Source organism: Natrix helvetica (genome assembly GCF_964273705.1).
Source record: "Natrix helvetica genome assembly, chromosome: 2".
Taxonomy (NCBI): Eukaryota; Metazoa; Chordata; class Lepidosauria; order Squamata; family Natricidae; genus Natrix; species Natrix helvetica.
Genome location: NC_138552.1, coordinates 123,172,908 through 123,234,500, shown reverse-complemented (window position 1 = coordinate 123,234,500; position 61,593 = coordinate 123,172,908). Strand labels below are relative to the sequence as shown.

Here is a 61,593-nt window from a genome sequence, read left to right as displayed (position 1 = left end):
CACCAACGCCAGCAGATTTGGATGTCTTAGAGCAGAGGCTGTTTGAGAAAGAGACAGAAGAACAAAGAAAGCAGACGCAAAAAGAGAAGGAGGCTCAGGGTGCTGTAGGTGGATCACGAGTGGACCCCTCTGGATTTCTTTTAAGTTCTTTCTTGGAGGAGGAACCGTCCAAGACCCTCATTGAAATGCCATTACTTAAGCCAGTGGAACAACGTGTTACTAGATCTACGACTAGACAAATGCTAGAATCTCACAAGCAGGGGAAGCCCCAAGTACAATGCGCCAAGAAGGAAGGTAAGAAGCAAATTGGAGCCATGGGAGTAGGAGCAGGGCCGAAGATTAGTCTTGTGGAGAGAGATCTTCAGCAAATGCTCTCAACACTTCAGATCAGACCAAAAGATGTTTAAATTATTATTTTGGAATGTGAATGGATTGAATTCTCCACAAAAAAGGAAAAAATATTTTATTATTTGAAGCAATTTAATAATGATGTTGTTTGCCTTCAAGAGACTCATATCAGGCTGCAAGACCAGAAGTATTTAGTGAACTCAAAATTGGGAACATCTTATGCTGCCTCTAATTTGGTAAAGAAAAATGGAGTGGTGATATGTATAAATAAAAGATTTTCAACTAAAGTTATAGAGGCGGATGACAATGGTAGATATATAGCAGCTGAACTTGATACAGACTTTGGTCCTATTTTGGTGGTTGGAATATACGCACCTAATCAACAACAAGAAAGCTTTTATAAGATGCTTCATTTAAAAATTCTAGATTGGAATTTTAAGAGTATTTTAATTAAGGGAGATTGGAATGGAGTGATTTCTCCAAGGATAGATAAGAGAACAATGTCTAAACTCACTACTAAATTACCAAAGGTTTTTTTTGACTTACAAGACGACTTGAAACTAAAAGATGTTTGGAGGATACAACATCCAAATGAGATGGACTTTTCTTTCTACTCAGATAGACATAAATCCTTTTCAAGGATTGACTTTTTCTTGCTAACACCGGATTTACTTCCTAAAGCTAAGAAAACCAAGATACTCTCTAGGACACTAACTGACCATAGCCCGGTGTGGTTAGAAATTGAGTTAGGGAAGAGGCCAAGAAGGTCTTGGAGAGTAAATGAAAATTTATTTAGATATGAAAAAAATGTTGATGAACTTAAAAAACACATGAAGGAATTTTTTAGTTTTAACATGAATAAGGGCACTCCCATTGAAACAGTTTGGGATGCAAGTAAAGCTTACATGCGCGGGGTCCTGATACATATGAATTCTAAACATAAACAAAACAGACAGAAAAGGAGAATGGAACTGGAAGATGAAATTAAAAATAAGGAACAGTTACTTACAGCTACCCCAAAAGATGAGGCACTTCAGATGGCGATAAAGCTGTTGAAAGATCAATTCCAAATGCTTATAGCAGAACAAACAGCAACCAACTCACAATTTGCTAAACATAATACCTTTGCTAATGCTAACAAACCTGGTAGGTGGTTGGCTTATACCTTGAGAAAGAACACGAATGACAGAATTATTGATAGAATCGAGTATGGAGGGAAAACGGTATACCAACAAGACTTGATTAAAAAATCATTTGTGGACTATTATGCTAAGTTATATGTACAGGACAATATACAGAACAAGTTAGTAGATGATTTTTTGGAAGGAAAAAGGGTTACTAAAATACCTGTGCTTCAAAAGGCAAATTTGGAACATCTGATAACTGCTGATGAGATTATTTTAGCTATAAACCAACTTAAATTAGCTAAGGCTCCAGGGACTGATGGTTTGACTGCAATGTACTACAAAACTTTACAATTGGAAATGATTGAATATCTCACACAACTATTTTGTAATATACAGCAAGGAGGTAAAATACCCTCCTCATGGAAAGCGGCTTTTATATCATTGATACCCAAAGACAAAGATGGCCCTAAGAAACCAGAGGACTACAGACCGATATCTCTTCTGAATACAGATTATAAAATATTTGCTAAAGTACTAGCCAACAGATTGATGCCGGTTATCCAAGAGGTTATTCATCATGATCAAGCAGGATTTATTGAAGGCAGACACATGAAGGAGAATGTAAGGCAACTTATAGATTTAATTGACTATCTTGATAAGAATAAGCAGATCTCTGCAGTGCTGGTTTTCTTGGATGCAGAGAAGGCCTTTGATCGAGTGAATTGGAATTTTCTAATCAAGACTTTGGAAAAGATGGATATGGGACCACGATTTCGGCAGGCGATTGGAGCAATTTATCAGCAACAAAATGCACAACTTATTATTAATGGAAATTTGTCAACAACTTTCGAGATACAAAAAGGCACAAGACAAGGTTGCCCATTATCACCATTGTTATTTATTTTAACTTTGGAAGTCTTGTTGAATACAATTCGGGATTCAAAATCCTTAGATGGCATAGCTATCAGGCAAAAGGAATACAGAACCAGAGCATTTGCCGATGATCTGGTTGTTACCCTTTCACATCCTTTGAACTCAATAATCCAGATGAAAAATATCATAGCAGAATTTGGCATGGTGTCCGGGTTTAGACTAAATCAAAACAAAACGAAAATGATGGTTAAAAACATGACAGAGATTCAAAGAAAGAAACTTGTAAGCTTGGCAGGTTTCGAAATAGTCTCCAAGGTCAAATATTTAAGAATACAAATCGCAGAATCAAATACAAAACTTTTCCTAAATAATTATGAAGTGTTGTGGCAAAAGATACAGAAAGATCTTCAAGTGTGGAAAAAGTTACAACTATCCTTGCTTGGAAGGATTTCAGCAATTAAAATGAACATTCTACCTAGATTCATCTTTTTTATTTCAGATGATTCCGGTGCTTAAATCAGATAAAATCTTGTTAGGATGGCAAGCAACATTAAATAAATTTGTTTGGAAGGAGAAAAAAACGAGAGTAAAGATGAAGATCATGCAAGATACTCGTGAAAGAGATGGCCTTAGACTCCCAAACCTTCGATTGTATTATGAAGCTGCGGTATTGACGCATGTAGCAGATTGGTTTGGGAAAACAAAAACGGAACTGTTGAATATAGAAGGTCATGACCTTGTTCTGGGATGGCATGCATATCTTTTTTATGAAGATAGGGTGGATAAAGTGTTTAACAATCATGTTCTCCGAAGTGCCTTGATGAGAATATGGAAGAAGCACCGGCCTAATTGGGATTATAAAATACCGCTTTGGTTGGATCTTGCAGACACCATGTGGATTACGAATACTAAGTCACTCGGGGGGTGTTTATATAAAGACGTGCTTATTGCTGATGGGGACGAATGGCAGTTGAAAACTTTGGAACAACTGTTGGAAGAAGGAATTACTTTAAATTGGTTACATTATATACAGTTACAGAAGAGATGGAAAGAAGATTGCAGGGTCAGTTTTATGGATAAAGAAGTGGAACTGATCAAGCAGATAAAAGAGACTGGCCCAAAACAGGTTAAAAAAATATATAATGTACTGTTAGAAAGAGACTCAGAAAGTGAATTGGTTAAGGATTGTATGATTAAATGGGCTCAGAATTTTGAAGAAGCGGTTATGTTGGACACGTGGGAGAAAATATGGGTTCAGAATGTTAAATTTACAGTCACAGAATTTAAGGGAGAACTTTTATAAAATGTTTTACAGATGGTATTTAGATCCTAAAAAATTATCATGCATGTACCCAAATGTTCAACCAAAATGTTGGAGATGCGGGTGCCTAGATGCTACCTTTTTTCATGTATGGTGGACTTGCAATAAGGTTAAAGCCTTTTGGATAAAAATATGGTGGGTTATGCAAAATGTATTTAAGAAAAGAATACAATTTACTCCGCAAATGTTTTTATTGGGTATAACTAAGGACTTTACCAAAGGGGAAACAAAACTGGTTTTGTATATGGTTACAGCAGCTAGGTTGTTGATTGCACAACATTGGAAAAAAGATTTTTTACCGACAATTGATCAATGGATTCAGAAAAGTGGCGGGGGTTGCCGAAATGGCAAAAATTTCAGCTTTTTTAAAAGGTCAGAAGCAGGAGAATTATACACAGGAATGGGCAAAATGGATTGATTACATACAGAATAAATATCACGCTAGGAAGTACTATGTAGCCTTTAGGTAAGAATGTTTAGATTGACAGATGATCAGAGTAAATAATATGTGGGATGCTTGGAATTGTTAGAGTGGTGTATAGCGGAAGTCAGGGAGGTGGGTTTGATTGGGAGGTGGGGGAGGGTTAGGGTATATGCATAATAAATTTAGAAGATGGGATTAATGAGATATTGTTACCTTAAGAGAAGCCTATATTATGATTTATATACGTTTAATTTAGATGATGGGGTTATTGGGTTATTGTTACTTTAAGAGAAACTTATACTATGATTGTTGGGGGGGTGAGGTGGTACAATATTTGAATGAGAAATTTACTTTAAGATGGGGGGAGGGGAGAGGGTACAGTATTTGTATGTGATTTACATTATATGGCGGGGGGGTAAAAAGGGGGGAAATCTGTTTGTATAAAACTTTTTCAATAATAATAAAAAAGATTTGATAGCCCATGATCATCATTCCCATCTTTATAACTGCTCCTTCCTTATGCAGACAACGTGTACTTGAGCTCAGGGTACGATTTCATTTAAACGCCTGCCTGACAGTAAGAACTGCTTTTAAAGTCCCCAACTAGTTACGGAGGATAAACAGAAACATTATCACATAGCAAACACCTAGTATTTATTAATAAATTAGTACACCAGAAGGCAATGGTCTTCCCCCCCCCCACCCCAAAAAATGCTCTCCTTCCAATCACCTCTCATCACCTTGCAATATGTCTCCTTAAATAAGCATGATTGTAGATGATTTATTCCTGGAGCACAATAGATGCAAATATATCAGAGGCAGGATTTTTCACAATGCAGCATTTTTAATAAAAAGTGAAGTGGGGATGGGGAAGGATTTCAAAGACTAAATGAAGGCTTTGAAATATACTTATTGGCCACATCTGTATAAAAACCCACAAAAGGACAATTTTGAAGCACATATCAATAAATCTTATAGAATGAGAAATGTGGCACCACCAGGGTTCTCCTTTTTACTTTCCAGAGTCCAGCTCTAGGTGCTACTCCCGAGTGATCAAGCCTGCTGAGATCCTACAGGGGCAAGGCAACATCTTTCCCTTAAGTCAAGCGAATAGAATTACATTCAGCTGCAGGCCAAGGTCTCATTGTCTGGAAGGCTGAAGAAGTTACGGTTGAAATGTTTCAGCATTCTAGTTCCAGAGAAGCACAAGTCACTTATCGTTTATCTGTTTGTCCACATGAAAACCATACAATAAATAGCTGTGCTAGTAAAATATCAGTGAATGTGCATCATTCAGCAGTAGATTTTCTTAAAGTCATCTTGAGGAAAAGCAGATCTAGCTAACCATGAAAAGAGCAGAGAAGAAGAATTCAAAGTATTTGTAGTGAGAGGGCAAGAAAAATCAAAATGGAATTAAAGAAAAATCCAAAAGGCTCCTGAAAAGTTAAAAGGATTAAAATGCAGGTCCGAATCAATAAGTAAATTATGAATGTATTAATCCATAGTTTTTAAGTGGCTACAATTACAGCTTTGAATGAAAAATTAAAATGTTGTAATAGAAGAGGGGAAAACAACATCTTTTAATTCAAACCAAAGATGAGAGCAAACTACTCTCAGAAGACAAAAGGAAAAAGAAAAGAAAAAAGAAAACTTAAGAGGAAAATACTGGCCACGACTTCTACAAAATATCCTGCCCATGTCTTATCTTTAACATGTGCCAAGCGCATACAAGCAGCAGCCACTGTGTAGGTGCAAAGGGCCTCTGGTGGCCCACGTCTAAAGCAGATCAGGCAGGTGGCTATAAACTGAATCCAGTAGAGTCTGGCTCGCTTCCTGGCTTTTGACACCGGCAATTTCAAAAAGCCTATCCAGCTTGTCCTCTGCCTGTGGAATCTCCTCAATAGCATGTAGTTCTTCCGGGTTTAGAAGGTGAAGCATGTCGTCAAAGATGGGCTGCAGGTCACAAGGGTCCAGGCGCACCTGGCGCAGCACCGTGTCTTTCTTTTCTAACAAAAGAGAAGATAAATCGGCTGTTAATCACAGACTTGCAAGGAGTGAATTGCCCCAGGCTGTGTTACCATTCACTAGGCCTGGCAGTCTCTTCAGTGCTGCTTTCTCGCTCAGACGCTGAATTCAGACTGGCCTGTTTCCATAGTCCCAGCCACAGTTTAAGACCATCAACGGGGGACTTTGGGGGCAGGTCCTGCCACAAAAACATCAATAATTAACACTAGTTGCTCCAAGGCAGGATCTGCATTATGGAACAAGCTGCCACCAGAGTTAAACAACACACCCCACCCACCCACTTTCTTCAGCATAAAATCTTTATCTGTGTCTTTTATAGCATTTTATATATTTATTTTGATTGCTTTTAGTAGAATTATTATCTTTGTGACATTTTTGTAAGCTGCCCAGAATCAGAGGGAGAGTGGATCAATGGCTCTCAATTCATCCTGAGACTACCATCTCATAAGCTCCTGTGCGCCCCAGCTGTCTAACAGAAGAAAGCCTAAATATGCAGTAATGAGAGAATCTGGGTCACTGAAGTCTCCTTTCCTCTATATTCAAAAGCTGGGTGTTTTTTTTACTCTGCTATTTTACTTTTGTCATAGAATAAACTGCAGTTTACTCTTTTACTGCTTGGTCTATGTTGCCCAGAGACAAAGTAGTAATACTCTACACCATTGTGATCCAAGCACAATATGACTTGATCCTCAAACTTACACAGCAGGTAAATGTTGATTATGTTCACACAGTGCATGTATGGTTGCCAAATCAGCAGTAACAACCCCCCATTTCTCCTTCTAGTATAGTTTTAAGCCAGAAAGAACCAGTTGTACTATAATAGATGAGTTGGGCTCAGAAGTCTCAACTGATACAACTGATTTTCTTAAATGACCTAAGTGTGATCAGTATCACTCAAAAATAAGAGCACAATGGCTGCGTTAGTGCATGCAGGCATTCCTTGTGGAATAACCACTCATCCAGAACCATTCAAAATTACAATGGCACTGTTTTATTTATGACTGGTCCTTGAAGGTGCAGCCCTCATAGTGTCCCCCCAGTTGGATGATCACAATTTGAACACTAAGCAACCAGCTTGCAGTTACAACAGTTGCAGCGTCCCACAGTTATGTGATCACTACTGGTCATCTTTGTGATCTTCACTACTGATGTCTGACAAGCAAAATCAATGGGTGAGCCAGTAGGATATTACAAAAGGCAATGATATGACCATGGGAGATGCTGTAGTCACATGGGATTTGGCTAATGACAGCAACTGGGACAGTTGCAATTGTCTGTCAAGTTATGCAACTATGTCTCTTAGTGATGGAGTTTCTGGCCCCAATTACCATTGTTAAGTGAGAACCATCTATAATACTAAACCAAGTTTTTAAATAAGGGATTGTTGAAGAAGTCATGGAACTACAGAACAACAGAGTTGGAAGGGATCTTGGAGGTCTTCTAATCCAACTCCCTGCCCAAGCAGGAGACCCTATACCATTTCAGACAAACGGCTGTTCAATCTCTTCTTTAAAACCTCCAGTGATGGAGCACCCATACCTTCTGAAGCCAAGCCATTCCACTAAGTGTTATGTCAAGAAATTTCTTCTTAATTCTAGGTTGATTCTCTCCTTGATTAGTTTCCATCCATTACTTATAATCCTGCCTTTAGGTAATTTGGAGAATAGGTTGACCCTGTCTTCTTTGTGACAGACCCTTAGATATTGGAAGATAGCTATCATTTTACCCCTAGACCTTCTTTTCAGTAGACTAGACATATCTAAGTTCTGTAACTGTTCTTCATATGTTTTAGCCCCCAGTCCCCTTTGTTGTTCTTTTCTACACCCTTTCTGGAGTCTCCACATCTTTTTATATTGTGACAAAATATACAAACTCTATTTGTGTTAATGATACTAAGCAGACTTGGGCATCATATGGTATTAAGCCAAAATCAATTTCTAAATATTTGGCCATATGTGGAGTCTTAAGTTTTTGAAATATGTTTGCAGGACAAACCTGAAGTCTGCATTCTAAATATTTCCCATCTGATTCTGAATGAAATTAAACAATGGCCCTGTGAACAACTGAGGTCTTCAGTACCTTTGGTAATAAAAGAGCCTGTTCGGCTAAGAGCAGAAGAACCACTAGAGGTGGAATCGCAGCGAAGAAGAGGTTCGGACTCATCCACAAAGAAGCACTTGTTCTTTTCCAAGGGAGATGGTTCCACAGGGATTATGGTTGCCTCTGGCTTTGGATTTGGGCTGGGAGTTGGGCTGAGTGGTCCAGAATTTACCGGAAGAATCAACTTGTCAGCTTCAAGCTGCAACAGGAAGACATAACATGAAAAAAAAATTACATACTAGTGTTCTGAGACAAGTTGGGCAATCCACTTCCATTAGGATATAAAGGTCCCTTCAGAAAGGTATGAAGATGACAACAGGATGGTTTTGCCAGGCCAAAATCTTTTCACTATTCCAACAGACAGGTCTAAAAACAGTAAAGCTGAATGGTTTGAAATTATGAAATTAAAATTATGGACAGACAAAAAGAAGTACTGCTCCATAGATCATGCTATAAAAAAAATGAAATTCATTCCTTAAAATGTAGTGATAGACCCTGCCTGGAAAACCTTGAAGGGAGAGTAAATAAATTCATAGTTAGATAAGGAAAGACAGTGTGATGTAGTAGTTAAGTTGTTGGACTGTAGAGACCTGATTTAAGTCTCCCTGTAGCTATGGAAATCCCCTGGGTGATTCTGACCAGTCATTTTTAACCCAACCCATTTCAAATGGAAAGTAAACTATCATGACCTCTAGTAAAGAGGAGGAATATAACTTTAACAAATAAACAAGGCTGGTAGCTATGGTATCTAGTACTAGAGACAATAGGCCTCTTTTTGCCAATTGCTGAAAAACTAAAGAAGTTACTGCTCTCATACCCAATTTATGGGATCACAGTAGCAAGTAGGTTGCCACAAATGAAGCAGAATGCCTTTGTCTGGACAAATAAGAGACCTTTGATCTGGACCAATAAAACTTGTCTTATGTTCTTATTTAGACTTTGACAAAGTTGCTCCTAAGATTTTATCGACTGACTTGATTTTGTGAGTACAGGCAAGACTACAATATACACAGTTAAATTTCACAAAAGTCTTTACATAATCATTATTTTACTATTTACAAAATAGGTGAAAATACTTATTCTGAATTCCTGCTTACTACATTCTATACTTCCTCAAATATGTACAGTTAGACAACTGATTGAATTCCTGCACTAAATCTGCTGGAGAGAGAAGACAGCCCAATGGCATCTCTCTGCAGCACCAGGTTCTGCCTTGCGTCTAGATCTCTATCTGTCTGGTGGAAGACGCTGCTTTGCCTCCAGGCAGCTGTTTTGCCAATGCTCCCAAAAGGTCAGCGAGGGGCAACCTAAGCATGCTTTTGGCCCAAGTCCATATATGGGTCACAACAACTTCCCGTTTATTATCACCATCTTCTCTTTTCTAAATTGCTTTATTTTATTTGAAAGAGAAGAAACGTAACACAACTGAAGTCTGAAAAATGCCATGTCTGATCAAAATTAAAAACAGCCTCAGATTGCTCCCTATTTTGAGGCCCTGGGAGTCCTTCCCAGACACAATGGCAAAAGCCAGGTTGAGGGAAAACCGAAAAAATGGTTATGTCAGCTCATATACCACACAACAAGCGAGACTGTTCTCTTAAGAACAGTTTTATTTTTTTAAAAAAAATATTTTTGTACAAATTAAATGTCCCCCCTTTCTTTTAAGTAGTTCATAAACAGGGAGTAGACAGAAATGGATTGTACTAATTAATTCCAGTCCACCAATATCTTTACACAAAATTCTGTTGAGCAAATAGCTAAACAAGCCATTGCATGTTACAATGCTAAGTATCCTGAAACACTTAGTTGCTGCAGAAGGAAGGCCCTCCTGCTCTCTGAAATGGGCTTTTCATCAATTGAGGATGGTGAAATCATGAATATGCACATGCACACAAAGAGAAAAAGTGTAAGATACTTTCTAAGGAGAGGAGATGGAACAGGCCTGCCATCAGATTGCTCCAGGAGCTGATGGTACTATTCTACACAGAAATTATTGATTATCTTTTATTTGTTTTCTATAATTGTCTGGTTTGATACAGCAACCAAGCACGACAGGTACAGGTTTCAGTGAATAGTTAGGACTGCAGAAAATACTGTCTGCCCCACTGAAACATATCATTTTTCCGTTTCCAAATTTGAAAGTGAGAAGTGGGGAATCTACAAGTCCTAAAAGTATCTGAAAAGAATACTTTTTCTGTTTTGTTTTTTAAACATTTGAAGCCATCTCATGAATAAGAGGAATAATAATAAAAGGACAATGGAATTCTAGTACATCACTGAAAGAGCTCTCTGAAAAAGCAGTCTCTGGCATTCACAAATCCACTCTCAAACAAATGTTTAATGTAATTGTTCACCAGAGTTTTGAAAGAAATATTATCTACCAAAGAATGCCATGTTTTATATACGTAGAGGGTGAAGACAGGGGTAATGAGGAACAAAATAGGAGCTGTGAATGATTTGCCATTCCTGGAGCTTCAAAGTTTGCTTAGATCCAACAATCTCGTTGGAATCTTCTGTTCCTATCGGCCAAATTGCTCAGTGCTATTACATCAACAATCATTCTGTGACTGTCAAGAGTAGGATGCTGATTCACTCTGTGCCTTGTTTTCAGCAGGAGGAGGGGAAAGCAAGAGAGGCAAGGGTTCAGGAAAGCAAGGGGAAACACGCACACACAGCTTTCATCCCTCTAATTCAATTCACAATTTGCACAAAGCAGCATTCATATAAGAATGTCTGAAAACTCAGATGAACTCAAGAGAAGAACATGCATCTCCCACATGCAAAAAGAGGAAAGCAAGAACTGATTTATTACACAATAACTGTTTGAACTGGGATGTTTGATAACCACATGATGTCCTTTTGCGGGTGGACTCTTGTGCACCTTTTGTTCTTGTATAAGACAATAGTAGCTTGGTTTACAAATACAATAAAATGTGGCAAGGGAATGAACTTTAGACTGAAAGGATTGGTCTTGTTTAAAACTCTACCTATCTGCAAATGACCACAATGAGTGGTCTGGGCCAAAGGGATTTATTCTGTTTTCTTTACCTTTTGAGCAGTTCTTCATAATTGATGCATATCTACTACTCTGCCTTTCTACCATTCATTCTGGCGACAATGACACAGTGTTAAACAGCCTCTTCCACTAGTCATGGCAGGGGAAATCTTGCTAAGGGAAGGACCCTCCCTTGTTTTGCTAGTATATCAATGTTATTTTTGGAGAGTTCTATCCTCATTGTAATTTTCCTGTGAGTATCATTTTTTTCAAGAACAGACCTAGCTAGATCTAGCCTTCTCTCAACCCTATTTTACAGAGCGATCTATGTGTAAACAGATACTCAGAGGGTCTTTGGGGAAAGATATTTAAATATTAGGTAGTACTAAATAGGGAGCAACTTTTCCCCAGGAATGTTCCATATGCATATTTAGGTTCTCTTGTCACGTACAGTAGGCGTTCCCCATATCTATGGTCACTCTTTTTCTTCCTAGGATGAGACTGTTTCTGAACCACCTCAGATGAAAATGAATGCAACAAAAAGCATTGGAAGTACATAATACTCTATCCATCTTCAAGGAGAAACTTATTTGCAGGCTCTAGAGTTCTCCAGCTTTATTATTATTATTAATTTGCAATATGAGACTTGGTCTAGACTCTAGAGCAGGAGTGTCAAAGTCAAGGCCCAGGGACCCGATCTGGCCCATGGTGCAGTTAGATCTGGCCCATGGGGCCGCCCTGGAAAAAGCGAACGACCAGCCTGTAAAGCCCCTGCCAGCAAAAATGAACCCCAGTTCTTGCTGCTTTTCATCGTGTTTGCCAAAATTTAGGAAGGGCTACATGCAACCCAGTACTCTCTTCAATATCTTCATGACTTAGATAAGGGGAGAGAATCATCAAATTTGCAGCCAACACCTAGAAGACAAGCTCAGGATCCAAAAAGATCTTGATAGATTTGAACAATGGGCCCTATCCAACAACATGAAATTTAATGTGGAGAAAAGCAAGGTTTTACACCTAGGCAGGAAAACAAAGGTACAAGTACAGGTTAGGCGAAACCTGGCTCAAAAACAGTAACTGTGAGAGGGACCTTGGAATCCTAGTGGACAATCACTTAAATATGAGTCAGCAATGTGGAGCCACTGCCAAAAACAGAGGCATAGAATCAAAATCACAGAAGTATCAGTACCACTTTATAAAGCCTTCGTAAGGCCACACCTGGAATACTGCATCCAGTTTTGGTCACCACATTACAAAAAAGACTTTGAAATTTTGGAAAAAGTGCAAAGAACAGCAACTAACATGATTAAAGACCTGGAGACTAAAACGTATGAAGAACTATTGCAGGAATTGGGTTTGGCTAATCCAGAGAAAAGAAGGACTGGGGGGGGGGGACATGATACCAGTATTCCATTATTTGAGAGGCTGCCACAAAGAGGAGGGGGCAATTTATTTTCCAAAGCATCAGAGGTCAGGACAAGAAACAATGGATGGAAACTATTCAAGGAGAGAAGTAACCTGGAATTAAAGAGAAACTTCCTAACAGGGAGGACAATTAACCAGTAAAACAGCTTTCCTTCAGCTATTCAAAAGTGGGTGCTTCATCATTGTGGTTTTTTAAGAAGAGACTGGATAGTCACTTGTCTGAAATGGTATAGGATCTTCTGCTTGAGCAGGGGGCTGGACTAGAAGACCTGCAAGGTCCCTTTCACCTCTATTCTGATTCTGGTTTTTCTCTTGATCAATACAATATTCTCAGCTGCGACATTCCTGACAAGTGAAGGCAAAAAAGACATTTAAGCTCAGAATCATCTGTGATCTTTTGTGTACCATAGACTTGCAAAAAAAAAATCCCTCATCCATCACATGACAAAACAAATCAAAATTCTAAACCTAAACTGGAAATGCAGAGATAAATTCAAAAGCAATAAATGTTTCATTATCAGCAACAATTTCATTGATAAAGAAAAACAATTCCTGCTAGCTTAAACAGGCTGGGTTGCATCTTTTTTTAAAAAAAGAAAAAGAAAAAGAAAAACTGTTTGATTAGAAAGGCAGGCCCTTTTTTCCCTGGGCAGAGAAACAGAGCTGCAGCAATTCTAAAGTATCAAAATCTTCTTCCACTCAAAAAACAACAAACATTCTGTACAGGAAGACTGAAGATGAGTATCAGATGAAGGCGGAGATTGAGGCAGGACAAAGAGTTTGGGTAGGAGGAAGCTTGATGAGGTCATGGGAGGCCAGAAGAGGAAGGGCAGGGACAGAAGGGATAACAGATAGTATTACTCCCATTAGTACTAATAAAACCTTTCCATGAACCCACACAAACTACCTCATCTAACTGTTGCTTCTAGACAGTAATTTATGCTAAATCATTGCCAGCTCTTTATAAAAAGACACTTTCCCAGGACCCATAGATGCACACTGGTAGTTCTTCCCTTGAAACAACCATTAAAAAATACCTAATTCTAAATACCAGAGCTAATGTACAGCTGCCTCCAATAAAACACAAAAAGTTGCAATGGAAGACAACCAAGTTATCATGCATGCGTTTGATGTGGTTATCTTTACATTATCTTCAACAGGAAGCAAAGGTTCCCAAAGTATCATTATCAAGAATGAAATTATGATCTTGCAATTTAAATATTTCTCTATAAGATAACTACTGTTTCCCTAAAATACTAATGTAGCAGTAGGCAACTTAGCAACTGCTAGCTGATTTAGATTATAACTTCAAAAGCCCTCAATGTCCACCCTACTGGTTACTCTGAAAGTTGATTAAATAATGTAGGAGAAATAATACCAAATACAATATTTCAAAGGTACATTAAACTACTAAGGCCAGTAACAAGTATTCCAGTTCTTCCATCAAATGTCATCATCACTAATTTATAACTCAACTCAAAGCAGTATGTGTACAATAAGAACTAGTTCTAACTTAATCATTTAGCCAATTTAAAGAGATTAAGTTTGGAATGTGCATAATTCAAAGTTAACATATATACAGTACTCACCAGAAGAAAAAAATAAAGTTAATAGTGATGGCTTGGGAAACTGAAATATTGCAATGAATACAATGTTCTCAAAAACACTACTATTTGATGGCACCTGTGGGATGCACATCAAGAGGGGCGAATGACAAAAGTAGTGTCATATTAAGGCAATATAAGCATTGGCAATTTTATGTATGTGCTGTGACATTATATGCACATACAAAAGGGGTGGATCTTGCACTGTGATGCAATTGGATCCTGCCCACACCTCTACCTTTCATGATACTCCAACATGAAATCTTATTTTGGTGCCTGAGTGGCAGGGGTGGGTTTCTGCTGGTTCTAATATCTTCGGTAGAAGAGGTTCCAGAAATCTATTGAACTGGTTAGAAGAGGTTCGTCACAGAGTGCCCGCCCCGCCCCCTCGCTCACTTCCCCTGCCCATTCTGTCACTGCTCGCGGGCGGTAGCTTGTGCGGTACGGCCGGCCTCCTAGGACCTCCCCGAACTTGCCTAGGAGGCGTGGCCGCCAGCAAAGCACCGGGCATTCCAGGGTGTCCCTCCCCACTGGTTCTCGCCTCCCTTCCCCCCAAAGTTTACCAATGTGTGGTTTTCCTCCCATCCCTTGTGCCCAGCTCCCAAGGAGGAGAAGAGCCTTTGGAGAGTGAAGAGGAAGAGGAGGGGGGAGGAGACACGCCAGCAGAGGCAGGAAGGTTCTCAGGAGCGCTGAGTACCTTCCTGCCTCAACTGGACTTCGCACTCTTCTCCGCGCACTCCTTGTAACTGCAATAGACGTCCAGAAGCAGCTTTGGGGGCTAATGGGGCTTGGGTTTCCAGCCTGACAGCCCCTGCCGCTTCTGGACATCTATTGCAGTCACAAGGAGCCGAGGATAGCACGGAGAAGAGTGCAAAGGTTTTGGCGCTCCATCTATTTATGGGGATCGGATCTATTTATGGGGGCCCCTGGCCCCCTCCCTCCAGGGGGTTAAAGCACCTGAAAGGGACAGGCAGGCTGCCACAGCTCCACTGAGAAGACATTTCTGAGAAGAGAAACTTCTCCGGTCCGGCAGCACCCAAGCTAGTGGAGTGCCTGCAACCGCCCACCCGTCGCCAGGGAGACAACCAGTGCAGGTGATCCGCATGGTTGCTCTGATCGCACAGGCCCTCCACCTGCTCAGGTGCAGCCGGACCGGAGAAGTTTCTCTTCTCAGAAATGTCTTCTCAGTGAAGCTGTGGCAGCCTGCCTGTCCCTTTCAGGCGCTTCGATCCCCAGGAGGGAGGGGGCCAGGGGGAGCATAAAGGGAGCCACAGCTCCTCTGTGAATGGAGGGAGAGGAAAAAAGTTGGGATTCTCCCAACTGGAGCCTTTAAATGGCAGAGAGAAGCCGAATTCCCCCCACTCCCATTCACAGAGGAGTTGCTGCTCCCCTTATGTGGATGTAATGTGATATTTTGCAAGGACTGGGCAATCTCTCATGCAGTCTCTGAACAAGAAAAATGTATTTGCATGTTAATGGGGGAAACAGGTGGGATAATTATAATCTTAAACTATTTTTGGCTTACTATACAGATAATTTAGTGCAAAGCTGTGCACAACAGTATTAGATTTCTGTGGTTTTATCTTCCTTGGTTGGTTTTGGGGAGAGCTATGGAAAGCTAAAACAAATGCTGTGTAATAAGGAAGCATGAAACATTCCTTTTGATTCATTGGAGAATTAAAATCAAACATTATTTCAAAGGAAAGAAGTTTCATACCATGCAACTTTAATCAAAACTATTTCACATGCCCTTAAATCTTGGGGGGGGGGGGAGAGAGAATAGTGAACATCTAGGAAGTAGGGTAGTAGCGGCAAATATCTTAGAATAATATTGTGACGCAACTATTATAAATTGTTCAGCAATAATTTAACTAAAAGTCCAATATTTTTTTCTTTAGATTTTCCCATTTGGCTTGAGTTTTTCAGTACTCCAACATACTATTCTTTTTTATTGGGAATATATTTATTGGGTTTCAGTCTCCCATCAGTTAAGAAGATCTGCAAAGCAGGTGGTTGTGTGTGTGTGTGTGTGTGTGCTTGGAGGGGGGTTGTTTCTGTTGTGTAGGATTGGAATATAACTTATTAGCCCTGGATTTTGAGGGTGGAGGGAAGTTGCAGAAGCTGAAATGCGGTTGGGACAGACTGGGGTGTCCTATGTTTTCTCTCTTTTACATTTTCAGAGATTATATACAGTATAAAGAGTTAACAGTTGCACCGATTATATTTTATGTTTGTGTACACAAAACAAAGAATAGATAGTTCAGCACATGACTGTCAAGCCACTCCCACTCAGTCACATGGCTGGCAAGCCACTCACCCAGTCACATGACTGCAAAGCCACTCCCACTCAGTCATATGGCCGGCAAGGCACTCCCACCCGGTCACATGGCCAGCAAGTCACTCTCACCCAGTCACATGGCTGGCAAGCCACTCCCACCCAGTCACATGGCCAGAAAGCTACTCCCACAAAGCAGGCCACACCTACAGAAGAGGTTCTAAAAAAATTTGAAACACACCACTGCTCAGTGGTTATATTTTCCCCCCAGACATTCTGTACAGGACATGGAACCTAAATATCTGCTCCTGAATGGAGGAGAAGGGAGACAGACAGAAGACACAGACCAACTATGTAGATGGTTAAAGCCTATCCAGTATCCCAAATTGAAATTACAGTAACAGTTTACTGTATCTGAATCTTCAAAATGTGTATCATGAAAGTGATAACAGGAAATTTAAGCAGACGGGAAGATACTTTTATGTGCTAAAAAGCTGGTATCAAGTTTATCTCTGAAACCATTATGCCTCAGTTCCAATGGGAGAATGTTACTACACTCTTTTTATTTCATTTCATTTCATGCTAAATTATGGATTTGATACCCTGTTTCCCTGAAAATAAGACATCCCTGGATAATAAGCCCAATCGGGCTTTTGAGCGCAAGCGCTAAAATAAGCCCTCCCCAAAAATATTGCAACACAGCAGCTGCCATGAGGTGACCAGGCTCGCCTCTTCCTGCACCTCAAAAATAATAAAACCTCCCTAAAAATAAGGCCAAGTGCTTATTTCGGGGGGTCAAAAGAAAATAAGACCCTGCCTTATTTTCAGGGAAATATGGTAGGTCTTTGTCTGGTCTGCAAGGGGTTTTCTTATGCTTCTGATTTATCATGGGGAACAGGCTGCTTACCTGTCAACATATAGGGGGGAGAAGATTTTGAACAGATTTTGATTTTGAACAGATTTACAGTTCTCCATGATGTCTGAATTGTGACTTATTAAAAAACAAGAATATCAAAGTATGATTTACTCCATTTTTAAAATGAATAGTTGAACAAATGGCAGTTTTTTGTTTACAGATAACTATGTCAGTCCAATGGAGATGCAATGGATCTCACTGCATGCTGAAAGCAGGAGGTTAGCCATGCAGCATAATACTTGCTGCTTGAAAGCAAAAAAAACAGGGCTTGCTAATATTTATGTCTGCACGGTGGAACACAGTAGGTAGCAAAATATATTAATACTAGGATTGTGCAGAAAAATGGATTCAGCAGGAAAATGTGATATTCAACCCATTCCCTCAGGTTTTAAATAAAAAATATAGCTTACCTATTTTGCATGTAAAAGGTCACAGATGTGGGGCCTTAACAGTTTTCTCTATTACTTCATTTTGTACTAAGAATAAAGATGATCTTAATTAAATCTCAAACAGATCTTTCTCAGGCTTGCTTCCTGAATGATGCAGTTCACATGGCTTTCCCTCCCTATCCTTTCCCCAAAAGGTGAGAAAGTGCCTGGCCTCTAGGAGCCAGGCTAGCAGTTATAAAGCGATTAATTACATGGTATAGGATATATTGGAGAGAAGGGCAGAAAGGTCTAAAGGGAGTATGCCCCCCCACTCCCTCCCCCCGAAGAATGGCAGATTCACGGATCTGACACCTAGTTTGCAACTTTCTAATGTCCAGGATGTAAAACCACCTTTCTTCTCTAAAAGCCTGACACAAGTATTATCCCTTACTTTAAAAAATCAATTAATTCAGAATCAAAATTTTACTTTAATTCCAAATTTCATTTAATTAATTACTAATCACATTAACATCTATGCAAAACCTGATAACTTGAACATTGGGCGCTATTTAACAAAATGATATTCAATGGTAAAATAAGTAAGATTCTACATTTAGGCAAGAAAAGCCAAATGCACAGGCATAGTATAGGTGGTACCTGGCTCAATAGTAGTAACTGTGAGAGGGATCTTGGAGTCCTAGTGGACAATCACTTAAATATGAGCCAGCAGTAGCTGCAACTGCCAAAAATGTCAACACACTTCAAGGCTGCATCAACAAAGGAAATAGAATCAAGATCACGTTAAATGTCAATACCACTCTATAATGCCTTAGTAAGGCCACACTCAGAACACTGCACCCAGTTTTTGTCACCACGATGTAAAAATTATGCTGAGACTCTAGAAAGAGTGCAGAGGAGGATAAAACATAAAGAACAGTTGCTAGGATTGGCTATGTCTAATTAATGAAAAGAAAAACTGGTGGTGATAGGGACATGATAGCAGTGTTCCAATATCTCAGGGGTTGCCACAAAGAAAAGGGAGTCAAGCTATTCTCCAAAGCACCTGAAGACAGGACAAGAAGCAATGGATGGAAACTAATCAAGGAGAGAAGCAAACCGTAACTAAGAAGAAATTTCCTGACAGTTAAAGCAATTAACTAGTGGTACAACTTGCCTCCAGAAGTTGTTAATGCTCCTACACTGGAAGTTTTTAAGAAGAGGTTGGACAGCCATTTGTCTGAAATGGTATAGGATTTCTTGCCTCAGCATGATCTTTGACTAGAAGACCTCCAAGGTTCCTTCCAACTATTATTCTATTAATCCTAACACGTTCAAGTCCAAACCACTCTGAGGGTTGTTTTTGAAAGAACAATGAAAAAGGGAATGGACTTAATGGCATGATCTTCAAGTATCTAATGACACCTAAAATCTGAAGAATATAAAGAGAGTTTCCTAACATTAAAATATCTCCATTATGGATAAAAATAAGACTAGTCTTTATATTTACAATAAACAGGATGAGAATCACAAATATAGTCTAAAATTTTGTCTTCTGAAACATGTTTTTTGAACATATTTTCCCAAAAAGAGGATTCTATGAAATTACCTCTAATAACTATGAAATATATTTTGGCACAGTGAGCAATAGTAGCAGAGGAAAATGAGGTTAAGAACTGTGAGCTAAGAGGAAGACAAACAGCGGGATCTAGTAGCCCTGAGACAGAAAGAAAGCAATGAAGATTTCCACAAGCTCTGAACAAGACCCCTTTCTGTATAACAGAATGTACATAGTCATAACTTTATGGAGACTGATACTCTGAAGTCCTCATAAAAGCTACCTCTTGTGGCAGAGTATTTTTTTTAAAATAAAATGAGCAGTTTGACATACTTTTGAAATTCCTATTCTGCCACTTCTAGTAATTCCAGAAGAACAGGGAATTGCTATAACTCCTTTGACTATGAAATAATACAGAAAAAATAGTAAATCTGGGGAATCCTAAAGTCAATGATACGGATTTTGCAGTAAATATTGCAGTTTCTTTGATTAAAAGGAATCTGATCTAGTATGTTTTATTCAGATTTAAGAAAAAAAATTGGATATTCTGAAATAATTCAGTTGAATAATAAAGCTCTGATTACTGTCAAGAATAAACACATTTCATCGAACATTTTTAACTGAAATTATCATGGGGACCCTCTCAGCATCTCCTTAAGACAAAAGTGTCTTTTTCTAGAATTCTGCAGCTATCTTCCAGAGCTGCACAGTAATTTCCAAGACATGATTGATTTTAAGGATTGCTAACATGAATTCTGAAATACCCATTTCCATTCAAATCTGATGTACTATAAACTCAAACTATTTTTAAAATAAATATAATGTAACTCAGTAGCATACATGTATTTTTTAATCTTGCAGTTAATTTTTTTAGTGGAAAAAAGTCAACTGAAACTCTTAACCAAGGAAGCAATATTCATTTAGAATTTCATTAATCAAGTTTAAGCAAGGAAAAATGGAGGAAACATTCAATTTTCCTTTATTAATGAAATCAATAAGACCGGATCTTTATGAATTGTCTGAAGTTCTTTCATTCTGAACTGTACAACTAATAGATCTTTTACCAGATACAGTAAAAGCCATCTGCTCTGTTTGTCATGTTTTGGATTACACCCTTTTCTTTCTCATCCTCGCTTACAAATATATTTTGGGGAAAGTAGTACTGGATTTAAATGGCTTATAGCTTTTTCTTATCCATAATAAGATTTAAAAAAATTAACAACTGCTATCTGCTCACTTACACTTCAACTACTGTCAATGATGCAACACTCATAATAAAGTTTTTTAGAAGACTAATTATTGCAGTAGGGGTACATTTGAAGCTCTGTGGGCTTCCTCCCACAGAGAATGCTATTAAATCAACATCAGACAGCTCAGTATTATTTCCTGGGGAGGAACAGCCCAAGCTGTGTTCGATAAGGGAGGAAGGAATAGGAGCATCGATTAACATGCCTGATGTAAAAACAACGAAGCTAATTACAGGTGGGAGGCGGGTGGATGGGCCTATGACACACGCAGTGGCCAAATTGATTAACATTGTATAAAGGCAGGTATCTCTTTAATGGCTTTTACACTCTGATGTTAGCAGTGGCTAAGCTTAATGAGCAATATATTTTAAAGTTTCAGAGATCACAATGTCTGTTTCTTTTATAACTACACCTGGAACGCAGATTGTTAGGACAATTCTATCTATCTATGTGTGTGTGTTGTATTTATGCTGATAAATAAATAAAGGGAGACTAGTATAGATCTATTTCAAGCTATTTAGCTCTCATCAGCTAGCCATACCCTTACTGGAATTTGAAAGGGGGAGTAGTGAGCTCCCTCCAATATTTGGGCATACCAGGGGGTTGTAACACACATACATACATACATACATACATACATACATACATACATACATACATATATACATATATGCTGTGATCATAAAGGGTTTTAAGAACTTCAAAAGACACAGCTGTGGATCACACCTTATACTTGTTTTCAAAAAGCATTTGCATGATGAGGACTATATGCAATGCATGTCACTTATCCTTGAGAAATATTGGTAAAGAAATATTTGCAATAAATTCTGAACATCTTTACTTAGACAATGAGTAGATGGAGCAGGATCCAACCCAGGGTGACTTTTCATTTGGAACTAGAAGACAATGAAATTATGGAACAGAACTGTCTGTATTCTACCAAAATTATTATGATAGGGAAAAAAGAGGTTGGTAAGACTTTAAAGACAGTTTACAGTACTGTAGAGATTAGTGGCCTAATTCCTCTATTTTCTAGCTTAATACCCAATTAGCTTTGCTGGAAAGGGGCAAGTGTAGTTCTGTAAAAACTGTACAATTTTCTAACCAATAAATGAAAACAACTCTCAAAATAAGGGTAGTTTAAAGGGCCCATCCAATCCTTTAGTACTTATGACATGATGAAATTATGCTATGCCATAAAATAATTTATATTTCCTTTGGCTTCTTACACTATTCAGTTAAGCAAGAAGTATGTTGTCCAAACTTCTTTCTACACAATAGAAAGTATGTTACACAGTATTCCAGAATGTTGTGATAGAATATGAACAAAAACTGGAATTAAGAGCATAATCCAACCAAAACTGACTATATTTAGTACTCATTTCTTTTCAGGAAATTTAAATGGGGAGATTTAATGACATCACTGCACTGAGAGCAATAGGCATGTATTTCAAATATATTCATGAACAAATATTAGCTAATATAACTAGGATTGCTGGAAGAATTCATTAAGAATTCATTTTCAGGATAAGGCACCATATCGTACGAACAGCTCCAATGAAGTGCATAATACAGAGCAGACTCACAGATAAATGTTTTGATTCACTATGGTTACACCTCAAGACCCAGCTGCAGCTTCAGCAAATCCTGATCATAATACTTGTGAGTCACTTCCTTTTTTATTATCCCACAGTTGTTTAACCTAGCAAAGAGGCTATGTAGGCATCAGAAGACTATGGGGAACCATTGTTCTATTGTGAAACACTGAAATGCCTGCTATTTAAGTGCTAAGCATAACCAAAAACAAACACTATTATCTGAGGGATACAAATCAGGCAAAGCTGGTGCCCTGACAAACACTTGAGAATGATCATTGTTATCATCTGACCTATCAATTTTTATCACAGACCTCAAATCAACTGCAAAGGAGATTAAGGGAGATTAAGCTATAAAATACTTCTTTTCATGTACAAGAAATGTTATTTCATTTTACCATTCAGACAAAAATTGCATTTGTCAGAATTTTGTCAGCCTTTTTTTGCACATATTATTGGAAGAATTATTACTGGATAACAACGCATCATATATGAGACTCCTATATTTTAGTCTTTGACTTTAATAAACTTGTTCTTCTTTGCAAAAAAAAAATCAGTAGATTCCAGTCATATCAAAGGTTGCTCCCAATTTCCATGAATCAATCAATCTTTAGATTGTTCTTATTACTTCCAAATTTTCCATTGACATTTTTGTCTTTTATTTTAACAACCTATAGATAGGAATCCTTGACAAGTAGTTTGGGTTGGGGAGGTGTATACTATATGCTGCTTATTCACTCCCACCTCAATCTAATGGCAATATAAGAATTGCTAGAACTTCTGTTATCTTCAAGATTAACCAAATCAAGATTAATCAAAAACTGCTGGACTATTATTGAACAAATATTCCTCAGGGGGACAAGTTTAAAACATGATTTCATTCTTCCTGGATAGACAGGGGAGTAGAATTTCTAAGCAATGCAGTAGAGAAAGCTTGCTCATTAAATTTTTAAATGTCTCTTTTTTAAAGGAACAATATTGTTTTCAGACCAATTAGTGCCTATTACATAATTATATGGATATCATTAAGATTACATTTGATTTATGTGGATCTTTAATGGGCTTCTGGGTGAGTCCATTTCCACATTTTGGTCTGAAAATAAACTATGAGATTACAAAATTATCTCAATTAAGAACTGCTTTTCTGAAAGTTTCTTTGTCAGATCTTGGCTCTTCATAAATTTGAGCAAAATATGAGATAATTTTTTGCAACCATGGTGACATTCAAGTGCTCTTCTAGTTCTGGTGTTTGACAGCTGCAGGGGTGGTGGCAGAGATATACTATTGAACTGTAGTAATTCAACAGGAAGTGGTACAGTAGAACACAAGCCATAATTGACTCAACCATGATTTCAACAGTGATTTGTGTTTTGATTAATATTTCCTATCAATAAAGTTCTATTTTTAAGCCAAGAAATTGTGCTGAATCTATCATCTTGAATTTCTCTTTTTTATTTCTGCTATTTTATTTGTTTCTGCTCTGAGCATTTTTTTAAAAAATTCAACTGAAAGGACATATTGCTGAGTATTTAAATCAAACAAAACCAAAAACGTATTATGATAATCATAGATAACAGCACTGAATGTAGAATATTGAATGTTTCCATTAACATGAATAAATATTCAGTATAAGATTGCATGATTCCCTATTAGTTTGCAGAATTTGGATATCAATATTATGATCAAAAGGAGATGTTTTTCTACACATTGGGCTCAAAAATGGCCAGTTCCTTTTTCTCACAGGTTTTAACATGAATAAATAGCCCAACAACACATGATGGGTTTAATGAAATATTTTTTCAGGACCTCATGGCCTATCTGTATTTCAGTGCCAAATAGTGAACTATCCATCTTTTCAGCTTTTAAGAATGTGATTAATGTGCCTCATTTTGGACCGTTGCATTGGCTGAGCATTCTGATAACATTTTTGGCACTGTAACTGTTACTTTCATTCGTTGTATACAAAGGTTTGTGCTTTCACCAAAATTGTTGTTCATTTTACAATTTTAGTATTTAGTATTTGAAGTATTTGTAAACTGTCCTGATTAAGAGTGTTTATTTTAGAGATGAAAGTAAATTGTTTTCATCTTGGATATCTTATTTCTTGCCAAGAAGGGAATAACTTTCTGTAACTCTGCAAGATATCAGACAGCCACATGCTTTCTTCATTATTGCCTTTGTGCAGCATGAGTTTTCAGAAGCTCAGTAACATCGAAACCAGTCACTTATACATGCTGACTATACAGCTACTGAAAGCAAAATATGAGAGTTCAGTGATGAAAAGCAGCTGGCTTTCAGCTGCTAAGGACTCAGGCAATGACTCTCATAATCCATTGCTACTGTAAAAAAGCTTAAAGCTCATTCGTTTTTAAACACTATCAAACTATGAGAATTGAAATGTTAGCATGATTCTCCAGCAACCCAGGGGTGTTTTGCTGGGGTATTCTCACCAATATGAACCCATTAGTGCAAAGTGGGATAGATTCCTATCAAAACATCACATCCATAGTCACTATTATTTCTTTATGGAGGAAAATAAGTGATCCCTCTATATTATCACTAGAAACGTTAATTTTGTATCTCTGTCATATCTTGCATTCTCCTTTCACTTGAATTCTGCAATGAATTACATACATTTACCCACTCTTATTTTGCAAAAAAAAATTTCCTGCTTTTGCTCGTTACAAAGGTTTTTCCATGGGAGGTTGAGCATTTGTCTTATTTTAGTCCTCTGACTTCTGCAAAGTTCACATTGCTGGTATACTGATAGTACATCATTTATGGTAAGTAAAACAATTAGGAATTTGCAACGTTTTGGTAATGAAATGGGAGACTCTTAATGCACAAGTTGTGATTATAAGCTGTTACATTCTGGAGAGCGCCAATGTCTACATGGGTATATAATATGATACAATCATTACTAATACTGGTAGTATAATTATCAGTGGTGATTATTTTATGACTGCAATGCTTGTGATAGGACCTACTGTAGTCCTCAATTAAACCTAGCCTCTCCACCAGAGCAGGCACTTCAGCTACTTCTAATGTACAAAGTCCACAGTATTTTGCATGATTTGCATGAGCCTAGAAATATGTTTATAGGGCATAACATGGTGAGGCAAAGCCATTCATTATTTAAAACAAGGGACTAGAAACTATTCTTAGTGTGTAGATGGTGATAAGATTACAGCTGAAAATCCTACACGTTCAAGCTCTTCTAAAACAAATTTCAGATAACATACAATGATAAAGCAAAGCATCAAATTGTTTTGATACAGAGAAAAGAGAAGATAAAGAAAAGCGGAAGAGAAATTAAAACTGCCACAATATTGAAAAAGATGCCTTTGTCATTTGGACAAATGATCGAACATTTCCATATTAGCCAACTAACTAATATGTACATGATTTCCAAAACATTTAACCTGCTGCTTAAGTGCATTAAGGTTCCACCGATGTCTGCTGGAATTATTTCAGGTCTATTCATTTCACATACTGAATATAGCATGATGAACTGATACAAAAGTTGGAAAACTGGGAGGAGGAAGCTTTGCTGCCTTAAAAAAATACCCTACAGTGTTGCCTTTCCACTTCTTCAGATTCCCTGCACTTTGAGTGACCTGGAGTCAGTACTAAGATGTTTGGAGAAAACAATTGCTTGATTTCAAGAAAAACAAACAAAATATCTGTGTTGCTGCCCCCCCTCACAATTATTCTTTAATAAGAGAGAGGATCACACCAGCAGAGGAACCACAATTGTGCTGCAAAAGGCTATTCTGTACCCCCACCGCTGGATTAGCATTGAATATTAATGCACATAACTAGTAATGTAGATATTACCTGTGTTGCATCTTCCATCAAGCCCCTGATGTTCTCTACCACATCTGTGCGTCTGTGCTGGCGGAGAGCACTGATCAGCTGGGCAAGGCTAGCTTCAGAGCCCCTGATAGTCCAGTGCTGTAAAGCGGCATAAGCCCTTTCATGGTCTGCAGAATATCCATTGGCAAAAGCTGCCACCTCCCGCTCGCTGGCATTGCACAGGAATTGGTAGATATCTTTCCACTGGCTTCCAAGTTGGGCAGCTACCAATTTCAGAATATCAATGCCTGTTTAAGAGAAGAATTTCAGGTAAGGTGCAAGAATATCAAATACAAGTTTTTCAAAAAATTCTCTTTACCTTACGGTAGGGATGCTTGTGCGAAGAAAATTTTGCAAATTACAAACTAACACTGTTCTGAATTAGAAGATTCACTGACACTTCCCCCCCCCCCCCTTCAGTATAGTTATTCATCTAAAAATGCATGCAATGTTGGCGACCTTATTGGCAGTCTTGCTACAATGAATACAGATAATTTTCAAAGGCAATTTTTAAAAATGGAACTTGGGACTTGCTTTTTCCAAAGCAATGTCAATTATGGTTTCACTTCTCTGGAAATCCTCACTCAACTATCATAATTTTGAAGGTTACATCTGCATTACATATATTCATGAAATAGTTAAGAAAAAAGATGCTTTCATTTATTTGTAAATAAATAAATTTTATTAATACATTTACATAATTAATTTATTCTAATACCTGGAAAAGAGCAAATATAAAATACAATAAAATTGAAAAATTGAGAGACTTAAACTATATCAAAGAATAAATTTTTGAAAAAAAATTAAAATCCCTGTGCACATAAAAACAGCTTATTTCATGCAAGTTAAAAGTGATGTAACTAATTTCCCAATATTCTATCGGTTGAATTCTATGTTACTTAAAGATTCCAGAGTATTTTCAAGAAAGCGTTTTGAGTTATTGGATAATTGTCTGGTAACGCTAGCATGCAAAAAACTAAACTCTCAACAAGTCAAGGAGATCTAAAAGCAAAACAATTTTCTTCCATCCTAGAATCGTAACAATAAGTCAAATAAAAGCAATGGAACCAATATGATGGAGTAAGACGAAGATATTCAAATTCCTAAATAGTTAAGACAAAAAAATCTCTATCAATGATCCCTTAGCCCAACCTAATTTCACATCATGCAACATTGAAAGTTGAGATAAAAATGTTGTAATAAAATTGTATTAAAGTTAAAAATGGCAGTGTGGTTCAGCAACCAATCTTCAAAATTCATGCAGATTTTTTTAAAATTATAACAATGTAAAATTCAAATTTTTAGCATTCTGGTTTCAAGAGGTTTAATATGACTTGTGCTGAACAAATTTCATAGATTTTGCATATTATTTCCCTTAATCAAAAGCAGATTAAAATAATCTGCTTCGTTATTATGTTTTATCATGTAAAGCAACCAGTAATGCTTCCTTGTTCCAAGAAGAAACTGCTTATGATATCAAATAAGAAAACAATGGTGGAAGCAATGGATATTAACAATACCCAAGCAAAGGGTTTCCACTAACTGAATGGCCTCAGTGGAACAGATTTCTTCTCAACATAAAGTCAAGTCTCACCCAAGTTGAACTCAAAACTTAATTATTTGAAGGACATGTAAATATAGTTTCCTTGGCAGCAATATGGAAATGGTTTGCCATTTCCTTCTTTGGGGATTTCTTTTTCTTTACTTTTCTTCTCTTCTCAGTCTACTCTATAGCATTGTGCTGTTCTCTGGCCCAAATTTTGCTTTAGATCACAAGCTGTCTGAAGATTTTAAGAAGCTGGGGACAAATGAATAAAAATTCCACTTGTATAGCATTAGATCAGAGGTGGGTTGCAGGCGGTACACCCTGGTATGGGTGTACCAGAGCCTGCCCGGAGCACCGGGTATCGTTCTGGTACAGTGCTCTGGAGGACCCATCCACCCACCTTACCTATCTTTAAAGCCTTTGGTGCTTCTGCGCACACGCATGGTGCATACAGCGCCTGCGCAACACTCCGTCGAGCAGCTGGAGCGTCACGGAGGCTTGCAGAGGCATCGCTGGAAGGTAAGACACTGCGTGCACTGTGCGCATTCATGTGGAGGACGCCAGTTACCGGTTGCAACTGGATCTGGAACCCACCACTGCATTAGATGTTACTTCCACATGGACTTTGGTACTATTTATACCACTTTTTGTTTCATTAGTAGAAAGGAATCTGAAATACTTTATGTCCATAAGACTCTAAGACTGAATTGAGTAAACCCTCAATTCCAGACAAGATGATAAAAAAGTAAATCTTTGATTCCCTTTCTTATTATTAAAGAAAATTACATTCATCATCTGCCATTAGAGTTACATAATGACTATACTACAGAAAAGATTTTGAAATCATATCATGCAATTTCTATGAAAATAAACGAGCTATCCATTTTTCATTTCCCTATTAAAGAGCCAGTTTGTTGTAGTGATTAGGGAGCAAATCTTGAAAAGATTAACTGTGAGATTTAGCCTCACCTTATACTCATATCTAGTTGGGTGACATTGGCCCAGTCACTATCTCTCAGCCCTAGGAAAGAAGCAATGGCAAACAACTTCTGAAATCTTTCCAGAAAAACTGCAGAGACTCGTGCAGGCAGTTGCCAAGAATCTACACTGACTCAAAGACAAACATAAAACAAAATAAAATCAATTAACCCCTATACTCAGTTGAAGATCACTGTTGTGAATCAACCTTAGGGAAACTTTATCTGGGTTACAGATATCCAGATAATCACTGCATGGCAGTGCAAAGAGTCCGAAAAATCTTTATTGTCATCCAGCAATTATTTGGACCATCCTAGCCTAGATTTGGTAGCCAATAGCTATCTAAAAAGCTGTCAGACTATCTTATTCAATGGGCATTTTTTAATCTCTTTAGTTTTCAATGAAACTTATCCAAGTGCAGATTTAAATCAAGCAGGCTTATTTCATCCATTAGTGAAATTACCCAAAATTAAACCAGTACAATGCCATTCATTTGGAATTGCAACCAAACTATCAGAAAGTTCTTTGGAGAAAAAGAAAGGCATTTTCTGAAGTGGCAGCCAGTGGAGCTGTACTTGGAATTCAATAGGAAGCACAAAGAAACTTAGTGCTCTGAACAGATAATTCTTTTATTTCTCTGATCCAAGATGAGTTAGATAAAACTGCCATGAACCTGTTGCTAAGATTAAGCAGGATGAACAGTGTAGGGTGTGTTTTTATACCTGTCCTGCCCTCCTATGATATAATAGTCAATGTGCAAGGTTTTACTACATTTCCATGGAGCGCTGATGATGCAGGATCAAACTAAAAATGGATTGTCCAATCATTCCTAAAACAATATTCTATGTATGCTAAAAGGTAAATGTTCCCCTCGCACATATTGCTAGTCATTCCTAGAGGGTGGTGCTCATCTCCATTTTAAATCTCCGTGGTCATGTGGCCAGCATGTCTAAACGCTGAAGGTGCATGGAACACTGTTACCTTCCCGCCAAAGTTGGTTCCAATTTTCTACTTGCATTTTTACATGCTTTCGAACTGCTAGGTTGGCAGAAGCTGGAACAAGTAACGGGAGCTTACTCTGTTATGTGGAGCTAGGGATTCGAACCGCCAAACTGCCAACCTTTCTGATTGACAAGCTCAATGTCTTCGACACTGAGCCAACGTGTCCCCACCCTATGTATACTAAGGATCCACAAATTTTGGCTGGCCATGTGGTTTCCCAAAATGTTGTGGTAGCTACTAGCTCAACCCTTCCAAACTCCCCTTTGCATTGGACCATACTTTTGTGAAGTTGTGCCTAAGCCCTTCTCAGCAGCCTCTTGCAGCATGGACAGCATATCCTTTCCATCCAGCAATCGCTCTCTCATACAAAGCCTTATGAAGTACAGATTGCCTCAATTTCTCTCAGGTGACCTTAAAGTTTGTTCCTGGTCTTCACAATAATTCCAATTCTAGAATTTTGAGGAGGTGATATTTACTTTTGGCCCCATGCAGAAATTCTAATGCATTAAAGCCCAGAGCTTTATCCGCTCTTTCTTGCTAAGTTCTTTAGGTTACTTAATTTCAGTCAAGTAAGTTTGCTATGTTGTCACATATTCCAGATGTAAACCAGAATGCAAAAGACAGTGCTGGATATTCCAAGACTTTGGATTTTGCTCTTTAGCAATTCATGACTAAAATTGTAAACCAATTTTAGATATTCTTGCAACGAACCAGGGTGCATATATAAAGAAAGTATACAAAGTGAGAAATCAACCTTTTAAAAGGTTGTGGATATATATTTTTTCAATTTGTGCCATCCTGAACTGACTCCAAAGAAAAATACTCATATTGGTAAAGGCTGCTGATTTTTGCTCTTTACTTACAGAATGTTAAAAAACCACATATTTTATTAAAAATAGCTTGCAGTTGAAAGATTATTTTCAGCTGATATTGCCTAAAAGCAACCCCTAGAAGTAGTCACTAAAATAGTATCTAGGATGGTTTTAACCTTCATCTTTAATCCAAAAGGAAAGATAGATTATAAGTTTTACTGTTTATATGTGTTTGTGTTTAAGGTCAGCATTTTAGTGTAGTGGTTAAGGCATCAGGCTAAAAACTGGGAGAGACAAGGAGTTCTAGTCTTTTTTCCTTAGGCATAAAGCTAGCTAGATTACTTGGGCCAATCACTTTTTCTTAGCCCTCAGGAGGAGACAGTGGCAAACCACTTTTGAAAAACCTTGTCAAGAAAACTGCACCAACTAGTCCAGTCTCTCAGAATTGGTCATGAAAAGGGTATGTACACAGGAACAGTTTCTTTTCTTTCTTTTTTCCTGATAATTGAATGTGAAAGAAATAGAATGAATTTTCAGACACACAAATAATCCATAATCCTAATGTTTACATGTATCTGTTTTCTTTCACTGAAGCTCCTTGTCTAGGATAATCATCACGAAATCCTGCCTGTCATGGACAGAAACTAATTATACTAAAGAATTTCTTTCTTCTGCTCTTTCCCCTCAGCTCAGGAAGAAAAACAGGTTTCTCCTTTTCTTCACACCTCCTCATCAACAACAATTTCCCAAGTGCAAAGTGAGAACCTGATTGTGCTTTCTTTCCATTCTCGTAGATCAAAATACTATCAAAACTTATTAAAATAAAGTGAAAGAATAACGATTACACATTATTAAACTATGCACATTTACACAATCAATATCAAGAGTGTGGTCACTACAGATCCCAAGAAGCTACATGCTAGGGCAGGGGAAAGAAGCAAGTTGCTCCCTGTGATCTACCAAGGCTCTGATGCCAAGTACAACCTCTGGTAAACACAGCCTGAGCCAGACGCTTACAGGCAGGATTGAGATAGCTAGAAATAAATGCCAGGAAGGCTATATTAAAAAGCACTTTAAAGTGGCAGACTCTTGGGGATAACTGAGGACTGATTTTCTCACTTCATACAGCCCCCATTTCCCTAAACAGGAGAGCAAATGTTCTACCTCAAAGGTATGAGACGTATGAACAATAAGCATTTGACTAAATTGAAAATTGACCCCTACTGTTGTTCAAACCTTATACAGCAAGGTATAGATCTTGGGGTCACTTGCAGTTGCCCAACATGTGAACCTCAGAGTATACGGGGTCTAGATAGACCATAAACACAAGTCCACTGTGTGAAGATTGACTATACAACAGAAGTATCTTTGTGAAATACACTTTCCTAAATATATGTTTAAATGTCTTAAAAAAGGAGGAGGAAGGCCTTGTGACATCACATCTCCACTGACTTGAAATGATTTTATTGTTAAAAACAACTGTGAAAAACAGATACAGTTTAAATAAACATGTGCTATGGGTAGCATTAAAGATGCCCTGGAAGGAAATAAAGAAAAAAGAAACAATGAGAAACAATGCATTCCATGTTAGTTTATATCACTATTTTGTAAGGTGCTCAGAGTTGCTTTGTGAGATGGGCAGCATATAAATGTAATAAATAAATAAATATGAAAAAGAAGGCCCGTGATTCCTGAGATATAATAAGCTTTTACGTCAGAATAAAGTTATTTTTAAGAAGCTATGAGATTTGAGTGTTTTGAACTGGAATGGAGGTCTATTTTATCTGTGAATATATTTCTGTTTATAAAACTATAACTACTCACCATGCCCATTGGAATAGTAGATCCATTTCTCCCGATGTTGGGTTGGGGTAGAAGATTTCTTCAAAACAGACTTTTCCACAATTGCACTGGGATCTTGCCTTGGTCCTTTTTTTAGAGTTCGTGAACTTTTGCGGACACTGCAAACAACAATAACCACAAGCACAAGCAGCAGTAGCAGGACAATCATCCATGGCAAATGTTCATTGATATCAAAATGCTTATGCATAGCCTGTCTTGGGGGCCCTCTTTTAGGGGGTTTATATGGAATGCTGGATTTCACGTTGCCACTCATCTCCAGTGCTGGCTGTAAGTTAAGATTGGAAGGGGTGTGTTTGTGGTAATATAGCTGCTGGTGATTTATAGATTTAGAATAGTTCAAAGCTGCCACAGTCTCATTCTTGGAGGTTTCATTGTAAATGTCTGTTGGTTCCATCATGTCAGCATATGTGCTTGGGGGAGGCGTGGTGGTGAAGTTGGAAGAGGAAGCATGCACACCTGAAAAATACATACAATATTAAAAATGAATCAGCAAGCATAGACCCTATCAGCCAGTCTTTCCATGGCTGGTACTGCCAATTATGTTTTAAAGTCAACATGATCTAAAAGACTGGGAACTTCAAGAGCTGAAATCCAGCCTGTCTGGAAAGCCCTTGTTGAGGAAGTCTGCTAGAAGTTATTAATACAGTTCTGACCTCTAACAGCACTTAATTTAGAAAGAAATAACTGGCTCAAGAGTATACAATGAAGTGTCCTCCCTATTTGGTGGGGACTCAACATCCCACAATCCCATTAGTAAGAAAAATGCTGATAGCTGATGAATTCCCAAACATCTGGAAGGCATCAGGTTGTTTACCCCATGTAGCTCATGCTATGAAATAGCCACAAAGAGTGCATGCAGATCTCTCAAAACATAGTTGCTGAGCATAGTTCTTAGGCTCCAAATCCTCAATTCATGAAAAACATTTTAACAATAGATGCTGATTTTAAGCCAGGTTTAATACTATAGTTTCAAATGAAATAAAAATACTAACAATGAAAGGTTTAATAAAAGTAGTGGGCTAGGATGCAAGTGTTACTATTTATTACATACAGTATTTTAAACAATCAAGCAAAAGGAGAAAACTTACAGAGGGCTGGGCAGCACTGTGAAGTTGTATATAAGTCTGAGTGCTATTGATATTGCTAAAACACTATACAAATTAATCAGTTTAATTGTTGGAAAAAGAAGAACTCACTTGGTATCTGACTATGCATTCTTATACATATCTACATAACATCTATCAAGTTTAAGAAATACAATTCTGTAGCAGGTTGATAAAGTGATGCAACTTAAAACTCCTTTATGTCCCCCCCCCCTTTCTCTCCCTCCCTCCATTCCTCCCCCCTCCAGTATAGTTGATCCTTCCATCTCCCCATTAGCCACATGCTGGTCAAATAATTGCTGTCATAATGTGCTGTACTTGCCACAGGAATTATGCTGAAGCTGAATCAGGCTAACTATTGAAGAGCTGTAAAAAAGAGATCTAAGATATTGTAAAGTAGAAGCCCAACAGGCATCTTTTAGAGAAGGGAAGGGAACTCCACATTGAAGCATTACCAGCTTATTACTTCAAAATAAAGTTTCACATTTCCCATGTTCCAGCAGAGAATGCTTCCCAGTGCTTTACACCTACCTTTGGTAAGAAAAGTAGCAGAAGACACTTTGTAGTGCTTTTCATCTTCTTCTGGACTTGACAAAAGCCCAGCTACATTCTGGGAAATTGACTGAAATCCACAGATGTTGTCTGTCCTTTTTGTCCCTGGTTTTATCACCACCATGTTTAGTTGCGAACAGTTAGTAAAGGATTTGCATCTCAGCACACTAGAAGGCACAGCAGAGAAAGTGCCACGAGGGCATGGTTTGCACCTGATGTCTTCAGTTTCAGTTCCTTTTTTCCTTAAGCCCCATCCAATGGGGCATAATTTATAAGGGATACAAGCGTCTCCATGTAAAAATGTACCAGGTGGGCAGGAGCATTCACGGTCAGTCCAAGCAGTGCAAGGTGTCTTCTCAATCATTGACTGCTCACAGGGCTTTCTACATGAATGGCATTCTTCTATACCATTTTCGTGCTTTGTGAAGGTCCCATTAGCACAAGAGCTGCATTCTCTTAAGGTCGTCATGGTACAGTGCTTAGATACGTACGTTCCTGCAGGACACTTGTGGCAAGTCAGATGTGTGTTAGTGGCACGATCATGATGGGTGTATGTACTGATGGTGTTCTGTTCAGATGACACCTCGGACTGAGCATCCACAGTGCCCAGGAACATAAATCCCTGAAACACATACATAAATGCAAGTCAAATACATCTCGCAAGGCAAATTACAGTAAATAGTATCAGCTTTACTGACTTACTGAGTAAGTATAATCCAAATACTGTACATATTCAAATCTGTGGTTTCACAGAAGCTATTTGCCCTCTTATGAACACTTATTTCTTGGATTCTTGGAAGTCTTTTTGCCTTTCTCTTGATCTCAGCAAGCGATGGTAAACCGAATTAAAATGTGGGTTTCAGACTGAATTTCAGTGGTGAAATCTGACACATATATTCACATTTATAAAACAAATAATAGTTTACAGATTTACTAGTTTCCAGATATATACATACATACATACATACATACATACATACATACATACATACATACATACAATTCGCTCCCACAGAGAGGGACTCCTCCGGGTACCATTCGCTAAGCAATGCCGGCGGGCGGTGCCCAGGAGTAGGGCCTTCTCTGTGATGGGCCCAACCCTCTGGAACGACCTCCCCCCCCCCCCGATATTAGAATTACTGCCGATTCCCCGCTCCTTCCATAAGAAACTCAAGACCCACCTGTTCCAATTAGCTGGCCTGGCCCAATCGCAATCATAATTATAATCTAATCTTGACCTTCCTGGCCGGCATTTTAAATTTTTAAATTCTGGGGTATTTTAATTGGTTTTAATTGGTTTTAATCATCAGTTAGTTCATGACTATTGTACAGACTGTGTGTTCAATTTGTTTTGTCTGGGGTTTTGTATTTTTGTTGTCTATTGTATATTTTATTTTATTTTATATTGTATATTTTATTTCTGTCTGTACACTGCCCCGAGTCCCTTCGGGGAGAGGGGGCGGTTTATAAATTTAATAAACTGAACTGAACTGAACTGATACATACATACATACATACATACATACATACATACATACATACATACATACATACACACACATAAATTTCAGATGAACAGAACCCTCAACCTTTCTCACAAAGCAGGATGATATAGGAAGGGACATTTCTTAAGAATCCAGGTTTCAAAATAGGCAGAGGAAATTCAGAACATAACTTGCAGCCCAGATAGCTCATCTCCACTTGAGGCCTTTACAAAGCTACCACCCACTATTGACAACAGAAGAGTACACTTCAGTAAAAACAAGAAAGTTTGATGTAAAGTGGATGACCAGTTTATTTCTCTTTTTAAGTCCTCAACTCACCTATTTGACTTTTTGAGAAAGCAATTGCAATAGAAGACAATGATTGACATGAGAAATTGTTTAATCTAGCTCCCAGGGAGTTCTGCCTTATTTTCAAACTGACTTGATCAGAATTAAAATGCTCTTTCTCATCCTATAGAGAAAGGGCCAGTTCCAACTGCCCCTTGCTTTTGCAACAGTAAGATCTGCTAGCATGTTGTTGTCAACCAATCTGCTGCTTAATAGAATCCTTTCCCAAATGCCAGGTCCACTCAAAAATTCTGGCTCAGCTACAAACTTTGTAAGGGAGCAGATGTTTGGTCACCACCTACTCAAGGGTGCTTTTATTACCTCCTCAGTCCATTTCTTCTATTCCCAGTGAGCAGTGGTGGGTTCCTCCCGGATCGCACCGGATCGCGCGCGCTCCCTTTCAGCGCTCCATCTGGCTCGCGCGCTCCCTTTCAGCGCTCCACCTGGCTTGCGCGCTCCCTTTCAGCGCTCCACCTGGCTTTTCAGGCGCTCCGCTCCGCTGAGGAAACATCTCCGTTCCCAGCCGAGCTGGTGGAGCGCAGACAGGCGTCATTGCTTCGCCAGGGCCGGGCAAAACTGTACTTCCGGTTTCAGCGCCGGAAGGGAGCGCGAGGCCAGGTGAAGCGCTGAAAGGGAGCGCGCAAGCCAGGTGGAGCGCTGAAAGGGAGCGCGCACGATCCGGTGCGATCCAGCAGGAACCCACCACTGCCAGTGAGATATTTCCACTGGTTGGTATGCCAGAAATATACATGTTCAAAATTGCAAACGATGCATTTCCCTCAACCTGTAGGGAGCTTCTCTTCTTTCTTTTCTTCTCTTGCAGGAGCAAACATCACATGCATACAATAGTTGTATTGGTTTTATCAAGAATCTTAAGGTTGGGGGTGATATCAGTCAATATTGATCAATCAATACAAAATGAATGACTGCTTACTGGGTATAGGAACAACAACAACAAAAACCTACTGGATTTATAGATACTTACACAAACATCATTTAGCAACTACAGCTGGTATCCTCAATTCAGTTATTAAGCAAAGCAGTTGCTAAGTCAAACCACAACTGTACTTAGGATCTTATTTCAGCTTTCCTTTGCTTTGCAGACCTGCAAAGGTCCTAAGTGGGAGGATTGGTCTCAAAGTTACTGTTTCATTACTACTGCAACTATAAATGGTCACGTCTGAGGCAGTTGCTAAATGAGGACACTGCATTGTGTTAAGCATAATATAGTTTGCTTATAGTGTTAGCATGCAGTGAAAGCATGATATATAAATCGCTCGGGATTATAGGATCCTGGTCTCCGGCTGGTGTCGCTTAATGCCAGGTCCGTGGTACATAAGGCTCCCCTCATTTACGAACTCATACAAGAGGGTACAGCGGACCTGGTGTGCATTACGTAGACCTGGTTGGGCCATGAGGGGGGTGTTCCCCTTAGTGAACTATGCCCACCAGGCTTCCGGGCGTTTCACCAGCCGAGAGCCCAGGGCAGGGGCAGGGGGGGGAGGTTATTAGGGAAACTCTCAGATCTCAGGAGGTTATTGTGCCTCAGATAGGCGGGTGTGAGTCCCTTTTTGTGAAATGGGGCCTTGGAGTTCAGATGGGCCTTTTTGTTACGTACCTGTCTCCCTGCTACGTTTCATCGGCCCTACTGGAGCTGCTGAATGTGTTAGCTGTATTGGCGGTTGATTTCCCCAGGCTTATGGTCCTGGGGGATTTCAATCTGCCCTCAATTGGCGAGACATCCGAGTCAGCTCAGGAGTTCACAGCTTCCATGACGGCTATGGACTTAGCTCAGTTAATTCAAGACCCCACCCATAATAGGGGACACACGCTCGACCTGAATTTTGTCTCTGCGCAGTGGATGAATGATCTAGATTTAGGGGATATTTCTATTCAACCCTTGTCATGGTCTGATCATTTCCTCATCAGGCTTGACTTCCATACTGCTACCCCTTGCCGCAGGGAGGCGGAACTAACTAGATGGTTCCACCCCAGGCGCCTGATGGACCCTGAAAGGTTCCTGATGGAACTTGGGACTTTTCCTGAATCCCTTGCTCACAACTCGACCGAAGCCCTAGTCGAAGCCTGGGATAGGGTGGCCACTGGGGCCTTGGATCGTGTTGTGTCTTTGCGGCCTCTGACCCGGTGTCGATCCCGGGTGGCTCCCTGGTTTACCGAGGAGCTCCGGGAGATGAAACGTCAGAAAAGAAGTCTAGAGAGTGGTTGGAGGGCCAGCCGGTCCGAATCTGATCGAACACTAGTAAGAATTCATATTAAATCCTACTTAGTGGCGATAAAAGCGGCAAAACGGCAACATTTTTCTGCTCTTATCGCGTCCGCAGATAACTGCCCAGCCGCCCTGTTTAGGGTGACCCGCTCCTTACTTAACCAAGGAACTGGGAAAGACCTCTTGCAGGGTAGGGCTGAAGAATTTGTTCAGTATCTGCAGGATAAAACCGCTCAGATCCGGACAGGCTTGGACTCTGACTGGGTAGATTTGGGCGAATCGACGGGGATGAATCTTGTGGAGACAATCTGGGATGAGTTTGACCCTGTGACCCCCAAGGGCATGGACAGGATTATGGGGAGACTCAGTGCTGCCACTTGTGTGCTGGACCCGTGTCCCTCTTGGTTAGTTTTGGCTTCCCGGGAGGTGACACAAGGCTGGCTCCAGGCGATTACCAATGCTTCATTGAGAGAGGGGTTCTTTCCCACCACCTTGAAGGAGGCGATGGTGAGGCCATCCTTAAGAAGCCTTCCCTGGACCCAGCTTCTTTAGCCAACTATTGTCTGGTCTCCAACCTTTGCTTTGTAGCAAAGGTTGTCGAGAGTGTGGTAGCATGTCAGCTTCCCCAGACACCTGGATGAAGCTGTCTACCTGGATCCATTTCAGTTGTATTTCAGGCCCGGGTACAGCATGGAGACGGCATTAGTCACGTTGGTCGATGATTTCTGGCAGGCCTGGGACAGGGGCTGCTCCTCTGTCCTGGTCTTATTAGACCTCTCGGCGGCTTTCGATACCATCGACCATGGTTTCCTACTGTGACGACTCGGGGGGTTGGGAGTGGGGGCACCGTTTTATGGTGGTTCTCCTCCTACCTGTCGGATCGGTCGCAGTTCATGTTGACTGGAGGGCAGGGATCGACCCTGAGGCATGTCACTTGTGGGGTGCCCCAGGGGTCGGTTCTCTCACCCCTCTGTTCAACATATATATGAAACCACTGGACGAGATCATCCGTGGTTTTGGGGTACGGTATCATCAATATGCTGATGATACCCAACTTTTCAACTCTACCCCAAACCACCCAAACGATGCTCTCGACGTGATGTCCCGATGCCTGGAGGCTGTGCGGATCTGGATGGGAAGGAACAGGCTCAAGCTCAATCTCTCCAAGACTGAGTAGCTGTGGTTTCCATCATCCCGATTTGTGCATCTTGTCCCATCTTTGATGATAGGGGGAGAAATTTTAGCCCCCTCAGAGAGGGCCCGCGAGCTAGGAGTCCTCCTGGACACGCAGCCTAGTTTAGAAGAACACCTGATAGCTGTGACCAGGGGGGCCTTTTACCAGGTTCGCCTGGTACGATCCCACAGAGTTGGCCTCCTCAGGGTGCTGTTGGCCAGACAGTGTCAGCTGGCGACCCCCAGGGGTAGAGCCTTCTCTGTGGGAGCGCCTTCCCTCTGGAATGAGCTGCCCCCGGAGCGTCGCATAATCACCGACCTCCGGTCCTTCCGACACACCCTAAAAAGTTGGCTTTTCCAGCAAGCCAGCCTGGCCCGTTAATTTTATAACTTCACATTACATTTGTTGGTAGAATGTAAAATTAAGTTTCTTTCATAGAATGAATCAGGTTAAAATAAATCATAATTTGAGTGAAGTGTAAAGCATGAACCAAGCCAGTCCAAATCAACTACTCACTATAAGAACAAGAACCATGATTGACTAGATTACAAGGTATCAAGATTCCTAAAAAAAACCATGCCATCACTGACCATATAAAAAGAATGAGCCAGCACACATACAAAATAAACATGCAATGGGTAATAACTTAATTTTAATAGAATATTTTTTATATTACGTTCAGGGGTTAGTGAGTAACATGCAAATATTTTCCAACTGTAAATTTCTTACAGGGTCTTATTTTCTTTTGACTCCCCCGAAATAAGTGCTTGGCCTTATTTTCGGGGAGGTTTTATTATTTTTGAGGTGCAGGAGGCGGCAAGCGTGGTCACCTTGTGGCTGCTGCTGTGTTGCAGTATTTTTGGGGAGGGCTTATTTTCAGGGGACGGCTTATTTTAGAGCATGCACTAAAAAAGCCCAATTGGGCTCATTATCCAGGGAGGTCTTATTTTCGGGGAAACAGGATAACATTTAAAGTTTTTGACACTTGAAATTGTCTTGAAAAATAAACTTTAAAATCAGTGAACACCTATTAATGCTGCTTAAGTTTTCAGACAGCTTAATATTTGCTAATACTGGTTGGACTGCTTAAGGATCACTCAAAGGACTGAATGCTCCTTTCCTTTTCGATGCTCACATTTATTTTTAAGAAAGCACTTGAAATAGCTCAAAATAAGCCACTGTTAACAAAAAAAAGTAATGTATCAATAGCAAGTTATTAAATCAGGAAGGTAAAGACATTAAAGATAAAAGAGAGGGGGAAACTAGTTGGGTAGATGAGTTGCTAACCAAAAACTAAGTCAACAATCAATACATAGGAATGTGAATTAACGGCAGCTGGCACCCTTTATTACTAGGGCAGCAAATTAATTCAATGACAGACTGAGAAGTTCAAATCTGAATGAAACTATTAGCCTTGTATTAGCATAAAAATCATATATGGTTTATTATATTCAGAAGTGATCGTTTAGTTTAACATTCTTGTGTTTAAAGACTGGCAGCAATACTTGCAGAGCATTTCAATTCAGAGGGACCAGTTGATTGTACTGAATACCAGGTCTGTCTCTTCAAATATTTAACACTCTCTTAATTAGTTCATCCACTTACTGGGAAGGGAGAAATATACCTTCTATTCTGAAAATAGGTGGTTTATGCTGTTTAATATTATGTATGCATATAAATATATAATAGCAACAGAAATTATGGTACTGTTTTTCTTAAAACTTAGTTTTGTAATTTATTTACTCCCGTGGGGTTGCCTTGTTATGTTATGATGTGAAATGGCTGTGTCATCCAAACCGTACAAAAAATGAACCTGAAGTAGAGAAATAGCAGACATCATGGGCCTCTCCTTCCTGCTCATTCATGGAGATGCTTGCAAATCAGATTTCTAGGCTGTACATTCTGGTTATTATAAATAGGATGGAAGTTACATTTTTCAGGCTAATAATCAGTTGCTTTTCCATTATATCTGACTAGAAGTTTTATCTTCAAAGTCTAAGTAGAATGTTCTATTGACACATTTCCATCAACCGTACATGTACTCATACATATGTACCAAAAGTAGATTTACAGATTTACAGACCTGGCTTAATAGCACTAAATGTGAGAGGGATCTTGGAATCCTAGTGGACAATCAATTAAACATGAGCCAGTGGTGTGCAGCAGCAGCCAAAAAAGTCAATGAAATCCTAAATTGCATTAACAGAGGGATTCAATTAAGATCAAGTGAGGAACTAATACCACTCTATCAAGCCTTAGTAAGACCACATCTAGAGTACTGCATCTAGTTTTGGTCACCATACTAGAAAAAAGATGTTGGAACTCTAGAAAAAGTGCAGAGAACAGCAACCAGGATGATTGGAGTACTGGAGACTACAACATATGAAGAACAGTTACAGGAACTGGGCATGGCTAGTCTAGTGAATTAGGGGTGACATCATAGCAGTGTCCCAATATTTGAGGGGCTGTCACAGAGAGGAGGGGTGCAACCTATTTTCCAAGGACCCGAAGGCCAGATAATGAACAATGGATGGAAACTGATCAAGGGGAGATACAAGCTAGAAATAAGGAGAGATGTTCCTTATTTTCGCCTTCATTCGTGAGAGATTTTCTGACAGTCAGAATAATCAACAAGGGGAATAGCTTGCCTTCAGAAGTTGTGGGTGCTTTATCACTGCAGGCTTTCAAGAAGAGACTGGACAGCCAATTGTCAGAAATGGTGTAGGGCTGTGATGGTGAATCTGTGGGCACACAAGCAATCACCCCAACTCAGCTCGACCATACGTGCGCGTACGCCCCTACCCCAGCCAGCTGATTTTTGGGTTTCTGTTGCACATGCGCGGGAAGTGGGGTGCATGCGGGAGATGTGCACATGCATGGGGGATGCATGCACAGGGGACGGGTTGCACATACGGGCGTGTCACACTCATTGCATTATGGCTGCGGGTGCGCAGGCTTGAGCTTTTGGCACACAATGACAAAAAGGTTCACCATCATTGGTGTAGGGTCTCCTGCTTGGGCGGAGGGTTGGACTAGATGATCTATAAGGTCCCTTCCAATTCTATATTCTGTAAACTGGAACTGTTTCAAGTGATACAAGCATTAGAAAGCTCTCCTTCTAATTTGATACATATACAGATTGAAAGAAGCAGTGAAATATGGATAGGTGTCAAGCCTGAGTCTGACCGGGCTGTGGCCGGTTCTTTTTCAGTAGGGACTTTGTTTCTATCATGAGTTATTTAGGAATTGCCAAACTTTGTGACTTTTGGCAATTATGACAGTGATGAAAAACAACTATGACCAATCCTTACATTTACAACCCTAAAACCTGTACAGCAAAGGAAAGTTGAAGTAAGATCATATGAACAGTCATGATTTCATTTAGTGAGCACTCCACTTAACAACCAAGTGGCCAGTTCTAATTATGGTCACTAAATGAATATTATTTGTATTATAAAAACACCTGCAAGACATAACAGAAAATACAAGTGTAATTCTGACTACAGAGAGTAATACCTGGGGAAGGATGTATTAGCATGTAAAGAATTCTTATTTATAAAAGGCAGCAAGTGAATCCTAAACTTAAACCTGAGAATTTAATAATCTAACCTGGGTCAAAATTAGCCCAAACTGAGGGGCCTTCCTGGAAGTGGTCCTGCTGGAACCCATAGCAATCTTGTCTACAAAAGAAAGTGGACTCCCTGTAACTGAATTATTATCATTTTAAAAAATCATTATTCTCAAAGCATAATCGCTTCTTGAAGAAGCAAAGAATTAAGCTTTCAATTGATGTTGCTGAAGCACCCTTGGCTATAAAAATAATCTCAAAAGATTAACACTGCACCAAACCCCAAATTCTAGCCAAATCCAGCTTTTATAAAGGGAATCAAATTCACAAGGCCTCCAAATGAAAAACAAACTTCGTGTTGTCCTTGAAAAATGCTGAATGTACAGCACCATAGCAACAGTACAGTTCATATCCAAGTAGCTATGCAACTGTACCAACCTCTGTGAATCTCCTGAGGTCCAGTAGAAAAATTCTCACTTTGACAACAAAGAAGAGGAGAAATATGTCATTATCACCCTAATCATATAGTTCTCCTACGGACAATAATGACGATCATTTTACCATTGTTCAGAGATACAAGAAATGAGCCAAAGGCATCCTACTCTTTTCTCCCATTATGTCATTATTAACTCTGAACAATCCTTCTGCAGGCATGGGCTAGACTGAAACATTTTGTTAATCTATAATCTGGTTTGCCCACCTTTTTTTTTCAGCTTCCAAATGCAAAACCTCTGGTCCAGCAGACATCACGCCTTCTAAACCCTTGACTATGGTTTCAGATCCCCCTCTGGATTTGCTACCAAATTGTGATTTTGAATATGACAGAAAGATGAAACTAATGCATGCTAAGATCAATTAAATTTTATCTCTCTACTTAAATCTGCCCAGGCCTTTCCCATATTTTGAAGTGGATTTTTTCTGCCCACCATTCAAAAATTGTCTCCCTCCAGCCTCAAGTAAGAATCCTATCAAGAGAGCAAACTGTGGTTTATAAAAAATAATAAATGAATTTGCTAAACTGTCCTTCTCTTCCTAAAGAACACATTACGGCTTTGTGTTATGTTTGAAATAAGTTTTGGCATTTTAGACCAGTACTGGGAAAACATTCCTGCATCTGGCAGACAATAAAATGCCCAGGTTCTAAACGGCCTCTAAGGATCCCGGTAAATAAAATAAAAATTTCCTATGTGCCAGATGTTGCAACAGTATCAATGCTGATAAAAAGAGCTAAGTAAGACTTCAACAAATATTTTGTAACACTTTTCCAAACACTTCATTTAAATTAACTCAATGTTATTATGAAATGGGAGATGAGAAACTGAAGGCAACATAGTATCTTGCATCAGGGAGTCTACTGAGAGATCTGAACAAGATCATTTGCACACCCGCACAGTCTCTTAAAAGATGGTGGACAGAAAATTGCAGGTAAATATCTGTGGCTTCTATATGGCACTTTTGTACTGGTATGGACCTCCACTTAATATTCCTCACAGCCTTACAGCAAATCCTTACAGCCATGAAGGTCATTATATGTCTTGCTACGGCCAATTTCAGAGGATTGCTCAAGAATGAAACTGGGGAACAGGCAAATTATACTTTTGCCTCCCTTGAAGACTGCAAATATAAATGTAATAAATAAAATCAAGAAAGCAGCATATTGGTGCAGCAAGAATTCATTCAAATTCTCAGTGCTTTGCTTATCAGGTATTTGAGGGCATGATATAGAACCCTGCTAGTAATTCATTTTTAATGAAAAGCAACATTGGAACCAAAGAGGAATTAAATAACAGCAGCTCCATCCCTTAATCCCCCACCCCTATAATAGGCCAAAAACTGAACAACAACACACTTGTCCAGCCCCTGTCTCCTGATGGCAACAAAGCAACTGTGGCTGTAGCAGAACCATTCATTTCATAACCTCAGCTCTTCACTCTTTTTCTCTCTGGATGCATGCCCTGAGACACACCAGAAGAGAGCATTTGCAAAGCCATTGTTATAATCATGATATGTGGAAAGCACTAACTAATCTCTGGTTTGGGACTGCAGTTTGGGTCAAAGATGCTTAAGGTTCCCATATTTGACACCCAAGAGTTCAGAACTCTTCTATGACAATCTTCCTCTCTTCCAGTTCTCGCATTAGCCATCTCTCTCTAGCCCAGGGATGGGAATGTTTTCCGTAAAGGTGTAAAGGCAGCCTATGGAAACTTCTCCCTATCTGCCAGTTCCCGGGTTGGGAAAGGGGTGATTCATAGGTTTCCCTGCTGCAGTGCCCCGGTCCATGACTTAGCAAATTGAAACATCTCTCCCCATCAGTCTGTTGGCAGGACTCCTTTGGCAGATGGAAAAAATGAGATCCTGGAGGTATCTTCGCCCACGAACTTTGGAAGGAAGCCCAGCCCAGGGCCAACCCACTGCCTTTCCCTAGTTTCTGAACATGTGGGATGAGCAGCCGGCTTTGTGAGGCTTCCCCACGCCAGCCTTCCCCTTGGATAAACGATTGCTGTCTTGTTTTGAAGGCCACTTGAGGCTAACCGCCAAAAAACGCCTCCGATCATAGGCAGGTTGTGACCCGAGTCGCCCCAGGTCCGAACGTAAGGCTCAAGCTTACGAAGCAAAGGCGGCTGCTTCTCCATACCCGGGAGAGCCGGCGCGTTTCATTTTCGGAGCACGGACCGCTGGAATCAAAGATGGTTGGATGGCTCAGGGCGCAGTTTCCCGAGCAACAGCATTGCGGCGGGACTCGCTCCCCGGCTCCTTCCCTCCCGTCCCCACAAGCCACCTACCCCTCCACCGCAATAGGGAAGCTCCCGAGGCGCTCGGCACTTCCTTTCTCTCGCCCGCATCCCTGACACGGTGACTCACCAGGAGAAGGCTGGAGACCAACGCGGCTCCTCGGGTGGCCTTGTGGAAGGCGGCGGCGGCGGAAGCCCCCATGGCCTGCGCTGGGTGCGGGGAAAGATGCTTTCTGCTCGGGCGGAGGCCGTTACGAAGCCATGGAGGCCGGGAGCTGAGAAGGGCGCGCCTTGCCCACCGCCGGAAGAGCTGCCCATCTAGCAGCCCCGCTGCCTCATTGCCGGGCAGGGGATGGGCAAGGGACGACTCGGGAAAGGGCAGGGCGGGGAGGGAGGGGGCTGGCGGGGGTTTAGTAAAGGGCAGTCCCCCGGACACGAGGGAACGCTGGCAGCACCGGGCTCCGGGGCCAGCCGTGCAGCTCCTCGGCGGCAGGAGCCGAAAGAGACAGGAGGAGGACTGCGCTCAGCAGGAGAAGAGGCCGGCTTCCCATAGCGACTGGGGGCGGCGGGAGACCACACTCACACCTACCTCGCTGCCCAGCCTGTTCGAATGACCAGAAGGGCGGGGAAACGTCTGCGCCCAAGGCAGCCGGTGGGCGGGAAGAGAGGCGGCGAGAGCGCACATGGGCCGAGAAGGAGAGGCGGGGCCTTCTTTTGTTACATCATCTTTTCAGAAAGACTGCCCAGCCCCGTCCTGCCCATCCCAGACTAGCCCAAAAACCTTTCGTCGGACTCCAAACTGGTGTAAGAAGGATAATGTACTTCATCTCCTTTTCCAGACTAAGTGCCTGAGCTCGTCCCCAAAGGGGCTTTGGGTCAGATGCGATTAGCTCCATTCTACAGGAACAGGAATTGGGCACCCGGGCTCTCCCAGGCGTATTAGATTTCGGGGAGACTCTATAAATCAGTCTTGTATGGTAAGGATGGGACGTCATCTTAACTTTAGGCAGCAAACCCGGCTGTATGTTAGACTAGTTTCCATCTTCCTTGACAGTGAGCTAAGCTGGCTGCAGTTGATCACAACTGAACAATTCTAGAGAGAGCCCACGGCTGTTCCAGAACCATGGACAGTCCTCTGTCTGTACACTCTGTCTGTCTATCTCCTCCCCCCTCCCCTGTAAGAGACAGAAAATCAGAGTATATGTTATCTACTTCAATAAGTTCTGTTCTCATAATGATTATAATGGAAATTGCTATTTTGCGTTAGTATATATCTCAATTGTGCAAAGGGGTTTCACATGATTGAGGAAGAAAGGTCTGTAATCATTATCTCCTGTGTACTAAAAATGCATAGATATGACATATGATAATGCTATATGCAAGGAGAGATGCATGTGCAAATTTCCTTGCATAGGTGTTGTAGCTGAACTGCCACCACTCATAGAAGCATATATTAACATGTTTTGTCCACCATTGTACCAAATCAGACAATCCCAATTTGAATGTCAAGATATGGACCTGTCCACTTGTGGACCCCTCCCTGTGATTAAGAAAAGCACATCTTCGGGAACCAAATAAAAGATCTAATCTAGGCTATATATTGCACTGAACTGTATGGTAGCCCATTTGGCTTTTGATATTGTGTGACTCTTATAGCTCTTTCAGCAATATAAAGGTTAGAGTAGTGGTTCTCAAACTGTGAGTGGTGTGGTGGCCTAGTGGTAAAACACTTGCTTCCCACTTGGAAGGTTGAGAATTCAGGTAGAAGCAGATGTTTATCTCCTAGGGCACAAAGAAAAAATATCTGCTGTGAATTTTACATGGTGTCAGGAAGGGCATCTGACCAGTAAACGCTCAGATGAATCCGATCGCCTCAACTTTACCCTGAATTCAGGAATTACAGGATCATAAAAAGGGAGTTTTTAGTAATGGTTCTCAAAGTGTGGTCTGGGGCTCTCCAAAACCCTTTCAGTAGGTCATCAGTTTCAACTACAATATTTTAGAATTTTAAAATATTTTTGCAATTTTGCTAATGCAGTGAATATCAATAAACGCATACTGCATAAAGCAAAGAGCTTTGGGGTCTTCAATCATTTTTAAGAATGTAAAAGTGTCCTCAGACCACAGTGTTTGAGAACCACTGGGTTAGAAAATCAGAATGTAACTCTTTAGTATTTTCAGCATCATCAAAATTATAAAAATAAAATAAACTGATAATTTCATATCTAACCACAGTTGGGAAACCATTCACAACTTATTCTCTAATTATCCTTCTGTGACCACTCAAAAGAAACCAAAGCTGCATGCCTAGGCAATGAAACTGATTTCCATCTATATACTATAAAACTCTCATCATGATCTTTACCTGGACAACAACAATTTTTGAACCGAATGAGCAAACTTACAAAATTTATCTAGGACCCAGAACCAATAACTCCTGGGGGGAATGAAAGTTGTCGCTGTTCCAGTACTCACAAATGAAGACAAATATATGTGTCCCAGGATAATGTTGCAGGATCCAATCTGAATCAGTCACTGGAACCAGAGTTTAAGTCTTCCAAGCTTTTGACTCGTGCTGGAGCCCATCTTCAGGAAACTTTTCTCTCACCAGTATTCAGTTTCAAGTAGTTGAGATGCTTCACGGAGTGATGGAAGAATATTGTTCCTTCAATGCTGTCAGTGAAGGAGCTAACATTATTCATTTCCCAACACGATTCCTTAACTGAACTCTCTGAATTATCATCACATAAACTGAATTGAAGATAGGCCGTCCCATTATTTTAATGAGTAACTTGGATCCTCCAAGGCTTGCAATGGAACACAGGTGATAGTGGGAAAACTCCACAAGAATCTTATTGTAACAAAGATAAACATTGATCCATTCAAAAATGACCTTGTCACGATTCCAAGAATTAAGCTCTATTTATCAGAAGATGAAGATATCCCTCTTCAAGGGGCACAGTTTCCAATGCAGTCGTGCTTTGCTCTCACAATGCAAAGACAAACCATGGATATTATGCTGCTTTATCTGGAGAAACGGATGTTCCAGCATGGTTAACTGCCCGTTGCTTTAAGTCAGTGCTTCTCAACCTTGGCCCACCTAAAGATGCATGGACTTCAACTCCCAGAATTCCCCAGCCAGCTGGCTGGGTGATTCTGGGAGTTGAAGTCCATGCATTTTCAGGTGGGCTAAGATTGAGAAGCACTGCTTTAAGTTGAGGAAATAATATTCTTATCAAAAGCATCTTTTGTTAAACAAAAAGCATTTCTTTTGTCTTGCTACAAATCTTTTTTTAATAAAATGATGTTTTTTTCTTTAATTTTTAAATCAAAACAATAACCATCAGCCCATGGTCTTTCTGTTTCTCTGTCTAGATATGGAAATATCTCTGAAAGGATGACCCAGGTCACAAGTTGTCTACTTACCCGTTAAATTCTTCATATTGAACAAACATCAAGGTGTCACAGCCTTTATTTTTTGCATTTAGAAAGATGAGTGCTTCCTCTTCCTCCTCCTTCTGAACAAGATAGTCGACCAAAAGTTGATACTGTAGTTCTAAAGAGGTCTTCCTTTATTAGTCCTTGGATAAACCTGTTCATAAGAAGATAAAAAATCTTTTGTAATTAACTTACGGTATATGATTGAAACTACACCCTCTGTTTGCTAGAACAGTTGTCAATCCCTGGGTGGAAATCTCGTTTCACTGCTAGGTTTTGGCAGCAAATTCAAAATTATGTTGCAATTATGTTGAAATTATGGACATATATTCTGGTAGGTAGTTTTGCAATAGAAATATTAGACAAGATATAGTCTTAATTAAAAGGAGCAATTTCAAGGCTGTAGGAAATTCATCTTCTCACCTATTTTAACAATTTTGTATTTTTGAATTGATCTTGATTTTTTCACTCTTCTGCTAGGATTGCTAATACATTTTATACTATATTCCACCTCTGTCTTTAGTGTTTTAGCATGAACCATTTTTATATATTATGATACTGATTTATTTTTTTGCTTTTTAATAAAAAAATATTTTTAATTTTCAAAACAAGCACATCCTTCTTTACAAACTGTAGATACTGTATCAGTTGGTTACAAAAAGGCTTATGTGCATCTCTTCCACAGTCAACAAACATAATTCATATTAACTCAAGTATTTTAACTCAGATATTTACACATGTTACCATCATCATACCTCCATTTTCATTTGACTATAATTGTTTAAATGTCCTTCATCATAAAATATACTAAGATTTAATACATAACCACATACTGGCATTTCATTTACTATTTCTAAAATCCTCCAATAACACTGAATCCTTATGTCCTATTCTAGCTAAACATCCATAATATTTAATAACAAAGTTTTCTAATCCTCCTTTCCAAATCACTGTTTACAATTTACATCCAGTTTCCTTATGTTGTACCCATACGTGTATATACGTTGTTATCATTATCCCTCCTTTATTTGACTATATCCTGCATCATAACATTTTCCCCCTAATAATCAAGACTTAACTGTATCTAACTTAGTTCTTTTTTATTAACCTTTATATATAATCCAAAAGGATTTCTAATCTTCCTTTCATGGGTACTATTCAATATTCATATCCAATTATTGCTTATCATAACACTACACATTATATACATTATTATCATTATCAATTATTTATTTAACTATATCTATTGTCACTAAATTTCACTAAGTTTAACTAGTTTTAAATTATACTCTTCCATCTATCAACCTGTATCTTTCCAGTAGCAAAACAGTCTCATATCTTCTGCCATTTGTGGTGTCAGTCCTCTAATCATCTCCTTAATCAACTTTGTATGGACTCCTCTTAGCAACTCCTTGCTTATAAAATCTCTCATGTAATTTCGATGCCCTTCTTCTGTTTCCTTAATCAGCTTATCTTTGATTGTCGGTAGTGTTATCAGTGATATTGCTAATAAAATTTCTCTCTTTAAATCCATAAATTCTTTTGTTTTTTCTTCTTCTGTATCTTGCCATCTGGGGTAGATTTCCCCTCCATTTAATTCTTCTTTCAGTATTCCACTCTTTAGATTTTCAGAGACAAACCAATCACCATAAATATCAGCAATTTTAATTTCTTTATATTCCTTTTCCTCTTCGATTTTTAGGATTTTAACCACCACTTTTTCCACTTGATAAACATCTCCAACTTCTTCATCATATTTTGCTGTTAGATGCTCTAAATCTTCCAACTTCTTCTCTATCCTCTCATATGTGTTTGATAATTTCTGTATTTCTAAGAATATCTTTTGCAGACTTAAAATTTCTTTCTGCTGTTGAAATTGTGCCATTATCTCCAGCTAACAAACACTGCTGCTCTAGCTTGGAAGGTTTTAACAAGATTAAGCTATAGATTGACAATAACATTTTATTTTCACCTTTCTCTGGTTAAAGATATACTTGAAAGGGACATCTGTATGCTTTTCTTCTTATCACTCTCTATAAACAAGCAGTGAGACCTTGGAGTGCCAAGCCAGGATAATTAGTGAGAAAAGTAAGTGTTTCGTTTCCAATATACAAACCTCCAGCCTCTGAGTAGCAGTGTTATTGTTGCAATTTTCTTTGTTTCTTTTTGTAATTTTTTTGTTTTTCAAGTTTTAAAAAAAGTCCGATTCTAGAATGAGAACATGCACAGTAATGAAAGAGGAGTATTTTAGTCCATAGGTTACAAAGAATAATAAAAGAAAAAAAAGAAGAAGAAAACTTAATCCATTCATTTTAAAAGGCTTGCATAAATTCCATCCATGAAGATAGCATTTAAAAATTAAGATAACCCACTGTCCAAAACCATTCCAAATTTAATTCCACTGCTTATTTCTTCTGTTCTCCAATTTAAATTAATTTTAAGTTTTTTATAGGCAGTCTCTTTTAAAATGGTAAAAATTCCTCATCAGCTGGAAACACTTTCTCTTTCCGTATCCTTCCTTTTGTAGCTGCCCCGACTTCATCAGCCTAATGGCTGGATTTTTTGTCGCCAGCTTGAAGAACTTCTCTTGGATCGATCAGGGACTTTGCAATGTCCCTGAGATCAGCAATACATATTCTTCCTGTTCAGTGTAGTCATTGGGAGGGGGGAATCGAAAGGAGTAGAATTGTGGAATGTGTTGTTGTCAATTTTTCCTAGCAGCCAAGGTCATCTTTTGTCTCAGCGCCTCAACATTTGACCGGAAAAAGCTGGGTGGAGATGCCAGCATGGAAGAAAAGGATTGGGGCATGTGATTGATTATTGGGGGGGGGGGGGGGGTGTGGATGGATCATGAACTTTCAACTGGGTAACTCCCAGGATGTAAATCAGAGTTGAAATTCCACAGTACGTTGCCAACATGCCTGTATTATTAAATCAGAACTTTAAGGATGATTCTGCCTTGGACTTTGATTTATTTCTACATGGTATTTGGAACGCTGACATCTGTTTGAACCACCCAGCGGCAAAAGTATTGACGGCGATCTCAGAGCATTGAGATCGCACGTCGCCTCGTCATTACATTGGCTCCTCCTCCGATTTTCTATTGTTGGTAATAACTTTTAATAAGTTAAAAATAAATTGAAGAATATATTATTATTATTTTGACTAACAGAAGGAATGTGCTAGGAAAAATTCATGGTCCTTGCTACATGATTTTATGCAAATATCTTCTTGCAAAATCTGCTCCTGTTTTACAAAGATCCAAGCAAGCAAGTAGCAATGCAAAGGAGAAGAGTTATTTAGCATTTGCCCAATCTTGTATGGAAAGTGTCATCCTTGACACTTTAATACCAGTTTTATTCTCTGTCGCTACTAATATTGCTGAATACAGATTGTGCAAGGGACTATTGAAAGCATCTGCTTTTTCAAACTGTGTTCCTTTTTCCAACTAGACCTGTCTGCTAAACTCTTCAAGGACATGGATTGGTCTTACAATTTTACCACAAAGGGAACTGATTCCTGTAATCAGCATTTTTCATCTAGTGTGCATGGTATTAAGGTTTTAAAAGATTGGGCCAAAACATCTTTCATGTTGGATGCATTGGTTTTCTGCTCCTATATATCTACTGAACACTGGACCATTACATATGGCAATAGTTTGCAAAGAGACTCTGCACTTTCATGACTTTTCCTAGTCTAAAATACTTACTTTGCATGCTAATAATAATAATAATAATAATAATAAATTTGGATTTATTAGCCGCTCCCTTTCCAAGTAGGACTCGGGGCGGCGTACAATGGAGCATAAACAACAACACCAAACGTACATACATATACAACACACATACATACACGGAGGAGGAAACAAATTACATCAATAGACAGTTAAAAATCAGCTTTAAAATACCCCAATTGTAAAAACCCAAAAAATTAATATTTACGAACAATTTAAAAACAGTTTGGAGGAATGGGAAGATTACGATTGCGATTGAGCCAGGCCGGATAATTGAAAGAGGTGGGTCTTCAGCTGTACACGGAAGGAGCGGAGGTCGGAAGTAATCCTGATGTCGCGGGGGAGGTCATTCCACAGGGCTGTAATATGCCTCCTATTGGCTAGACTGATACTTTCAGGCTTTTCATCATTCCCTTCTCCTCCAATAGTTCAAAACAGCAATGAAAAAGGCACTTTTTTAACACTTCAACATCTTAATTGTCCCGCATATCCATATGAATAAAACACTGAGAGATACAGCCAATTTTTAATGAAAAGCTTCTCATCAACACCTGATGTTGACCTTCCTTACTAACTTTTCTAACATTTTACTTAGGCCAGAGTAAAACTTCTATGATCCATCTGAGGTCAAATATCCCTTCTTCATGCATTGATCATACCCCAACTAGTATGACTCTCTGGTCAGTCTGTCTAACCCCTTTTAAAACAATCCACATTGGCTGCACTTACTGCAATTACTGGTAGCAAATTCCAGTTTAACTGTCCACCATGTAAAAATGTTTTCTTCTATTGGTTCTGATTCTCCCTACATTTAATTTAAACATCACATATTTGAACACTATTTCTGCATTATATCACATGTGATTATAAATACCTCGATCATGACTTCTCTGTATCAGTTCTGTTAAAACATTAAATTTTATTAGTTATTAATTCTATTGATTAAATGAATAATTGATTGCTCTGGAGAAAATCTTACCTATGCGTTCACTAAGAATTGATACTCACTTGATGACAAACAATCATCAATCATTAATCATTACAACAATATTTGAATCTAGTGTTTTATACGACAGTCAGATAATAAGCAAGATAATGGGTTATTTAGCATATGTCATTAATAATTCCTAATTCTGAAGTCAGTTTTCTACTTCCTGAATTATAGACAGTGTGCTATATATACTGGATGATGGCAGGTGTCAGAAGTAGGAGATGTATACTGCTGTGTAAACTGAGCTGTAATGGTTAATATATGGTTCTGTGTCTAGTGCAAACAAAATCAATTGGGTTACTTCAGTAAATCAGGCTTTTAAAGTACGGCTTGACGTGTTGTATGAATATGGCCTACAAAGAAATTGAGGTGTAAGGTTCTGTTTATTATCTTGATATGATTTACTGGGCCAGAGATTTCTGTTTTGCTTCTAAGGCTTCTTGAAATTGCACATCAAGCTAATATCTTTTCATTGTGTAAGATTTAATTGTTTAAGAGCTGTCACAGACAAGAGGGAAGCAATTTATTCACCATAGCACCTGAGGTCAGGAGTAATAGCAAAGGGTGAAAACTCATCAAAGGGAGATCTAACCTAGTGTCAAGCCTGAATTTTAACCTGACACCTAGAACTAAGGAGGAAATTCCTGACAGAACAATTAATCAATGGAACAGTTTGCCTTCCAGAGTCATGGGTGCTCCATTGCTGGAGGTTTTCAAGGAAAGGTTGGATAACAGGGGGATGGGATAGAAGACCTCCAAAGTCCCAAATCTATCACTCTAAGGTTGTTTTTTTAAAGTTAGATATTGGGGATTCTTATCCAGAAGACCATACCATAAACTGAAAAGAGTTTGTCCCAGGTTCATTACAGTTGTAAGAAGGTTTTTTTTTAAAATATTTTTTATTTAACCTTAAAACATAGAAGCAGCCATGATAACCACAGAAGGGAAGGGAAAATCAGAAATCCACATTAAGATAATACATTTGTTTTGTTTTGTTTTTGCTTTGCTGCCTTCAAGTCAGTGTTGACTCCTGGCAACTGCCAGGAGAAATCCTTGCAGGCTTTTGGGGAAATGTTGCCATTATCTGCTTCCTAGAGCTGAGAGAAAGTGACTGATCCAAGGTCACCCTGCAGGCAGGGATATAACTCACAATCTCACAGTTTCTAGCCTGATGCTTTAACTACTACACCAAACTGGTTCTCAATACATTTATTAGGCCTCTTTATTTATTGGGTATGAATGCTGCCAGATCCAAATAAACCAGTGGTGGGCTTCAATTTATTTTACTATTGGTTCACGCTTGTGCGCTTGCACAATACTTCTGTCCGTGAGCAGAAGAGTCTGGGTGGGTGGGCGGAGCCTCCGGCTGCTGCTCCTACTGGTTCGTCCAATCCGGGGCAAACCGGCGGAAACCCATGTCTGAAATAAACCCATGGCACCTTATAGAATAACCATTAAATTATTCATAGAATAATGTAAAACATAAACATTCATCATATAACTTAATACTAAATACTTTTGAATACCTCCCTTACTTTTGCCGTTTAGTAGGCTTCATCCCACATTACATTAATATTATTTTCAAAAGAAACACATTGGGATCTGGCATTTGTAAAACATCCTGTCATAATGTACACATAATTTAATATTATGTCCCATTGACATTTAAGAGAATAGAAATGATGTATGCCTCTACGTCTAAGCTTGCTTTGGAAGGTTTCTCACCAGTTCCCAAAGAAGACTGACAAAGGGATAGCTGAAATCTCAATAGCTGCAATTTATCATACGGAAAATGGTGTTGTGTGAATGTTGTGCCCCATGGTATCACTTTTGTAGGGGTGCCCTCAGTGTGTTCTTAACATTCCAAAAGTGCCCATTTATGCAAACCCACTCCTCCAAATTCTCTGCTTCTGTTTCATAAGTGCCCAGTTCCTTATGGTTTTTTATTTATACAGAAAAAAATATGCACATTTGTTCTGTTCATATAATTAATAACATTTCCTTTGTCTTTCAGTTAGTTGAAACAGGAATAAACCCTAGACTAATTTCATAAATAGAATCCATAAGATCCATAAGAATATATATAATATTTTTGTTGTTGTTTAGTAGTATAAACAAGTATTCAAAATGATGCAACTAGACCGCTACCAGTTAGAACATATAGATCTAATCATAAAAAATCATATCTTAAGCCAAAATACAACATTAAAACACACATTCCATTGTTTTTGCACCATACTAGATAGAATTAAATGTTTGTGTTTTGGAAGGTGTGATGGCCTAAAGGTGAAGATGCTTGTCTACAGCTGAGAAGGTTGAATGTTCAATCATCAGGGTGCAAAGAGAAAATATCTGCTGTGAGCTCTCTGTAGACAGTAAACACTCAGCTCCATTCAGACCCTACCCCAATTAAGAGATTACAGGGTGATAGAAAGAAAGAAAAAGTAGATAGAAACAAAAGTTTATGATTCAGAAAATCTGCAGGATAATGAACTGATACTAGCAGTGGAATTTGTTGTGATTTGTTTATGAAAACAAAAAATGGTTTTTGCTACACATAACTAACAGTTGTTTGCTACTTGTTTATTCCATTCCATCCTCTTACTTAGTATTGAAAATAAATAGATCAATAATTTGATAATATGTTGTGGAAAGTTATCACTCAGCCCTCTCCCAGAAAAATGAAATATCCTAGGAAATATTGAAAAGGCAGAATATTATATTTCCCTGGATGGGAAAAGAAAGGAATATGTTTTAAATTGAGAATAGCTCCCTGTAGCTTCCTGTCTCCACCCACTTTGTCAATGGGCCATTAAGAAGGCCAAGCCAGTCCCTTTACATAATAAAGAGTTCTCCCCTTCAGCTCCAGGGGGATGGGATTAAGGCATGATAATATTGGCCCTTTACCCAACTCACTACATGACATCTGAGAACTCAACCAAATCTGGATTCAAAACGCAGCCTAGAGAGTTGCCCCTGCATGGCCCCATGGGAGTCTGACAACCAATTAGAAGACAAGCTCAAGATCAAAGGCCAGAGAGGGCATAAAACCAGGGACTCAGCATCTCAGTCCTTCCTTCTCTTCTTCTTCCCAACATTGAAGCATGTGATCACCTTTTCTGTTCAGGACTCAAGCCATGTGGTCCTGTCCACCATTAAACCATCTTTCCAAGGAGCATGTCTCTAGTGTCTTTTTCCCCACTTGGAGCCGAACCCAGAAGGACATTTCTTTCAATAATGTAAAACTCAATCCAAAAATGTCTTAGAGGATGTATGATGAAAACCAGTCTTTCTTAACTGTGTTCCTGAAACAGTGAAGATGCGTTAAAAATCCATGTTTACGCCAGCTTTAAGGTGCTAAGTATCTGTAGTAAGGTCTTGAAAAGAAAACAAAAGAACTAATTAGTATTATGTGAATATATCTTTCTTGGTTCCATTCAGCTCTCATAATTAAATATTTTTATGATGAAACTGGATTTTAACTGTGGAATATTTATGTTCATAGTAGGCCATCTCAGATTGTTATCAAAGCATAAAAAACAACAGGCTTCTCTGTCTAATTAGTTCTCATGCAAGATGGAGGCCAGCTATCATGAGATGCATGAGAGAAAATTAACACAGAAAGCAAAGACACATAAATAGTGATGGGTTCTCTTTAGGGAATGTAAATCTGGTTCCATAGTTCTATTAGAAATTAGCATTCCTCCATTTAATCAGTTGTTCCTTCTCATTTCCCAAGGTGTTCAAAATTCTCTTTCAAACTATTGTGAAATGGGTGCAGTGGGGAATCAGAAGAAAGGCAATAGCAAAAAGAGGAAAGTGGGGGAGGGATCAGATGCCAGTGTTGAAACATATGGTGAATGAAAGAGCAATTCCATTCTTTATTATAAAACCATTGTATATTTACTGATAGCTGGTATCTTCAATACCTCCTATTATCTATGTTGGCTAAAAATAAGTACTACTATGAATATTTCTAAAACAAAGAAGAGAAGAAAATATTTAACACAATGATTAGATTATAGATTTTCTAATTATCTACTTATCGTTTCTAACAGAAATGTAACCAAAAAAAGCATTTCAGTGACCTGTTTAATTTATCTAGATTTTTATCTGTAACTACGTTAAATGTTGCAAATGAAATCTCTATTAAAACAATTATCAAATTGCCAAAATTTAAAAATATAAGAGATAATTGTGTTAAAACAGTTTAAATTATTTTGCTGTATTTGTCAATTTTTAAGGTCTCACCTTATGTACAATATGATGATTAAGTCAAAAGGTAACTTTTAAAAAATTGTGTTAATTTTATTAAAAGAAATTATCTAAAATTTTTGAAGTAATTTATTTTCCAAATTCTTCAAGAGCTGAATTATTCATGAAACATTTCATGGGAACATTTTATTAATCATTATAAACTATTAATAATTTATATCAATTCAAATCAAACCATTATTAAGTATAGAAGCCTCACAGGATGTTTTACAATCAGTTATTTCTAAAGCATTGCCATTTAGATACAAAAATATTTCTCATAATGTTAAAAAACAAGAATATATTAAAATTGCTGCTAGTTGCTTTTTTTCTTTTCCCTTAACAATATTTGTGAAAATTGCCCTTGTGACTGTCCCAATTAATTAGTTACCAAATGCCACGAATTTGCTCTTTTGAGGAAACAGAGCTTTCAACTTCCCCATACCTCACCTGTTTCATTTTTCATCTCTTAATAATAAAATATTGCTACATAAAATATATATTACAGTATCCAATTTGCTTTTGCAAAATCTGACTATTAGTATAGTGACCTCTAGTGGCTACATTAATATAATGGAATAGAGTACCTAGTAAGCAGAGATGGGAATAAAACTACTAGTGAAAATGAATTTAATGTAAAAATTAAGATACATAAGAAATTGAAAACACAATAGGTTTGAGAAAGCAACTATATGACTACAGTAGTGTTTGTCAACTTTAACAACTTTAAGATGTGTGGACTTCAACTGCCATACTGGCTGGGAAATTCTGATAATTTTAGTCCATTCTTCTTAAAATTACCAAGAATGGGAAACATTAGACTAGACACATCTTCATAAAATATGAACTAAAACATACATGTGAATGCTAGAAAATTATTTATTTTACTTCCTGCCTTATTTTGTTGCCTCTGTATCCAATAATTGCCAGTTACCTTCAAGATGATAAGAGGACTAGTCGATTTTTGCATAGTTCACTTTGGAAAACAGACTCAAGATTCAGAGGACTTGACAAACATGAGCATTGAGTCCTATCCAACAAGATGTAGTTCAAAGGAAAGAAAAATAAGATCCTGCACTTAGCCAGGAAAACCAGCTACACAGGGATCAAGTAGGCAATAACTAACTCAACAGTAGTGCTTAAGAGAGGGATCTAGATAGCCCAGTGGACCACTACTTAAGTATAAGTCAACAATGTGATTTCCGGTTCCGGCGGCTACGGCGACGGGCAAGTTCCTTGCCCGCTCCCGCTTCCTGGTGGGCTTCCCCGCCTCTGGGGGGGCACAGGACACCCCGGAGAGGCGTCCTGCCGAGGGAGCGGCTCGTGGAGGACCCTGGCATCAGCGGCGGCTGGTGGGGGCTTCTCCGCTTTGCTCCAGGCATCGGGGAGCAATCTCGGAGGGCGCGCGCGCGTCTCGCTTCAGGCCAATCGGACGGTGCAAAATTGAAGGAAGCAGCGGCGGTGTGTTGAGGCGCTTCCTCTCTTCATTCCCTTTCTTTTGATTTGATGGACTTTTCAGCAATTTTAAAAGTAAAACTTTCGGACTCTTTTTGAGGTGCGGCTGGAGGGAGGGGGATTTCCCCCCCCCTTGGACAAGCGGCTTGAGAAAATTTTGCTTTCGCCCCCAGGGGAAGGAGGAAGGGGGAGAGCCAACCAATGATGCCTCACCCCTGTAAAAGTGATTTTCACTGGATTTAGCTCCAGAATTTATTGATGACCTGAGAATTTTGTGAACTTTTAAAATTTTACTATGCCTCTGAGCCCAAAGCTGGCAGGGCAAGATGGCACACTTCTGTTGTCTTCATGAATTGTGAAACCTGACTCCACCTTTAAAATTCAGGCTTCCGGTCTTTGTCTCCGTGTCACCCAAAAGAATCTCTTGTGGATTGTAATTTCTTGAACTCTCTGGGGGGAAAATTCCTCTCTATTGCTAGACTGACTAAAGAAACTCCCATCTGCTTGGATCTTCTGCCTCCTGGACTCATCTGTCTGCTCTACTTCTCCAGCTGTCCATTCTCTACACTGACTGATCTCTCTATTTTATAAAATATGTCTCCAAAAAGACCACCCCCTGGAAAACCTGGCTTTGCTACTTCTGCACCGACATCTGCAACATCCAGTCCTGCCACACAGTCAAAGATTACAGAACTGATGCAACCTAAGAGTACAGAGATGGATTTGCAACAAATGCTTCAGCAACTTATACAGGGCCAGGAAGAAATTAAGAAACAATTAAAGGAAATGAAGGAAGAAATTAAAGAGAATCAAGTTCAAATTTATAAGAACTCACAGAGACTGGACCTTGTGGAGGGTGGGGTGGCGGAGGCAAGGGGGAGGGTAGAGGCTTTGCAGAAGGGAAACAAAGAACTTGATATTCAACAAATGAAAACAGAGTTTGAGAGAATGTCCTTTTATCTTAGATTTCAAAATGTTATAGAAGCAGATGGGGAAAATATAAGGGACATTATGACTAATATTTTAGCTGAATACATACATAAAGATAAACAACAGATGGAATGGGAGATAGATCCGGTCTATAGAGTGAATTCAGCATATGCCAGAACACACAATGTACCCAGGGAGGTCCATATTAAATTCCTTAGGAAAAGCACAAGAGGCGAAATTCTGGGTGTACAAAGGGGGCAAACATTGACATATCACGACAGGGAGATAACCATCTTGAAGCAGATCCCCCAAAAATTAGGGAGAAAAGGAAAAACTATTTGCAATTGGCGAATAAATTATACCAGAAGGGGGTGTGGTTTAGATGGTTGATGCCTGAAGGTATGCTGATATTCTGGGAGGAGACAAGAATTAGAATCAATACACCCATAGAGGCACAGGCCTTTATGGAAAAAAACAAAGCGAACCTAGAAAAAACAGAAGACTCTACATCGGTTATGCAGGACACGGGAGGGGCCAGAGCTCTGCCAGCGGGGGGAGAAGGGGCAATACCAAGAAAGCTCAGATCACAAAAATGAATAAGAAAACCACATTGTTATAAACAGACCGAAAGTAATAATGAAATTATATGTAGACTATATATTATAATATATAAACTGATTGAAAATTTTTCTAGAATTAATATGCTGATTTTATATGATCATGTATGAATGTTTTATACTTAGATGTATTTTATGAGTTTGGAGGGAGGGGGCGTCTGCCACACTTGCAACTGCCAAAATTTGTACACCATTCCACCTACCCTTTTCCCTATAATTGTTTAAAAAACCAATAAACTTTTTTGGAAAAAAAAAAGTATAAGTCAACAATGTGTTACAGCTGCCCCCCAAAAAAGCCAATCCAGTCCCAAACTATATCAACAGAAGGATAGCATCAAGATAGATAGAAGTGATAGAGTGCTGCTCCATGCCACACTGGTGAGATCACATTTGGAACACAGCATGGTCAATGTAATACAGAAACAATGCTGAAGCCCTAGAAAGAGTGCAGAGAAGAGCAACACAGCTGAAAAGGAGTCTGAAGCTAAATCATGCAACAAATGGCTAAAGCACATCAGGTATGTTCAGTGGTGGGATCCAACTAATTTAATAACCGGTTCGTCCAAAAGACTGGGTGGGTGTGGCTGGGGGAGTCGTGGCTGAGTAGGCATGGCCAACTCGGTGTCACTCATGGCAAGGTGGGCCAGTGCAGGTGGGCCATGAGTTTGACATGCCTGTTCTATAGCCTCCAAGGTTTCTAGAGTTTCCTCCAATCGGCTGGAGCTGTGTTACC

At 39.2% G+C, this 61,593-nt stretch overlaps 1 protein-coding gene across 1 annotated transcript; it reads right to left on the bottom strand.

Moving 5' to 3' along the window:
- Nucleotides 1-4,728: 4,728 nt before the first annotated feature.
- TNFRSF21 (TNF receptor superfamily member 21) lies at nucleotides 4,729-46,085 on the bottom strand. The gene is made up of 6 exons (XM_081942914.1): nucleotides 45,573-46,085; nucleotides 33,889-34,531; nucleotides 32,216-32,710; nucleotides 26,036-26,301; nucleotides 8,198-8,417; nucleotides 4,729-6,099 (listed from the first exon to the last, which is right to left on the bottom strand). Exons 1-6 carry the CDS (start codon nucleotides 45,642-45,644, stop codon nucleotides 5,870-5,872), a joined length of 1,926 nt encoding a protein of 641 aa, XP_081799040.1. The 5' UTR covers nucleotides 45,645-46,085; the 3' UTR covers nucleotides 4,729-5,869.
- Nucleotides 46,086-61,593: the final 15,508 nt, after the last annotated feature.

Bases quoted from the DNA above. Each gene is read 5' to 3' on its own strand.
- TNFRSF21 (XM_081942914.1), bottom strand. From the start codon at position 45,644: ATGGGGGCTTCCGCCGCCGCCGCCTTCCACAAGGCCACCCGAGGAGCC. The intron at 34,532-45,572 runs GTGAGTCACCGT...TATGTGTTTCAG, and splicing joins TGGTCTCCAGCCTTCTCCTG to GGATTTATGTTCCTGGGCAC. The intron at 8,418-26,035 runs GTAATATCTACA...TTCCTGTTGCAG, and splicing joins TGATGGAAGATGCAACACAG to CTTGAAGCTGACAAGTTGAT.